The following is a 72,089-nucleotide window of genomic DNA, read 5'->3' as shown; positions in this document are numbered from 1 at the left end:
TCTTGCATTGCTGAGAGGTCCAGGACAGTGATTTTGAGGTAGGAGGCATCATCATATAGGTCAAGGAAAAGCTTGGCAGGGCAGCCTACAACTGTGGGAACCAAACTTCTTTTTTTGAAATTAATGTCCTACAACACTTGAGGTGTACAGATGTACAATAATATTTTTAAAATTCTAATTCAGATGCCTTTTAAACACATTGGAGGGAGAGCTCGTCTGTATCCAGGTTACAGGAAAGGCTCATTTTGAGCTTGGGATGGTGAAACCCTGGTGTAGAGCTAGCTGGTTAAATTTTCTCTGTAAGACCTCCTGTAAGACCTCATTATAAAATTCTTGGATTCAAAGATTTTATTTTGAAACTGAAGATAAATTTGCTGTTCAATCTGCATCCATGACTGCAAGTTGAATTGCTGAGTATGTGACAGTTAACTACTTACAGGTGTGACCCTTTTAATTTTATCAAAACCTTACCAAAAACTTCCTTTGTCTCAAAGAAGTATCATTACACCTTTAATGCTCAACTTTGAAGCAGAAGAGCTAAATAAAAAATACATTCATATTCACAGCTGGTAGCCAGCTTTTCTTCTGAAGCATGACTGCTTCTATTTTTGTGATGTTAAAGACAACTTTCCCACTAGGTCTCTGGGCTAGGCTAAAAGATGTGCAAAACTGACTGAAGAAAGATCTTTTACAGACCTCTAAAGTATTGACAAATAGACTTCATCTTTTGGCCTGAATTAGAAGGGGAGAGCACCAAAAATTTCAATAGTTTGAATGTTTTCTGCTCTTGGAGTGGAGCTCAGTAATCTTCTCTGCTTATCTTTGCTGTTCCATGCAGTCGTAACAATTACAGTTCCACCTGGACCACTAAACAAATATCTGGGCACAGGTATCTTCATGTGCCCAGATAACATAATGTTAATACCATAGCAATGTTGACCAGATGCAAAAGCTGTGCCAAGAATCCTATTTGACAACAATAATTATTAAAAGCTGGCTGTATGCTTGGTTTTATTTTACACAGTTGACTTTTCCCTCATAATGATCATGCCCCTAGAAACTCCTTAGATTTTCTGAATGTTCCAGTTTTTTGTCTAATAAATTAAATATTCTTCTAATTATTAAAAAAAAAACCCACATTGCCCAAGTGAACTGCAATTTCCTTTGTGTTCACTAGCAGGCTGTAAAGGGGCATTCAGCATGAGCACTGGAGTGACCAAGGGATCAGTAAAATCATTAAGTTCCCCTCAAAGTTTTTCTTGTAAGCAGAGACCTTATGATTGAAAGCTGTTCAGTACTTTGTTGTGGAGGTGCTGGAAACACTGTGTGATAAGTTAAAAAAAAAAGAAAAAAAGGCAATTTCTGTCAAAGAGACTGTTAGGTCAGAATCAGGCAGCCAGGAGCCCTGGAACTCAGAAAAAACTTAAATTTTGTGGCTGCTCTGTCACTCTAGCTGTGGTAGGATAGAAATCTAATCTCCATTCTAGAAAAAAAGCCTTCCCTTGGAGCAGTTTTCCCAGGCAGCCTGAGCTGAGCTCCTGCTGTCATTGTCCTGTTCCACAAAGCCACTCCTTGAGCTCAGCATGGCCCAATGCTTCTCTGTCATTAAAGGTATTTTCAATGGAATGAAATTGCTCATGTTAATCCTAAGGGCTCCCCACAGCTGCTACTCACTGTATTTATCATACTTGGCTCATATCCTCAGATATGAGGCTCCTCATACCAGCCTTTTTAGGGCAGGCTGGGGAGCCCTTCCTGCAGGACAGAGCCCTATGGCAAAGCCCTCCTCACTGTAGCATCTGCACAGCTAAATTTGTGATTTACCAACGTATTGGTCCACCTCACAATCCACAGATACTTTCTGTGGCTGCTGGAGACTTTGTAAGATGGGGAAACCCTCTCCCCACAAGGCAGATAATTCCCTGGGCACAGACTCCTGGTGGTGATGAGCTTTTTTGATGACTGCTGGTGGCACATTTTTCTTTTAAAACAGATCTGAGGGGAGGCAGCTGGTCAGAAACCAGGCTAATCTAAGCTGTTGGGAAGTCACTGGTTTCACTGCACAGGGCTGAGGACCTGGCCAGCAGTGGAGGGTGACCAGAAGTGATAGGAGCTCACCCTAAACAGACTTTTATGCCACTAAGCAAATGGTGACAGCTTATTTCAAACACAGTGTAGGGAATGCACTGCTGCTCTTCAGTATTTTGAAGTACTATGTCTGAGTGATGAATTTTGGTAAAAAAAGACACAAGGGAAAACCAAGAAAAGCATGGAAGCAATTTCTGAGATAAAAGGCAAAGTTCCTTACATGGGAAACATGTGAAAGACTACAAAATAAAAATATCATTGCAGTAAAATATCTGTGGGGCTGGATTTCCCAGGCCTCTCTCTGTGCTCTCTCAGGAAAGTCAGCCTCCTGATTCCTCAAATGCTTTTTTTCTTAAATTCAGAAAATATGTACGTACCAGCATATCATTCTCATTAGCATGAATTTACATAATTCCATATTACCAACTACTGTGGCATTCAGAAAAAAAAACCCCACAGTTCAAGTTTCTGGAATTTGGGGCTGCTCATCCCTCCTTAGCACTCCTCACTGCTTTTTTTTTTATATTTTATACTGTTTATAATCTGCACTGCCCCAGTTTCTATAAACCCACATCCTTCATGGGGCTGTGCCTGCAATCAGCGCTGTGTAAACACAGCACGTTGGAAATGAAGCCCAGAAACCCATTCCCTTCTACCTCCTGGTCTCTCTTACACCAGGGCATGGGGGTATATCACCCTTGGCTTTTGGCAGACACTCTCTGAATTTTTTCATTTCCTTCACCACTTACCTAAAGCGGCTCACAGAGATAATTTTCCGTGTCAGCAGCTAATCTGATCTGAGATCATGTTACTAAACTTTCTACACAATTTGCTCTTTTTTTCCACAGCCTTCTTTAATGACCTCAAATCCACTGGCTGTTACCAATGCCTGCACCTGAAAGATGCAATTCATGGTTGCCCAATATTTTATACCAGGAGTCACAGCTCTGCTTCTTTGAGCCTTGTTTTCTGCCCAGGGACATAATGAAGCTGTGGGCCCTCTTTACCTCCTGGTTACATAAAGGATTAAATCATTATATTTACCAGAGGCTCCTCTCTGCTGCTGAACACCCCAGATTTAATCTTATTTCCCATTTGTGCATTGAAAGAACTTGAATAATTTCAGAACAACTGGTCTTGAGTTAAATTGGTCAAGCTGAAAACGGTGTCAGGCCCCTGTTGATTTATTTATTTGCTACATCAGTAGTCATCTCAGTCCTTGACTCAGCCAAACAAAATACTGCCTGACCTGCACAGCTAAAAAATAGTTACAGAGTGAAAGGATTTTTGCAGTCAGATATGTTACCTGGCCTAATTTATGGTCCCATTTTGTCTTTCTACTTGTTAGACACAAGTGTGTTGCTGTTCTCTCAAACCTAGACCTTGCAGATAAATTATCCTTAATCTCATCTGATTTCTGCCTGTGCTGCAGTGCAGACATCCCTTCAGACAGCAAATCCTTCCTGACCGACCAAGGCTTCTCCACTGAGTTCAGTAATTCATATTCCTCTTTATACACTGGGAACTTGAACTTTCACTTAAATTAACGGTACTATGAAAAGCCCTTGCTTTCTCTAAAATATTTGTATTAAAATTTCTTTTGAAAACATTTAGCACATATATTTTTGTGTTTGTCTGAAAATTAATACTAATTAATAATTTACTTTTAATACTTTAAAATTTAAATTAATACTGAAAGTTAATACTTGTGGGATTTGGTTTTTTTTGTCTTGTTTTGTTTTGTTTTTTGCTTTGTTTTTTTTTTAAACTGATGTCTGTCTGGAAAACATTCTTTTTGCTCAATATTTTCTCAAGAATACCTCCTGCTTCACAATTCACATGCAATTGCAAAAAGAAGTAAAACCTTTGTTATGAAAACTCCTGAACTCTGAAGTTTCAGCCAAAGTCCAAGTCACAGTTTTATAATTTGACCTAAACTCTGCAAATATAATTCTCTTAATATAAATTAAGGGGATTTTAACTGTTTGTTGCAGTTTGTAGGTGCCTTGAGATGGGCTTAAACTCTAAGAGGTTTTTTGCATTATTTTATTGGTTTGCCTCTACCATGCCAATGGGTTTGCTCCCCAAAAGAAAAACATAATTTAGCTGTACTTTTATTTCCATGGGAAAACAATGATACTATGTCCTAGTCCTACCATACCTGCTACTGGATTTTATCCTTCTATGCCAGAGCAAAGTCAGGATTCACAGCCCCAAAGATCACCATTCAAATATGGTGTAATACTCCAACAAATCCATCAGTTTAAGCTCTGTGCCTGTGTTTTCCACTCTGATTTTTCATTTTTGACACAAGGGATCTGGAATCCTGAGCTGCTAATGGTGGCCACATCTCTTTTAGCAGCATGAGCATCCATCACCCCTTTGCAGGGTTGTTCTGCAGAATCAAGGAAGCCCAGAACTTCTGTTCACAGTTAAGCACATTTTTCACCTCTGCAGTGCTCTGTGACTCCCAATGTGTCAGTAATAGGTGATATATATATGTAACACACAGGCTGGATCAGCAGCTATTTCTCCACACTCCAGACCAGGTCTTGCTCTGTCCTGATTTTGTTTGGGTTTGATTATGGCAGGTTCTGTGATCTTTCAGCAAACCTGCCTTTTCCTCATGGTCCTGCCATTAAACTTATGCATAGATTTGTACACGACATTGCCAAATAGTTTATGGCTATAATATTTTATATTTATATATATAATATATATTTTTATATATAATATACTATACTATACTATAATATACTGTAATATACTATAATATACTGTAATATAATATACTATAATATACTGTAATATAATATAATGTACATATAAATATAAATATAAATATAAATATAAATATAAATATAAATATAAATATAAATATAAATATAAAATAGAAGATAGTTTATGGCTATGTATATTGTCATGCAGAGATATTTTGCCATTGTATCATAGTAATTTCAGGGCAAAAGCCAGTGAAAATTACATCCTAAGTCCTATCTTCTGCTTAGGGGCCCTTTGGCTTCATCACTAAGGCCATGTTTTTCAAAGTTTGAAAGATGTTTTTGAGACATTTTGGTTTTGAGGAAGATGATGAGAGGTTAAAAAATCCCGAACCCAAATGTTCCATTCACTCAGATTAACAGAAGTAAAGACAAATCTTCACCACAAAAAAAAAACAAACCCAAAACAATACAACAACAACAATCTTCACCCTTTTTTTTCCATCGTGCCCAACCTATTTGAGAACTTCTCTTGAGTGTTTAACCCAGAGTCTGCTCTGCTCTGAGCCTACCTCACTCTTGGTGAGGTCTGCTGTCTCACTGGGAAGTTGTTCCTGGTTTCTCCAGCTGAAACCACTTTTCCATGTTTTAATATCTGAATATGCAAAGAGAGGGAGACCCAGCCGATTCCTCATGCACTTTCAGGTGGATGAGGTCACTACTACACTACTTTTCAGCCTTTCTCCAGCTGAACAAATATTTTATTCATTTGTTTATCACAGTGAATGATCTTCAAAGCCAGGAGCCTCATACACCTGGGCTGGGAACAGTGCATACCATGCTTAAATGTGCAGTGAGCTGGAGCAATACCAAAGTACCCTCTAAATCCTACACCCATCCACAGGGAAGTTTCTACCCCAAGACTTCTGAGCCCTGCTTAGCTCCTGGAAGAGCTGGAGTATAGTTACTTTGCTGGTTTGGTCAGCAAATGTTTCTTGGCTTCCTGCTGACAGACTTGGGCAGGTAAGTCCCCCAGAGATGCTGGGAAGAATGCCAGCTCAGGAAATAAAGTCTGGAGGAGGCTGGGGAATGTTGTTCCTTCCTGGACAGAGAGCAAAACTGCTGCTGGTGCATCACACTGTTGGTTGTAGGGTGGAGAGTGCCTTTTTTTCTTCTCCAGGGAGAAACACCTTGGGGTCCCTGTCAGTGCTCCTTCCAGACTGTGGTGCATGATGCAAGAGCTTGGTCTCTTCAGGGCCGAGTTCTCCTGGGATTCTCCTCCACAGGGAGTTTCACTTATCTTAGTTCTGTGTCAGGAAGGAGACTCCAAAGGCTCCTTAGGCTCTTGTTTCTCGTGTTTATTAATATATTATGAAAAGACTTGGCAGGTCTTCCCCAGACTTTCTGCTGAAGTTGAACCCACCCTCAACTGGCTCAAATTGGCTAGAATGGGTCAAAATGGCCCCAAAACACACAGCTCTTTTATCTTTATACTTATTTTCACACAATTAACAATAGACAGGTAAATTATTTTTCTTAGTGACTCAATGACCCAACACCTGTGTGCTACATTGTGGCATTCTCTATCCAATCACTTACTACTACTCAAAAACCTCTAGAAGAAGAAGATGAAGAAGAAAGAAGGACAAAGGACAACACCCCAAATCCTCCATCTTGTCTTCTCTAAACTAGTTTAAACTCCAAACTTTAACTATTTCACCCAGCGACTTAAGAAAACACTCTAATTTATACATTCATACCCTTAGTTTTTCTATTTAACTTTAACAGATGTTTTCAGGGTGTTATATGAAATTCAGTGTTTTCTTGGATGTCAGAGCCAGGTATCAGAGATAAGGGCATGCTTTCTTTGCCTCTGATTCCAACAGTGCAGGCTGGGCTCACGTACTAACAGGGGAATCATGCAGAACTTCAGCTGGTTCTGGGTGCCTAGTGACAGACACACAGGCAAAAGAAACAATTATAAGTCATCTTCATAATTATTTTATAACAACAGAACCCCACAGTACAATAGCATATGAGTATCTGTATCCACTTCCTCATCCATCTCTGTTTACACCTACATCTGCATCATGCACTGGCACAGACCCAGGCCTCCCGAGCACTGGTGACCTCAGTGGCTCTCTCCACAGGCTGTGTCCTCCCCAGTTGCTGTGTGGGTGGTTTTTGGCACTTTCCTTCAGGTTCAGGGAAACAATCCACCTTTTGCACGCTTTAGATGTGGGGCAGGGAGTGAGAGGGGTGCTGACACAGCAGGACTCACCCCCTGTAGAACACTGGTTCCACCCCGGCAGGGACCTGCCCCAGGTTTAGCAAATGCAAAAACCTCTGTCCTCAGTAGCTGGTGACACAGGCAGAAGTTGTGCTCCCAGTATGAAATTACTGGAAGAGCAGCATTAGGCCATAGCACCCCTGACCAAAACAGCTCAGCTGTTGTTGATTTAGACGAGTCCATGGTCTGGTGGTGCTGTGTGTATGTAATGTAAAGTCATTTCTTCTCTGGGATGTGCTGCAGAGACCAAAGGTTATTGTCTGCTTTGGAAGGCAATTTCTTTATTTGAACTGCAGGCAGCAAAACAGGCTGGTTGTTGGAGTTTACAGAAGGCTGTCATGGCTCTGCTATGCCATTTTTAAATAAACACATTTTAGTCATTAAGTACACACTCTTAAAGCCTCAGTAAGAAGAACATCAGAATTATTAGTCAAGCTTTAATTCATCTGGTATGAGTTACAGCTGAACTAAAGCATGAGGCAAATAAGAGGAGTTATTTTCCGAGGACAATTTATCTGTGATAACCTCTAACACAGAAGGAGCCCAAACTCTAAACCATACCCACTCTCTCTACACATTTTGGTTTTCCTTCTTGTGTTGCTATTATTTATTATATAGCTCAAGAGAGGACCAGGGGATGTAATTGATCTCTAGAGGTTCCTTTGAGCCCTTCATTTCCATGATTAAATGAGCCTATGAATTGTTAAAGACGCCATCACACAAACAAATGTTTTATTAAGCACCAGTAAATTGGTACAATAGCAAACCAAAGTTGTGTTGTACAATATTTCACAAATCACAGACAGCAAGGAGTATCTTTTATATGTGGGAATATTCATTCCTCTCCTACCCCCATATCCCTGTGGTTTCTTGTTTCATTTGGTTTGTAGGATATGTGAACAGGTCCTGCCCCTCTGAAAGAATACCTTTTCCAAACATGGCTGTTAATTTATAAGTGGTTGGCTGGTAAGCTCCTCTGCTGTGCCCAGCTTTGAACCCACCTATGCAGGCTACAAAGAACTGAGGGGGAGTCAAGGAGGAGAAGAATTGAGTAGACAGTGCATGTGGTGGAATATATTTCATGCCTCTGAAAGTAATGACATTAATTTAATTAAAAATTCACACTGGTCGCTACAATTTATAGGCCGACATGACTAATATTGTTATGCTTATGTAAGCAGAGAAATTAATTAAAACTTTGAAGCTTTCTTGTTGGCATAATGAAAGCTTATTTTACACTGGTGAGAGATTAAGGAAACTTTCTTGGTGGGCTTTTCTATAGAAAGGCAAAGAAACCCTCCCTGCCCCACTTTCACAAGCAGGGAGTGTTTAATTAAAAACAGGAGAGAAAGTGAGAAGATGAAAGAAGCAAGAAATAGTTTTGTTAAATGCATTAGCTCAGTAGAAAGGACCTGGCAATAGCCAGGAGGATTTTGACACTGGCTCTGTTGTTGTGAGAGAGAAATGGGAGCATCATTTGTTACAGGAACTGGGGTGATGGGATGCTGAGGAGGGACTGGGACAGGAGAGCGCTGGTGTGGGGGTGAGCTCCCTGTGGCAGAGCTACAAGATTCTGTAGAGATTTAATTGCTCAGGATTTCTCCCCTCCTTGCTTTCAGGAAAGGGATGCTGCAGTCAGGTCCTTCTGCTCAGAGCTCTCAGACTTCACTCTTTTCCTTTAGCTCCCATGTCTGCTGGCACCTTTCTGAATAGCATCAGGTATCACTGGGAGCTAGATAGCCATAGAAGATTTTTTTAATAGTCAGAGTGAAATGTTTCTATTTGGAAAACAAATCCATATACTGCTGTAAAAAATACATGTCCATTTAATTTTAGTTATAGCTATAGTTAGTTATAGCTGTAGTTATAGTTATAGTTTAGTTATAGTTTATTTACAGTCATAGTTTAGTTGTAGTTATAGTTTAGTTTTAGTCATAATTACAGTTATATATATATGTTTACTATAGTTATATGTATGTATCTTATGTATATGTTTTTTGTTTTGTTTTGTTTTTCTGTTTTGTTTTGTTTCTAACCCTTCCTTAGGTTTTTTAGGGAGGGCAAATGGAGAGGGAGGTGCTGAGCTCTTCTCCTTGGGATCCAGTAACAGGATGCATGGGAATAGTTCAAAGCTGCACTGAGGAAGGTTCAGACTGAACATTAGGGAACAATTCTTTACCATGATGTGGGTCAAACACTGGAACAGGCTTTCCAGAGAGGTGGTCAATAACCCAGGCCTGTCAGTAATTGGGGCACTTAGACAATGCCCTTAATAAAATGATTTGATTTTTGATCAGCCCTGAATTGGTCAGTGGGGCTAGATGGTCATTGTAGGTCCTTTCCAGCTGAAAGTATTCTCCTCTATTCTACATGCACATGCCACAGGTATCACTGTTGGTGTGGGTTCCTCTGAATCCACATTGCCTCACTAGAGCAGCTGGAGTCAGTACAGAGTTATTTGATGTAGCAGGAAAGCCCTGTGAATGCTCTGACTCAAGACAAGGACAGCTCCAGACCTTCCCAGCTGCTTGAGCCAAGAAAGGAGTAAATGGTGAGGGCTTAACTGTGCCAAGCTGAATACATCTGGAATCTGAGCTCCCATGTGGGGTGGGGGATTACATGAGGAGGTTGATATTATTTGTATGTAAGGCGGGGAAGAAAATTCTAGCAGCAGAACAGCTGAAATCACAAAATTTTCTAGCTCTGGATATTGCTCAGGACTCTCTTCTGCTGTAATTTTCCCTTTTGACATAATGATACATGAAACTCAGTAAAAACAAAAAGAACTCCATTTCTAACTAGATCAGCAAGGTCAACATAAGTGCATTGTATATTCAAATAGCAAAAATGAAACTCCTAGAGCTGTTTGTGCCTCAAGTTGTTATCTGAGTCTTCCCAATCTGAATGCCTCTCTGGAAACCCAGCAGCTAACTGTGCCTTTGCATGGGTGTTCCACATTCTTCTGGAAGGAGAAAGGTCCATGCTGGCTGGTTCAGTCAAGGTTTTTGAGGAAAGCTCCAACACAACCAAGAGGATTTTAGGGTCTGCAAATCCAAATGGTAAATGGGAAAAAAAAAAAAAAAAAGAAATATTCAGCATTCATTAACGATTCAAGATCTTTAAATCAAGCAATGCTGTGCCTTGATCACTTCCCCTCCACTGACCAACCATGCTGTATGCCAGATGTGCTCTCTCCAACATCAGACTAATAGAAGCTACTGCTTTTCCTCAGAACTAGATATACTTCACATTCAGGTGCCTTTTGTGAGCTGTTCTTTGCCCTCAAGCTGCCCTGACAGTGTTAATTCCCCATGGTGGCAGGTGAGATGAGCCTTTTTTGAGTTCTTAGCACAGTGTGATCACAGTGTAGCACTCACCATCAGGTCCAAGGCCTCACATGCATGCATTCCTTCAAATATTATAACAGTCATCCCAGCTGCCAAAAGAATCAGAAAACATTAAATCTGGGTAATATTTAGGCTATGGATGAGAGTTTGTCTGCCCAGGAAGAGCTGCATTTCCCTTGCCTGTGCCATCTCCTGACTTACCTTCAGAAACAGCTACTCCAAACCACCACTCACTTTCTTCATCACTTTACACTCTTGGGATGGCACTGGTGATCCTTCAGGGTCTGTTCCAACCCGGATTATTCTGCATTTCTGTGAAATAACTGGGGGCACGATTCTCCTGAAGACTTTGGTGTCTTCTAATAGAAATCAAAATTTCCTCCAAGCAGAGAAGGCTGTTTTGGAAGAGAGTCAGTGTGTGGATCAAGGCAGCTTTGGGCAGGAGGTGCATCCCTTTCAGCACAGACATGAGGGCAGCAGTGTTAAAGGAAAGGAGAACTGAACATCTCAGTGTGCCTTGGAAGTCTGTAAGGAAGGACTATGTTCTCCACCTAGACAAATAGCCTAAAGTACAATTAGAAGTTTTGTTGTGCCAAAAAATGTTACTCCCCTGCTTATAATTTATTGAATCCATACAAAAAGGAAACCAGTAAAAATGTTTGCCTTTGCACAAAGAGACATGCAGCAAAACATCATCCTGTTGTAGATTTTTTCTTTTACCTGTTTCAGAGGCTCTCCACTGTGGTTATTTCTTTTTCAGTAAAGACCAGAGCTGCTGCCCCCCCCTCCACATCAGCAGTTTTAGGAGAGTGATGAGAGCCATAGTTCCTATTTGACACACCCTGTGATTGACAAGTGCTATACTAATTATTTCCTTTAACTGGTTGTATTAAGTATTGGCCCTCTACTCCTGAGAAATTAAGACAATTAAACACTTCAATTTTTAGGCAAGAAATTTGCAGTGACAACCGAATGACCATGGCTTTCCTGTCCACCCAAAGAACAAAGTCTCCAGGCTCAGCAGGTGACCAGCAAGTACTAATGAAGCAGCCAAGACACAGAGGAGTCCTTCCCTTGCACACTCCATCAAACTGGCTGAAATACCTCTCATCAAAATATTCCTGCTGGACCACAGGGCAGTGCCAGGCTGGTATCTTGTGGAGAAAACATTAGAGAGTGTTGTGAGCATACATGTTTTTCTTCAGGGACCTCTGTTTCAAACAACATGTTCAGGTTTTCTGGATTGTGGCACTTTAAACAAAAATTTGTTTGGGGCTTACCACTGCTGGAAAATGCTGTTTTTACTTTCAGAAATTCAAAAACAATTTTTTTAAATTTTTTTTTTTTGTATTTAGGACTTTGTGTGTGCATGTGTGCTTGTGTGTTTTTATGCTCCTGAGATGACATTCTGGTTTGGGATTATTATTATTTTAGTATTTTGATTATTATTTCCATTCCCTACAGAAAGTAATTTAGATATGGTCACATCTCTAGCAGAATGAAAATATGTTTTTCCAAACAGCTTGGAGTGCTTTTATTACAGATGGTTCTCAAACAGCTCTTGAAAGCTGTTCCAGTGTAAACCTGAACTCTCTGCCTGGCTGCCAGCTTTTGTGATGTACAACATTTAAAAGTTAGACCTTCCCCCCCTGAAACACTGAGTATGTTTTGTTGAAGCATGGAATAATTTTTTGCAGTCATGGACATGGAGTAAAAAGAAAATCATTACCAGAAATTTTATGATCTACATGCATTTTTAAGACACAGACAGTAGATGTGTAGAGATTAAAAAGTTTTGTTTTAAAATGGTTAATAACAAGCCTGCCAGAAAGCTGATCATTTTCAGGTGCTTTTGTAACACCAGTGAGAAAAGGAAGTTTTACAGAGAATTTGCAGCTCGGTACATTCTTCACTGCACAGAATCTTCTCAATTTCAGCCACTGTTTAAGCCAGGTCTTCAGAAAGCAGAAGTACATCCTCCAAAATATTATAGGCTAATGTAAAATTTAATTTAATTCTCATTTTAATGCCAAGAGAGAGGCAAACAATAGAGGATTTTCTACTTCTTGCTTTCTTGCTATTTATGAAAAAGCAGCTGCAGAGCAGAACGATGCTGAGCAGCTCGTGCCTGTTGTGCTGCTCAGAGCTGTTCACAAGGGAGGAGAGGCTATACCAGGTGCAGCCAAATATCATCTCTGCCATTCAGCAGAAGGGATTCCACACACCAGGGCTGCCCACAGGACAGTCCATATGGCTGTGAAAGCACAGCTCCTGCTGCACAGCATCCTTGTCAGCCCCACACACTCTCCAAGCAAAGGTGGGCACAAGGAAACCTCCCCAACATACAACTTTTGCTCCCAACATTTGTTGTGGTGTCAGTGAGGACTTTGAGGTTAGCTGTGTGTTTATTTGTTTTCAATCCTGGGATGATGTGTGATCTGTTTTAAGCCTTGAGATGGAGAAAAATGCAGCTCTGTCTTCAACAGTTTGTGTGAGTGGCAGTGACTGATGCCTTTTGGAGGAGCACCCCAGGGGCCCTGAGATGAGTGTAGATTGTGTCTGGGTATTGGTTAGCAGCGTTTGTACCGAGCTGGTTTCCATTATTCCACATGTCAGGAAGAACATTTGCGCTTCCAGGCCACTAGATGATGATGGTACTGTAATTACAGCTGCATCTGAATTAACATTCCCACATGAATAAAACATTAACATGATTATTCTTAGCTTTTTAACCAGTGGTCTGTGGTCTCATCTCATTATAGCTACTTTTTTAACCAAACCAAACCACACACTCTGACAAATGAAGAAGAGAAATAAACACAGAACATCGCTTCACCTTTTTCCCATTTAAGACTTGGAGTTGGTTAAATAATAAAGTATCTCTGAAAACCAACATGTTGGCACAATTGTGTCAATAATAGGATATCTGTGAGCTTTAATCCTTCTCTTCATGTCCTTAAAGGTTTGATACACTTACAACTGAAGACTGCAGATTGTAAATACTGAATGTGTAACATTACATTTTTTTCCTACACGGGAAAAGAATTTGCACATTCAAATCTTAGTATTTTGTGCTTTAACAAAATCTTTGGGCCACGTTTTGGTGGAATGTTTTCATAGGAGCTCGGAGTCCCAAAGGGTGTGAAGCCAAGTAAAGGTCCCCTTTGTGTGCCTGAGATGCAGGAATTGCCTTTGCCCTGCACTCCTCATGCCATGGGCTGCACTAGCCCCAGAGAGCCTCAGGCTCCTCAAGCCTTTTCAGGTGTGTCTGAGACACATCCCTGAGGCAGGTTTACCTCTTGAGGTAGCTGTGCTCTTGCTATAATCTTGCCTTTCATCAGTAGAGGGAGGAAGGACATTTTTTGGTTTTAATTTGTGTTAATGACTCTCACACAAATTGAACTGTCTTTGATTTTAGACTTGGTCAAAATAGATAGAAAAAAATACACCATTCCTGACTCCCTGGGAAACCCTGCAGTGTCACCACCATCCCCTTCTCTTGATGTCTTTTTAAAATATTTATCTTTTCTGTTTTTACTGGCCTTCTTTAAATCCCTTTTTATTAATAATAACTTTTGAATTCTCTTGCCTGCTTCAGCCAATGCTTGACACGTCTTTAAAGGTCTTGAAGATACCAAGGTCTTAAAAGTTTCCTTAAAAATTTTGTTTCTGTAGAGAAGAGCCTCATCATCTTCTAGTCAGAGGAGAAGTTGGTAGCAGGAACACAATTTTAGGATGCGTCAGGGAATCCTCATCTGAGAGAGAAGGAAAGGCTGGAATTGCTCAGAGCTCACATTTTATTACTTGCACTGGTCATATGATGACTAAACTTAGGAAACCATGCTCTGCTGTTCATGGAACTCCTCTGGCAATTTGGGAAACACAGGTAAGCCTCACACTTCACCCCAGTACCCTCATGCAGCGTGTTGAGAATGAGTGCTTTGCCTCTGTGAGGATCTTCCATCGTGTTTCTGCAAGGACTGAATGCTGTAGACAGTGCAGGCTGTGAAATCTGCTCCTAATGATAGGTTACAAGTTAGTAGCCTGAACCCAAGCTTGACTCATAATAAAAGTAATTGTAGGTAGCTACCCATTCCCATTCCAGCTATTGCAGTCTTCCAGGGGAGTGTGGTTGTGGCCACACTTTGTTGACTGTTTTTGCTTCTTGAAAACTGAATGCTGAGCTGGTCTGACAATTGTGTGAGTAAAGTAAAACTAAGATTTCTTTTTATAGCAGTCTCAAACTAGACCCATCTACCAGGATAGGTGACAGGAATGGCAAGTTCCAGAACCTCGTCAGATTCTACCAGGAGGGGAGGGACCACTGAGCCCGTTTTCAAGGATTCAGCTGTTCCATCATTAGACATTTGAGTCTGCTTTAGCAAAGGCATCTTCAAGTATATGCAAAGACAGGTTTAAGAGCAGATGGGCCAAGCTGAGCCCAGATGTCGTCAGTGCTTGCACAACTTAACAATTTGGTCTCAGAAATATTCTGCATTACAACTAAACCTGATAATTGCCAGCTTCCCATTCTACTGAGTGAAAAGTCTAACCCTTGCAGAGGCTGAAAATGTTGGTTATAGAGGTTCTGTTGGGAGGATGACAACTTTGGTCACACAAGAGCTTTCTTCCATGGTAGCTGTTCCTGGTTTGGATTTTTTTTCTTTTAACCAACATTTAACAAACAACAGCAGAAAAAGCCCTCATTTTTAAAAAAATACTGGATTAACCTCCTGAGAAACTGGCAGAAGAATCTGCCTCTGCCCTCCCTCAAATTATATGTTGTGCTTCCCTGCTGGTACAATAAAATAAAATGAAAAAGAATCTTCTCAATTTTTCTTTCACCAGTGTGTTAGGATATTGTCAGGTCAGCCCTGGTGGTGGGGTAGCAGATGACTAATAGCTGTGGTTTTTAATTAAATGTTATCAGAAGAGGATGATAGATTAGCACCACTACCCCCTACATTTCCCAGAACATTTCAAAATTACTTTTTGAAAAATGGACTTAAAAAGAAGAAAGAAGGGGGAAGCATGAAACAATGGTGGGAATTCCTTGTCCTTGCTGGACTAGAACAAAACCTTTCTGTCTGTCAGAGAAGGAAAAGCTTATTTATTTTTTACACTTCAACCCAACAGCTGGCTTGTACCTGGCTGGGATTTCTGCAGCAGGACTGGAGCTCACCCTCACAGGTCTCTGTTACTGCAGGCATTTCTAAAGAGGAAATGTAGGCATTTGGATATTTATAGCTGTAACACTTGAAAATGATTAAACATGGGATACTGAGAGCCCTGCATTTCTACTGCCTAGAGGTTTACTGAGAGTAGGTAGGGGAATATCTGTGCCAATGGAAAGGAAAAAAATAAATCATTTAAATCCAGAAGTAGTTCATAATTGAAGGCTACCATTTTGTCCTTACATAAAAGAAGAGTTCAGAGTCTGAAATTTTTCTTTATACAGGCACCAAGATCAAATAATTTCAGTGCATGTGGCAGGATCCCTGTTTTCTGTGGAAAACATGAAAGATGTTTGGTCCTTTCTCTGCTGACCTTTTTGTTACGACTATTAGTTATAGCACTCAGGCAGCAAAGACAGAAGAACACAATCTCTAGACCCACCTTTCTCTTAAAAAACAGCTTAAGAATATTTTCATCAAAAAATAAAGACCATTAAAGTGACTAAAGTCTTTCAGAGGATTGGGTTTGAATTTTCTTCTCAGAATAGGAACTTAAACTCCTCTTTAGCTTCATTTTAGGTCCCTGAGTACAATTCTGTGTGCTGCCCAAAATGAACAAGTGGTAGGGAGTAAAGATGAAATCTACAAATAAAATGAGCATATAATTAACTTTTTATCATCATTGTTATTTTTATTAGTCAAGGTTTTGTTCCCCAGAAGCTGGGGCATTTGTAAAGGCAAGGACACAAACAGCTTGTAAGTCAGGCTATAAATATGAGGCACTGGAAAACTGGGCTAGTGCCCAGATAGATGATTATTTTTTAGAAGAAATTTATTTCTATTTCTCCCTTTCAACCAAAAAAGGTGTGTCAATGCTTAGTTACAGAAAAAAAACCAACATCTTTCTCCTTATCTTTTTTTCTGCACATATATTTTTTTTCATGAGTTCCTTCCATCTTTGGATATGCCATGCACATCCCACAACACAGATACAATTTCAAAGCAATGGTAATGGATATTAACGTTAAAATGCTGATTTCCCAGTTGCCTTGTTGAAACAAAGACTGAGCTGCAGCACACATGCCAATAAAATCCCACTTTACATATAGTGGTAGGTGAAAATATGATAGAGGTTCCTTTCTCTGCCAGCTTTGTAATTTCTGTCCAAGGAAACTCAAGTGAGATGCAGTTCTCCTACAGATGCTGATTAATTCTTAGGTCCATTTAGAGTGTGCTATTGCATGAAAACAGAAGAACCTGTGGGAGTTGGTATTTCCTTGAATTTTTTTTTCTCCTGGACCTGCACTGAACACATATTGAGTGCATGAAAATGCCACTTCAGGAGTGAATAAAAGGAAAAAGCTGCTACATTTCTGGAAAAGAGCCTGCGTCAGAGTTTACCTACTTTGCATTAAGGATGGTGACACAAACAGAGGGGCCTTGTGCTCCTGTCAGGGTGCCCTATGGCCAGTGACAGAAACATGGGCAGTTCAAAATTAAAAGAACATTTCTGTATTAATTTATCACTCTGGTATACACTGGGCTAAGTATTTTCCAGAAGCCGCTACTGACCCTCAGAGAGCTGACGGAGCTTAAACCGTTGTGAAAGAAATACAGTTGCTTTCCTGATGTGATGCATTTGGCCTCATGAAAGGGCATTTTGTTTAGGTAGTGCACAGAAATCTTAGAAAGTGCCTACGGACACAGACACGGTCCCTGGGGCAAAGCAGCAAACCTGAGCAGAGAAAGCATCATAAATCATGGGGCTTAATGTGCAGCTCATAAATCCTGTGTTTGTAGGGAGCTCTGATAAGGCAGGATGATGTCGGGGCACTTTTACTCCACATAATATAGCATGTGGCATTTACATCCACACAGCAGTGAAATGAGCTGAGATTTGCATCTCATTTTTCACTCCCCTATGCTATGGGTGGGGCAGATTCTGATCATGACTACAGGGGGTGTAAATAAGAGAAAGGCCCCTGGTTTCACAAGAGTGACTCCAAATGTAAATCCTCATATCTGGGATGGGGAATAGATTCTGAATTATGTTCATTTACATGAGATAATCATATCAGCCTGTGAATCTGTAAGTCAAACATCTCTGCTTGTTACTCACAGTAATTTGTATGTATACATATGAATGCTTATTTGATATTTGCATATCATATATTTGCATATTTTGAAGGCAAAATGTGAGACACACCAACCAGCTTTCACATGCCTTGGTCTGTCTGAGTTGATACTAAATGATGGCTGGATGCTGCTTAGATAACAAGTCTGATAGCCAAAGAAACCCAGGTTTTCCCAAGCAGTCTGTGCATAACTCCTCAGGACTTAGATGCCTTTCCTAATGGCAATGTTTGCAATACCTGTGGAATGTGCATCTTTCAGTTAAAGTGAACATCCTACCCTAATATTTGAAATAAATCTTCCTAGATATCTTCTTTCCCTCGAAGTTTTAACCAGTAGAGAAAGGAATGAAAGACCATTATTATTGTATTTTCTGCAACCCAAGGAAAATTGTAATGAAAAATCTCTCTGTTCAAGGCAAGGTGCATCCATGGAATCCACTGAAATGAAAAGATGTTGCATTGTGCTCTCCTTAAGTGAAAAATCCCCAGGTTTTTCTTGACTCCCAGCATTCCTGATGGTGATTCAGAGTGCTCTGTGATCTTTATCAGCCCTGTGGATGCCACAGAATCACAGAATGTTTTGGGTTGGAAGGGACCTAAAAGACCATCTAGTTCCAGTCTAGATGTTCTGTTCCTGGGCAGGGACACCAGCCCCTAGATTAGGTCACTCAGAGCCCCATCCAACCTTGAACATTTACAGGGATGGGACATGCACAAAAATGTGAGAAAATCCATGTATCCCTCAGACTTACTCTGTACTTGCATCAATGTAAGTCAATAGATTTTGACCCCAGGGACTGGTTGTGGGAAAAATATTCTAGCTGGAATCGTGCAGGCTAGACAAGTAATCAAATATCCTACCTTCTTCATTCTTTCTTCCTGCTTGGACATAGGCAGACTTATTAAATAATCCCTCTATATTAAATTTCTCTTTCATTTTGTGGACATCATATGAATAGCTGTGCTTTCAGGACATAACTGGAAGAGTGGCTATGAAGCTGATTAATTTTCCTTATCCATTTTAATGTGATAACCACAAAAAGCAGTAGATGCTTTCTATTTTGCCAGTACAACAAGCAGTAGCATATGTTTACTGCACAATAATTTATTCTAACAGAGGAAGATGATATTTCCCTAATGATGCATATTTCTGAGAAAAAATGAAGTGTCTCTCCCTTTAAATCTTTTCCTTTTCTCATCTCTTCTGGATGAGAAGTTATTGCTGTCTTTTATCTGTCTCAGATGGATCCAACAAAGTTACTATAAAGACTCCAATTCTCTGTGTTCTCAATGAGCCCAGCAATGACCTCTTCTCCTTGTAGAATCCAGTGTTTCACTTGTACTTTTTATTTATCTCCTGCAGCAAGCTGTTATGTAAAGTTTTGTGGTTTGAGTGGGGGTCTTAATCTACAGAGCTGGTTGCCTTTAAAGACAACTCACTCCAAAGTGTGGCTCTAGCTGCCACACAGTACTCCACACAGAAGTGGAAACTACATCACAAATCTGCACATGTATGTTTTGTATTGCTTCTTTCCTGTGTGCAGAAGCTTTATTCCTAATTTTGAAATGGGTGGTGTTTTGTTGTTGTTGTTTTAAGAAGAAACAAATAATTGAATCCCTGGGGCTCTCACTTGGTCCTGGTTTCTGAATGGTCCTGACAAAATCATATAGAAAACCTCTTTGATCTCATATTCTTCATTTGAAAAGGAAGGATGCTTGTTAGCAAATTGTCTGAATGCTAAAGTTCTGACCAAATTCTTGAAACATTGTAGCAAATACTTGTACTAGAAGAATGCCACTCCTGGAAAAACACTCAGTGGAAGTTTGTAGGGAACAGATGTCAGCTGTGCTTTGGTGAGCTGAGCTTCAGCCTGGAATATTATTTCCTCATGAAATCAAATATACTACAAATGAAAAGAAACCTGTAAACAGCCAAAACCTGAGGGCACTCTGCACCCCTCATCTAGGGAGAAGCCTCTTCTCCTTGAGTGGAAGAGTTATTTGCACCTCTCCGTCAAGTTTTTCATCCTGAGAACTAGAGCCACCAAAGGAAGGACATGGACACAGTGGTGAGGCTGCAGATACAGAGAGCCAATCTCTGTCTCATGTCACTGTTTTTTATTATTGACTCACTGAGGGGTTGCTGTACCTGCTGCCTGCTCTGCTCTGCAAGGCTGCCCATTGCTGCCTGCTGGCCCCCAACATTGCTGCTGTCTTATTTTCTCTAGGAATCACCCACTAACACCCCTCTCCTCCATACAGGAGATCATGACCAGGTTGCTCCACTCCACAGCATGCACAAGGTATCCAAAGCATCCATCCAACTTCCTTTTTCTCCCCTTCTTGTTCCAAACACTGGGAACAATGCCTTAACTTAGGTGTAGTTTCTGGCCTGGGTTCTTCACACTGTTGCAGTAATAAACTTTAAATCTCTCTGTGCTATTGTCTTTTTTTTTAGGAGAAATGCTTCTTCAACACAATAAAACAACATCTGTGAAATAGATTTCAGTCTTCTCCAGGGTCTCTTTCATTTCTTCCCACTGTTCTCCATTACGGTGTTCTTTCTTTTGGACTCACCTCCTCCTGGGAATCATTTAGAGATAGAGAGGCATCTCCTTTCTCTTCCACAAGGTCTTAAAAGTTTAAATCATTATTTGTTGCTGGGAAACAATATTTGTTTTCTTTTTCCAGTCAGGGGCCAGTACCTAGTTCAGGCTGCTGGCATCTCAGAGTGTTAGGAGTCATTGTGAAGGTCTTTTTGGCAATGCTGGGTACAGAATGCAGCAGCCCCTCTGTATGGTGGGGACAAGGCTGGTTTCACTGGTGCCCTTTGCTCAAGGTGGTGGGCCAGGCAATGCATCACACAGGCCAGAGCTGTCCTTAAGCTTGAAAAGACACCAGGGAAATGCCAAGAAATGTAATGGGAGGGAGAACAACCCACTGGAGAGCTCACAGTGCTTATCTGAAGGAGGGAGGGAGCCTTATGTGGGTGATTCTTCCAGGCTGGTGGCACTGACAGATTCCTGGTCCATACAGCTCAGTGCAAACCTCAATGATGGGACCTGTATCCCTCCTGGAGTTCTGAGTAGCTGCATTTTGTGTATCAGGCTTTATTTATTTGGGGGATTTCATTCTCTTTCTCTCCCCTTGCTTGCAGAGGTGCTAAGTATTAAAATAACAGTGAGGAAGGGGAGAATTCACATCTTGGCATTTCTCAGTGAAAGTCTGCCAGACTTTTAATAAACTGTTTTATGTTGAAAACATTTGAAGAATGACTCTGCAAACAGTGATAATACTTACTCGTTAAGCTTTCAAACAGCCTGGCCTGACAGCCTTAACCTTTGCACCGTGCAAGTGAAAACATAAGGCACAAGTAAAACCCCTTCCTGCAGTAACTGCAGTGGGCTGAGTAGTGGATTACACCAGGTATGAATTTACCCCCTGGCATTTGGTTCATTTCTAACAGCAAGTCATCATGGCTTGGTTTGAACCCCAGTGCCTGATATAAGACTCCCAATAGAGTTAATTACTCAGCTCTTTACAATAATCCATCGCCCAGTCAACCCACAAAACATTTCGTCACAGTAGCAGCCTGAATGTTCAGTTAAGGGACCAATTAATCAAGCTGGCATTAAAAAAAGTTATAAAACCGCATTTTATAATAGTGTAAAACATCAGTGTATTAATTTGAGTTGCATTTGGCATACACAGACATGCACACACAGTATCTATACAGCTTGATTTATTACATTTAAAACTGAATGGCTTTGGAAATCAATTTTATTAGCCTTCATTATTTTAAAGCATAAAATAAAATGAAGGCATTACTTAATAATGGCTTTTAAATGCCAGATAAAGATGCCCAAAGGGGAAATATAGAAACCCTAGTGCATTGTATATTGTTCTCTTTTTTTTTTCATGGACTAATTCAGTGATTTGGAAAAAGAAATTATGTGAATTAAAGACTGTATAAAGAGATGAAGTTATAGGTATTGCCATTTGTCCAGTGTGTGTGGGAATGGATGGAAGTGATTCCTTTTTCCCCAGCATGCTTTCGATCAGAAAACACAAATAGGTGTCATCTGTCTCATTTCCCGACAGCACTCACAACTAAAAGAGAAACTGAATGAGAAGTTGTCTTTTAAGAGACAAGAGCAAATCCCTTCTTTATTTGCAGCTGTTTTTCTATCCAGAGTTATACTGGGGGAAGGGGGAGCAGAGGGTGGAAAGGGATAGCTTAGAAATTAATGGAACAGAGATAAAAGTGTTGCACCACTGAGAAACTCCGCCACAAGCCTTTCCCAGAGGCAGGTAATGAGATCCCTCTCCACCTGTGCAGGGGGGAGGCCAAAAGCAGAGATTTGCTGGTGGCTTGTGAGGTGGGCAGCATTTCACTTCCAAGGAGCTGATGCACAGGAGCAGCTACCAGTGGAGGTCACCATGTCTGGACCAGTGTGTGGCACTCACAGAAAGGTCTATCCCCGTCAGTGAGCATGGCCTGGGGGCTGAGGTGCCGAGGTGGCTGCTGGCCATACTCTGCAGCTCCTGCCTTTGTCCTCTGCCTGTGCTGGCTTCCTCCACTGGAGGTGAGGAATTTGCTGTGGCTGGGAACTGCTCATTAGTAGAGATGTTAGACTGGGGAAGGACTTTCCCCAGAAAGGTTCACTGCATTTTTCTGGGTTATTGATTAGAAACAAAAAGAAGCAAAATATTTTCAATTATTAAAATTAAACATACACACACACAGATATATGTGTATATATATTTGCCTAGGAAAACATCGTTATATATGCTTCCAGAGGAAAGTTTTAACCACTCACAGGTCTTAAGGAACCCCTACTTTTGAGATCTGCAGCACATAACTTGCAACCAGCACTGAGGTGGTTTGGCTCAGGAACAAGCTCAGAGGCAGTGTAAGACAGCTTGACAGGGTTTGGTGCTGACAGAGACATTGCAGCCAGAGGCAGGTATACAGCCATGAAAAAATGGTGGTTATGGATTTGCTGGTGAAACTCACAATATCAATATCCTGTTAAGAACTCTCAATGTCTGAAGGACCTTAAAAGGCAGAAATGGGGAGTTCTCTGGTAGACCTGCTGAAGTTTTTTTTTTCAAAAGCAGCATTTGAAGAGGCTCACCTGCTTTTGCCTCAGCAAGCTCCAAGGGCTGAGCTCTGCAGGAGAGTCTGGACTTTTGGTCAAGAACAGTGCCCACTTTATTCTGTCTATTGAATTCTGGAGGACTTATTAATGACTGCACAAGGAACATGGCAAGGCTGTGGGTGCTGACAAACAGGACCTCAGTGAAACCCAAACTCTGCCTTCCTCAAGTGTGTACAGGAGGCAGCTTCCCTGTGTACACTGTGATTTAACCCTGAGAAAGATCTGCTGCCTTCAGTTCCTCTAAGCTTCCTTTCTTTTTCCTCAGGTCCAACTTCTCAAACTGTGTATTTTTTTTATTTTTTTTGGTGGGGGGAGGGAAGAGAGGGCTTTCTCTTCTAGATTCCTTCTTCGATTTTTTTTTCAGTGGGTTTTTTAATTTGTTTTTTGTTTTGTTTTGTTTTGTTTTTTAAATTTTTTGAGAAGGCATAATCACAGGATCTCATCTGGACTTTCTTGTGCTAAGACATTAATCTGCATTGCATGTTTCAGAGCAAACAGTGCTGGAGTGAGCGTAAGCTCTCCCCATCCATACTTAACTCACTTTGCTCCTCTCAGCAAACAGAGATGACATTTTTGTTCACAGTAGGCACAAAAGAAGTAGAGAGGCTCATTCTGGGAGGGTTTTTGTGTTTTCAAAATTCCCCTACTATTTTATAAAATGAAGACAAGAAGACAAGTCCAGCTGGGCTTCAAATACCAATAACATGGTTGTTAGCTAAGGGGCATCATCAGTCCCTCTGGGATGGGGTCAGAGGACGAAGTGATTTAGGGGAAATTGGAGCAAATAAACTTTCCAGCTAGGATTTATTAAAATTATCCATCCTTTACTTTAATTGTGCTGTTTAATTTTCATCCTAGCTCTCTTCCCATTATTTGTAGCTGCTACCTACTATGCTGACTGGTGCTGCTTAAGCTCCAGTGATAGCTGGGCAAAGCCATCTGACATTATAACTGGTCTGATGGGTTCACTTCACAGTGCTGGGAACTGCCTTACCAGGCCACTCCAGGTGTGGCTCTAGGAGGCATCACCTTACCCTAAGGAGGCACTCTTTTCCAGATAAAGTGACTCCTCTCCAAGGAAAAGGCTCTTGGTGTTCCTCAGCTGGGAAAGGGTCTCTTGGCTCCAGAAACAGTGCAGGGTCATGAGGAGACACAAAGCTGACTGGGAAGGAAAGGGAAAGGGCAAGTCTGATGGCTGTGGGCAGTCACTCCTTCTCCCAAGTAGCATCCCATCCCTCCCACAAGAACAGGAGCAGCAGGCTCAGCTCTGCAAGTCTCCTATTCCTTTTTTATCCTTTTCTCTTTCTCACCTTCTTTTGAGAGGATCACAGGAAAGGATCCTGGCATCCATGATTTGGCAACATTCAGCTTTGCATATACATCTGAGAAATCTTCTGGGTGTCCTGCAGAACACAGGATATTTGGGCTTACTGGGAGTGACCCTGGGATCTCAGCCTCCCACTTGTTTAGCCTTGACTTGTCTTCTGCACCTGCTCTGTAAGCACAACCAAAGCTGCCAAAGCTGGTCTTTGATAATCCTGTTGGCAGCACAGGCCATGGAAAACTTGTCTAAGCACAGGTGATGGCCATGTGTGGCTGAGTGCAAGCAGAAGAGAGTGTTCCTGGGATTGCAGGTGGCTCTGCACAAGCTGTTTGGCCTCCAGCTCCCTTGGAAAAAATCCTTGTCTTCTCTGAGGGCTCTGCTCTGCCTGTATAACCACAAAGAGCTGAAATTTATTCCTCCTGAATCCTTCAAAAGCTCAAGCCCATGAAATGAGCTGAAATTAGACTCTGGCTGCAAAATACAGTGCCGGACATGAATTCTCTTAAAGTTTGGTGTATTCAATGCTGGGAATTTGCTTCCACCCACGCCAGAGGTAACGGGATTAGCTGTGAAGCCCTGATCCCACTCCCTAACCTTCCCAGAGCTCAGGGCAGTCTGGGCTCCTGGTCTGAGCTTCAGCCTTCTGCAGCTGAAAGTGTTTAAATAGGAATGTCCATCACCCAGTGTGAATAAAAGCGAAAGTGGCCCTTTCAAAAGAGAGCGATGACTTGATCAAAATGCTGCTTTGTCATATCTGTTTCATAAAAATTTGCCCCCTCCGGGCCAATCCAGCTTGATGTCAATGGTGAACGCCAACCACAGCCTTGTCTTGGTGAGAGCCACACAAAGCCTTAATTTCACAGCCTTCAAACAACAGTGAAAAATCACCAGGAACTTTCTCCTTGGATCTGGGATCTCCCTAGCAACCGCAGGCCAAGCATACTGTAATTCAATTTATGCCTTGAACTCCTTCAGGAGCCTCTTCTTTAAAATCTGTCACAGTCAACGTGCCTTGGGAAACTATTATAAGTGCCTGAACCTTTGACCAGCAGAGAAAGTAAAGCGTTAGTATAAATCTCGTAAGCATGTTTGGTCTGTTTTTATGTTGGGCGTATGGTACATTTAACATTCATCCCACAGCCTCCACCTCCTTTCTGCTTGGGAAATGCACCCTGCATCTGTCATACTGTCTGTGCTGAGACCGGGCCGGCCATCCCTGAAAGGAGGCGCGGGGGAAATGCCTCCGCTCGGCCAGAAGAATTGCTTTATGTGGAAATGCACTGACATGGCCCTCGGCTCGTTGGGAGACGGGGGTGTCATGGGAAAGATAAGCAGGAGTGACCTGGCAGGTTTGTGAATGTCTCAATCGGGGACTGAAGTGGGCTTAACAAAAGAGTGAAAGCTTAGCAGGAAAACACAAATGATAATGAACTGCTCACTGTGTTTAAATAGCCATCCCCAAATAGTTCTGCAGTGAACATTGTCAAGTTACTTGAGTCAAAGTGAGGTTTATAGGCCTGTAATTTTGGGGGTTATTTGTTCATGAGCCCTCTGTGAGCATCTTGAAAAAATTACTGCTTTCGCTGACAAATGCCATTTTTAAATTAACCATATGATACGATGTGTTATAAATAGGATCCTTTTCTCTCTGTTAGCTCTGTGTCTCAAATGTGGTCAAAAAGAGAAGGGATGAGCTTTTAATGAGTAATGTTTGACGGGAAACATGTTGGCATTGAAATCTAGGGGCAGATTTAGGCTAGCATGAGTTGGTGGGGGGTACACCCAGAGACAAGAGGGGATCTGCTCCCTTTGGGGTGCTGAGAGCCTCCATGCAAAGCACCTAACAGGAAACGACTGCTAAAAATAATTTTCAAGTAATTACTTGAACATACTCCATATTCCAGCTCAATCCAAGTATTTTATTCCAGGAGCCTCACCCCATCACCCTATATCAGCTGGGAATAGCAAGTCTGTATACTGAGAGGGTATTTTCCAGAAGGATCAGAATTAGACATCACTTTTCCACCCTCCTTTCTCACTTGGCTGTGGAACCACATCCTAAATAAAATGGCATAGCAGGGTAACTCCAGGATGCACCTAGGCAGTGGTTATTATGGATAGCTAGTCCAGGCTGAAACTGCTGCTTTCAGAGCATCAGGGAATGGCTCCTAAGGAAGATTCTGTGCTCAGCCCACGCATCCTCTGCTCACAGAGTGGCTTCAGCTCCAGCCGTGTTCGAGACACCTGTGTGAAATCCCACAACCCCTGAATGAGGCAGGCTTCGTGCTCACTACAGGACTAGATTTGATCTCAGCAGTCTTTCCTCACATTTCTTAATATGACCATATTTATGTTTTCAGTCCTGCTGTTCACTTTGATCTCGGGGAAGCCTTGTAATACAGGCTGGGGATGGTATTTGGCTGGGCAGGAGCTCCATCTGCCCTTAGAGAAGAACAGCCTGGGGCTTTTTCCAACAGTTTGAGAAGTACTGAGATAAGGACGGTTAAAAATCAGCAAGGGTCTGAATCTTTGTCTGTAGCTGAGCAGAGACTTGGCATCATTTTATGGCTGGAAGCACCTCCTCTGTCTTCAGTAAGGCTTACAGGGATCTGGCATTGCAAAGTGGCTGCTGAAAGGCAGACAGGGCCATGGAGAAATGGCCAGGCAAACATGCAAAGTCATGGAGCTGGGCACTGCACTGGTAGTGCAGCAAAGCTGGGGCAAATGCCAGCAAATCTGAGTTGGGTTTTGCCTTTCTCCTGGTGTTTCTGCTTTTCCCACACAGTTCTGCTCATTGACCGTGTGGGTCTGAGTCACGGCCCTTGTCTGTGTTCCTGTGTGCACTGGCTGGTACAGGGAGGACTTTGGTGTAATAACACCCTGTCACTATTCATTACAAACACAACATTGCAGCTGGAAGACCCACAGGTTCCCACGAAAGTGAGGCTGTCTTTCATCTTGTTGTCTCTGCTGTAAATAATTCCTCACTGTTCAGACAAACTGAGCAAACAGGTGAGGAAAAAAGCACGCATTACTAATTAACTAGATATCATTGTTGTACACCAAACAATATCAAAACTCATCCATTATAGTGGAGGGTGACTGTTTATAGAGGCATCAATGAGTAAAACATTAGCAGCATACCTTTAAGTGTTTTGTGTCCCTAGGAGAAGTTAAAGAAAATACTGGGATAGATTTCATTCCCAGAGTGGTGTAGAAGGGAGTTAGTACATCGTGGTTAAAGCTGGGCTCCCATTTGTTTAAGATAAGGCATACAGGAACAGCTGGTCTGCCAGGGTGGCATCCCCATCCCACAGGTCACTGTCAGAGGCTCTGGTAGCCAGCACTGGGGATGTCTGGTTGCTTCAGACCAAAACCTGAAGCATTTGCAAGGGTAGGGAAGAAGATTGTAATAACTGCTTGCACCAATGGTATGTTGCTGGCTCTACATCAAGAGAAAAAAAAATTAAATATCATTTATCTTTCTCTGGAGTGTTTACCAGCCAAGTTTTGAGAGAATTATCTTTTTTGCATCTCCTGTTCGCTTGACTGTATAAATACAATACCTGCTTGAGAAAGGAACAACAGTGCTCCTTTCAGCCTTGCAGGATTTCAATTCACAGTAAGTTTATCTGACATCTCTCATGATTACTGTGAACTTATCGCAGGCAAGAGAGAGGGGTGGAGAGAGGGCAGGAGCGAAGCAGATAAGCACCAAACAAAAGATGTTTGTCTCTCTCTGGGTGCTGCCTTAAACTGCCCAGTCTGTCAAGTACTGAAATACGAAGTAGCACGTGAATTTTGCAGCAGGGAGCAGGAGGAGAGCATGGAATATAAACTCATTTTAGACACCAAATATGTCTTACTGTTATTTTTGTTCTCTGACAAATTGTATGGCTAATTCCATGCACTCAGTGGGGAAACTACAGTCAGCAGGTAAGAGCCTGCTTTAAAGTGCAGTAAAAGATTCCCAGTGATTACAAGTGTGGGCCAGAGGAGAATGGATTCCATTTCCAGCTGCGTCCTAAAGCTTGAAGACTTGAGGATTCAATGCAGAGATTTTCCTGTAGGGCCTGAGGGAATTTGTGATCAGTATTAGACCATGATCCAATTCCCAGTGAATGAAATGACAAAGGTTTTGTCTACCTGTGTGGTTTGAGGAGAGAACTGGGCATTTTTTCCCAGTCTCCACCACATATGAAGCAGTGGACATCAACTGAAGGGATGCCACAAACGTGGTTCTCACCACCACAAGGTGTTATGCCAAAAGTGTAAACTTATTCAAAAGTGTTTAGACAGAGGTCCAAACGACAATTTCTATAAGAGCTAGTAAACATACAGATGTAAAAACGTCTTCAGGAGAACAGGAGATCCCTGAGCTTCAGGCAAGTTCTGCAGGAGGCGTCATGCTCATCTGCCTCAGGCTTTGTCTCAGTATCTGCTCCTGAAGGACACCAGATGAGCTGTCCACTTCTTCTATCTCCATTCTTACAGAATCCAAAATAGAAGCAGAAAACTTCTTGCAAAATTGTCCATAATCTTTAAATAGAAAAGAAGAATAGCATTACTTTTAATGAAATGGAGCACAACGTTCAGTCCTGGCTGTGTGCCTGAAAGATAGTTGTTTACTGGATGCTCTGTGCTGTGGTGTCTGACATAACTCAGGGGCTTCCCCCTGCTGAAGACAAGAAGCTGTTCCAGAATAACCCTGAAGCAGTAATTGTTCCTGAAATAACTGTCCCTGAGTAACTTCATGTGTGGACATTATTATTCCAAATTACCAGGATCTTGTGTTGGTGGATTAGTCTAAAATGTCTTTCTTTTAACCAAATAAGAGTCTTCATCAATGAGTTAGTCAATAACTATTGCTCTCTTGAATTTACCTCATCTTTAATATGACAGACCTGTCAAGTGAAAAGGGGCCCAAGGACACAAGTTTATGTTGTAACAGCTGGCACATGCTGATTATTCATTTCACAATATTAATAAAGTTTTAGCACACAAATGGCTTTTTCTGGAGTCACTAAATTACAAATTTGAGAAATTACAGTGAAGTAAGCAGCCTTATTTCCATTGCACAATCAGGAAAAACTGAGGAACAAACACAATAAGGCATGATATTCTAAAATGATTAGTAATCTGAGATGTTCCATTTTGATCAAAACCTAAGCAAAGAGCAAGAAGAGACTGAACTTAAGATAACGGTGAGCATCTAGCCTTGGTAAACAGACCCTCTGAAAGGTCCTCTGTTTGTAACCAATACTGACTTCAACAAAGCTTTATTGTCAGCTCAGAAGATGTTTGTTCTGGTCATGAAGATATTATTATTATTATTATTATTATTATTATTATTATTATTATTATTATTATTATTATCATCATCATCATCATCATCATCATCATCATCATCATCATCATCATCATCATCATCATCATCATCATTATTGATACATGCAAATATAGATTTGGGGGTTCTCATTCCTTACACCCTTTTCAAATATATGGCAGTGGTGGCCAACCCCAAAACTTGTTCTTCAGACAGCAGCACATAATCACTGGAGAGACACTGAGAAAACTGAGACAAAGGAAAATCAGATTTGTCCATTTCTGAGATGCTCAGGGAAGCAGTGTGCTGCCTGCTCAACTGCTGTTGGGCTGGATTTTCTCATCTGTTTTAGACAAGAGGAAGGAGCTGATGGGAAGAGGGAAGACTTTGCAGTCGTTTTGTGGGAACTCTTCTTTTTCCCCATTTGGCAGGGAAACTGAAAAGCACTTCTTGGAAAGCGTGGGTCTGGCCTCATCTCCCCCACCTGCTTAGCAACTTCAGGGAACATTTGGGAAGCAACACTAAGCCATTTTCTTTCTCCCTCAGCCATTTCCCCTTCTCCCAGGCCACAGTCAGCATTGAAGTTTGTCTCCTTCCCCCTCTCTTTCTTCTGTTGCAACGCCAGTGGTGTCTCCTGGCACTTTCCGAAGTGAAGTCAGATTTTGGCACCATCTCTTCTGCTGTGATGAAAGTTACAACAGGGAGGGTAAGTGGAATTTGATAACAAAAGGCCTCTCGAGGCCTTTTCATCTTTGAACCACTGGTAGTGCCAATAAAGTCCTGTTTCTATCTCAGCATCAACATTCGCAATTCTGCAAAATAAAAAAATGGAAGATAAAATAAATAAGAATTACTGCAGTGAATATGTTAAATTATTTTTCTTTTACTATATTCCAACAAATTTCTTAAAACACATCTTAAACTGCCTTTGTTTTCAGGAATGTAAATACTTAGGAGGACAGATTGTACAGTGGCTGGCATGTCAGAAGTACCAAAGACAGAGTCATAATCCTCCCCCTCATTCTTCCTTGCTAAATATTCTTATGTGGTCAGAGCGACCTACTGTGCAGTCCTGTCAATTTCTAAGTGGTTTGTGATAAGTGTCCCTTGATCACAATGGAAAGTTTGTGGAAATTTTCTGAGAAATAAGCATTTTGGAAAACCATCGACAGCTGGCAATGAAGAAAATACACTCTCCTCCCCTGCCCATGCTGAAATTCTATGCTCAAATGTAAATATAATTTGAGCATAAAGCAGTAAATTTTTTGAGCAGCAATCTAAATAGTGGCTAGAGAGGAAAAAAAATCTGACTGAACTCTACTGACCTCTGTGTGTATGTATTTGACAATGTAGCATCTCTAGCCAAGGTTTAAAAATGGTGTACTCTTGCATCAGGGGGTAGACTGGTCCTTATTTCTAAACTGTGCTGCAGTATTAGACATACTCATTTGTCTTTTGTTTCTTCAGTTGGATTTCACAGAAATAAAGGGGTGTCTTTGCCAGAAGCACATTTTTCAGAGTGAATAACGATGAAAAAGATATGGGGGTCTGTTTGCCAAAGGGCAGCATTTTGCACTAATGCACAGAGGCCTCCTGTGCTGGGAATGTCCAAACTGGGAAGACCTTCTGGGTTGGTGATGAGGCTGCTTTAGAGGAACTCAAAAGGTTCAGCATCAGCTTAGAGAGAGGAGGCACTGGGCTGGCAGCAGCCCTCATTTTGCTCTTCAGATGAGGTCTGCTGCTGCTGCCCCACACTAGGGTGGTAGGGCACAGCCCCCAGTGTCACAGGCTGTGAGGACAGAGGTACAGCTGTGCTTACTGGGAAAGCCTTCTTCAGAAATGAAATTAGAAGTGTAACTTTGCTGGATTGGGACATAAATGTTTTTGTTTGGTCATATTTTTGTTTTAGTCCATATCCTTCTTAGAATCATAGAATCACAGAATGATTTGGGTGTGAAAGGTCCTTAAAGATCAGGTTCAAATTCCCTCTGCTATGGGCACCTTTCATCAGACCAGGCTGTTCAGGGCCACATCCAACCTGGCCTTGAACACTTCCAGAGATGGGGCAGCCCCAGCTTCTCTGGGCAATTTGCTCTAGTGCTTCACCACACTCTGAATAAAGAATTTCTTCCTAACATCTAATATTCATTGAATTCTTCAAAACTTCTATTCTGACTACCTGAGAGAGATTGGAAGTTTCTCCACATTAAGTTTTCCATTCTGTTCCTGCAAACCTCCCGCCTATTTCCAGAAGGAGAAGTCAATGGGTCAGAGAATTCCTCAGCATGGGCATTGCCATGGGGTCCTCCCAGTGATGTCTAAAACATTTGCCTTGAATTTCTAGCGAAATTTGTGAAAAATGCTTTCTCAGCCACTTCTGTGGTGAGAGGTAACATGTCATCCTTGGCCTTTTGGGTGTGGGCATTTCCAGGAAAGCAGGAGCACTGCAGAACCATGCCCTGGCCTCTTTTGTATTTACCATCTCAGAACGAGTGAAGAAAACTTCACAAAGTTACTTCAGAATTTTTGTTCACGGTTGTTTCACCACTGAAGGATTGGTCATATCTCATCATTATTCTAGATACAATAAATTCTGTCATCTCTTAATAGAAGTATATTGTAAATGGACTGCATTTGGGCTGGAATATACAAAGTTGCTCTACTGCTAAAGACAGTGTTGATTGTTTTGAGGGTTTGTTTTTTTTAATAATACAAGAATCCAAGAGGGAGAAGAAATTTTGCACTGAGTATTGATTTCCCTGTGGTACTGTGGGTGATAATGGTCTCTCCATTTGTTAGAGCTCTCTAGGAAAAAGACAGGTTCAGTGATTGCTATATTTTGCCTCCCAGTCTTCTTGGGCATCAAGTTTCTTTGCAGAAGTCTCTGACATGAGTAATACACACACAATACAGTGACATCAGCCCAGGTCTGAGGGGGGGAAAGCTCTCAGGCCTTCTTTGTTTATAAGACAGGCGATAAGCCAGCTTTCACCCTGCTCTACATCAAATTCAAGGTTAGGTGACGTAATGTAGGTCAGGATTCAACTGTGTAAAATCTGAGAGAGGACAGAAAAGACTGTGCTGGCTTCCAAATGCCTTAATAAGGGCATCTTCTTTTAAAGAGAGGGTTAGTCTGAAGTGACTTCTCTTATGCTAACAGTTATGACTAGGCAACTGTAAGCATTTAAATCAAGTGGGATTTGCTATCCAAGGCGCTACTAAAGTCCCCAGTTTTTAACTCCCTAATCTAGTAGCCCATGCCTGCTCAGGAGCATCATTTGTTAGGGTAGGAAGATTTGAAGTGGAGAACTGTATATAAATGGCTTTAGTCAGAAAAAACAGCCCAAATAGTTCATGGCTATCTTAATGTGAAACTATAAATTTAAAAGCCAAAAACTGTGCTTTAAAAAGGGAAAAAATTTAGAAGCTTTGATTCATTAAGGCCTCCAAAGTTTCATATTTTCTGCAATTATCTGAGAAGCTTCAAAAAGAAGACTTCATGCATGCAGCACATACATTCACACACAAGCACATGGAATTTATCTCCAGTTACAGGTGTTTTAAACTGGTGCCATGTCACCAAACACCACAGAGCTCTTCACAGAGGGGGAGCTTGAAATGCTTCTCCTGCATTGCTCTTGCACATCCAGGCATTATAATAATTCATAGAATTGTCAAGGTTGAAAAAGACTTTTAAGATCACTGAGTCTTGAACCCAGCACTGTCAAGTCCACCCCTAAATCGTGTCCCCAGTGCCACATCAGCACATTTTTTTGATCACTTCTAGGGATGATGTTTCCATCATTTCCCTGGGAAACCTGTTGTTCCAATGTCTATTTCTATTTCAGTGAATAAGCTTTTCTTGATACCCACTCTAAACCTGGCACTGGCAGTGCCAGTCTGATGAGACTGGAAAGGCCAGGGTTTGTCTTGTTTAGGATAAACCTGGCACTGGCAGTGCCAGTCTGATGAGACTGGAAAGGCCAGGGTTTGTCTTGTTTAGGATTGACCCAATTTAGTATTTTTACAAAAAATATGCATTTGCACTGCGGCTTTGCTCTGTGGCTACCAACAGAAGGTAGAATAAATGAAATAAAGCAGTACAGTAAAAGAATCCAGGGTAAGATGCTGGTTGGTAGAGCTGGCACTTGCCCTTTGTTTTCCCTCTGTGACAGATGTATGTGCATTGGCAAATGTTATTTCAATTAACACAAAATACTCCCAGCCTGCATCTGATCTGTTACACCACAGCCTGCCCACAAAAGGAGCATTGATTTAGGGGGCTCATTTCACAGTTCTGTTGCAGGACAATATTAGTAGGTTTGAGGAGAGATTTGCCCTGACACCTTTTGTCCGTAGCTTGCAGACACCATTGTCTGCGGTGCATAATCTGATTTAGCTTAATCCAGCTCTAATGGGAACCCCCACCTAGGAGCTGGGGGAACAGGAGATATTGCAAGATTTCCAACAGGTCATGGTGGTCTTTTTTGTTTTCATTGTTTGCTACTTAAAAAAGAGAAAGAAACCCAACCTGAGCTCCCCCCAGAGCGGGTGGAGAGAGGAAGGCATCTCCAGAAGGTGGTGAACTGATCTCCCATTTAAAACAGGTCTGAGAATTTAACCTGGTGACTCCTTGTGTTTTTGTGTTTGCATATTTGTGTGCTGTTCTTTTGGACCTCAGAAACGAACACTATGAAAACCTGAGCGAAAGGATTTTTGCAAAGAACATTCAACCTCCATGGAAAATCCATTCGTCAGGACACTGAGCTTTATGCCAGACCTGAAACACTGAAATTGTTCCTAAAAATCCAGCACATACTGCAGCACTTTGCTGAATTGTGACCTTCCGGAATACAGAGATGGAAGGATTTCTTTGCAGTCTTAATTGTTTGTTTCAATCCTATTCAGACCCTCTCCTTGTTTTGTCCTTGATAGAAAAACGCAATCCCTAAAGCTCCCTTTCATCTCCTTGCTCTATAAATAATTTTGTCCTAAGAGATTCCTCCTTTTCAAATAAATTAAAAAAAAAAAAAGATTACATTTAGTATTGTTTATTACATCATGCTGAATATTAAAAAAATATCAATAAAGAAATTTGTACAAATACAAACCCTGGATAACACTGGAGATCTTTGACCCAAGACTGCTAGCTGTTGTAAATGAAGAAGTGAACACATGTAACATTAAAATTAATTTCAGATGCAAAAATAAATCTTTTTCTGTGGCAAGAAACTATTTTTCTTAGATGTTTGGTTTATGTGTCCAAATGCTAATAATTTGTTCTCTGTTTTTATCCCACTTCTTCTCCTGCCCCTGTTAATGTGTCAGGTTTCCTTATCAGTGATAATGTCCCTGTGCCTTTCAGCAACAGTCACAATCCCTGAGGACTGCCCCAGATGAGTCTGAGACAGAAGATTGAAAAAGGAATTGAGTAAAATACCACTTTTTCTTCTGAAAATGAACTCACTGAGAGTGAGAAGCTTTTCCCCTGGAAGTTTGTCAGGTTTGTAGCTGTGCCCTAGATAGGTCTCCCTACATAGTCAAAGAAGGAAAGAAAGTGCTTCTCCAAAATATTTAGGGGATGATCCAGTTTAGTGATGTCTCCAGCCTCTACCCCCACCAGCTGAGTTTGAACCAAAGCAGAAGAGCAGGAATGTATTTGGCATCCTCACTTCTCTCCAGGAGCCCCTCTGCTTGCCTCTGTGTCCTTTTGCTCAACACCTAGCAGAAAGTGATAACAACAACAACAAAATAAACTTTCAGCAGTTCCAATTAAAAGAAAAAAGAGTCCACTGTTTCCTCTCTCAGAAGCACTGAGAGCTAGAATATCAGCCAGCTATCAGCAATACCTGGAAAACATTGTGTTCTCTGCCAGCAAAGCTGATGAGGGCTTTTTATTTTAATGGTTGTGCTCTGAAAGATCCGCTTGTTAGGTACATTGTACACCATGGGAATGAGGTGTGGAGTAGTTTTGGCCCTGACACTCTGGTTTTAGCTTTTTGAGGTTTTTTCCACATATCTCGAAGGGGGGAATGAGGCAGTCTGAGCTCTGAAGGGTTATGTCTGCTGTTCCCATCACACCCGTGTTACACACATCTGTGTTTCACCAAGTGATTAAATCAAGGGTTTGTGCCAGCACAATAGTTGCAGCAGAAGGAGGTGCAGAGATTAATACACCAGGTACTCAGAAAGAGCTTACAGCAAAGTAAGACATGACCAGTAAAGGGCAGCATTGTGTCCTGTGTCCCCATGGAGTGGGAATTTGGGTTGGGTAAAGTGTCCTAGACTTTAAGAGGACAGTAGAGCATTGCTTGGGATGAATAGCTGTTACAGAATATTCAGTCTCCTGCTGTAAACCTGCTCACTGCAGAAGAGCTGGAAGCTGTACAGTGTATCTGGCTGCAGGGCTGAAGGCTCCACATTTTGATAGTTATTGGAAAAAGGTTTTTTTCCCTCAACCTGAAACATGAAAAGAAAAAAGCAGAATGCTGCATTATCCACATAGGTAGTGCTGAATCATGTCCTTTTGATTTCATATCAGATACTGGCTGCCCACCTGCCCAGGTAACTTGGAGAATGTTGAACACCTTGAAGAACATCTTGGGAGTAAGATATTTCTACATTGAAGGAAAACTTTTTCTAGCAGTACTTTCTTCCACTAAAACAATCTGCACCCAACTTGCTAACTTTGCAAGGCCAAACTTTGGTGCCATAATTTTCTATTGTACCCATTTCCTACACCCTGAGTCACAAAGTTGGTAGAAACACAGACAAACCATCATAAATTCTCAAATGCACAGGAAACCCTGCATTAAAAGTGAGGGATGGCCAGGCTTTCATCTGTCCCTGCAGGGAAATGTTTGCCATCTGCCCTGTCCCTTCCTCAGAGGTAACGGGGCAATGTGGGCTGCTGCCTGTGCTTGGTTTGGTGCATCTCTACAGGAAAAGCATCTCTTTTCCATCCATATCTGTTTCTGAAGTCTCAGAGCCACGAGCATCAATGGTCCCAAAACACATGATGTATTATTTTATGAGGAGCTGCTGCTCTCCCATACAGTCACACCTTTGTCCATTAGAGTGATGCTCCTGGCAATGAACTTGCACAGTTCAAAGATTAGAAAAGTGCCTATTTCTCTTCAGGTGCTTCTGCTAGCAGGACTTTGAGAGACAAAACTGCTGCTTGACACCTAATTAGAAAATTTATTATTTTGACTTACCCAAAAGAACCCCTTTTCTTTGACCTAATTTGATTTTCTTCAGAAGTTTCTTCAGAAATTTTTCAGAAATGCTTTCTTTTTTCCCTTGGGTGTTTTAACAAAAATGAAAGCACTGCTGGTTTCATTAGTATTTTCCAGAGAAAAGTTTAGGCTTTTCTCCATAAAGGGCAAGTTTTTCTGCTGTTGAAAGCTGTGGGGTTTTTATCTTTTTTCTTTTCCTTTTCTTTTCAAGTTAAAAATGCTAATGTGCTGCCCTGCAGGAATTGCCATTTAAGTGCCTTACACTTACATTTGCTGCAATTGACCACACTCACTCAGATCCTCTTTCCTATGATACACCACAGCCTTCTCTCAAGATGTGGAAAACCAGTTGTGTTCTGGGAGATAATACTTGGCCAAGCCCATAAAAGTAAATGGGAATTATAAGGCATCTGAAATTTCCACCATTTGTTGTGGAAAGCAAGCTGAATCTAAGCATTTTATTTTCAAAGTGTTTGAATTATGAAGGAATACTTGGCATTTCCTCAAAAAGCAGAACTTTCATAAATAAATTAATTCTAAAAAAGAAAAAAAATGACCTCTTACCCCAAAATTCTTGACAGCTAATTTTTTTCACTGGAAAACATCTTTTTGGAAAGTTTTGATGCTCTCCATATTTATGTACTTAAAATTACGTTTGTGCTAATGTGGCTTTGCTGATCAGAACCTCAAAATTTTGCATGTTGCAGAATTTATACATTTGTTCCCAGCCAAACCATACCATATAAAAGCTGTCTTATTACTAGTAATATCAAAAAAACTGGCTAACAAGACATCCTGGATACTGCACACATACTGATGGTCTTTATAGAATAAATGCTCTGTGCTCTGATGTGGCAAATGAGGTCATTTAAGTGCACTAACTCTGGTCTTCCTCTCCCTGTTCTGCTTGAAAGATATTTGAATGTGAAAAGGTTTTGGCACTCCAGGCTCCATGGTTTGGAACAGCTTTCAAAATTGGAGGCTTAAAGGTCACTTTTCTCTGAAGAAGTGAGGGACCCAAACCCAATACCAGCCATCAAAGAAATGCTAAAGTAAGAAGCTGTTTTCAAAATCACATTGAGTGGGTCAGGGATGGAGCTGTTTCCCTTAAACATGTGAGGCCTCTGTGTTGAATATATATTGTTTTATCCCCGTGGCATGACCCCATCTGTCAGATAAGGAGAAGCAGTAAAACGGAGGATGTGGTTGCTGTCGTGGAAGTTGGAAAACAAATTCAAGCTTAGAAGCCTTGTTTTTTCTCCCCTAAAATTAAAATCAGTGCTCCTGTTAGCTTCCTACACTCCATCCAAATTTAGCTCTCACAGGGAAAAAACAGGATTTCATAAGTTATTTCACATTTAACAGTGGCAACAACTGACTGGGAGGTGTGGACAAAGGCACAGGAGGGTAAGGTACACTCATACCACCTTTCCCCCTGTCTGTGATGAACCAATGGATGTGTTTGACCCAGAAAAACTGTAAGGCACTGGTAGCCATGGGCACCCTGAAACAAGGGCCATGGTAAAATTCTGCTGGGCTAACACCTGCCTGGGCCAGCCAAAAGCTGTGCTGGTGGTCTGGTGTGATGCCACCTCTGTACTACTCAGGGAGGCAAAGTGCTTAATTCTGGGCTGGAGAATAGGGGCTGAAATCCACAGTAGAGGCATTTGAGGGGAAGCCTGAGTATATCATTTTTCATCCCAGCAGAAACAGGAGGATGTGTTCCCCACCAGGTGACTTCCCCCCTCACTTTTCATATAACAGACTGGTGCTTCCCACAGTTTTGGATTCCAATTCAAATCCCTCTTCTGGCAGATGCAGAGCAGGATTTGTGCTGTGCTTTCCTACTTGTCTGGAACCAAGCATGTTTGGGGCATTGATTACTTCTCTAGCTGTGCTCCCTCAGGTCTAGCAGGACATGTTCAGAAAATAATTCCCAGGTTAGAAGCCTTTGTTCCTCAAGCAGTCTGGGCTTAGCTCTCCAACATTCCAGCACCAGCAACCATAGCCATGTGCCATGCGTTCTAGAAGTGTTTTTGGAGACTCAGCTCCTACACATCCTCCTTCACCTACCACAACTCAGCTCTCTGACTCAACTCCATGCCCCCAACTCTATGACTTGCTGAGGCCAACCCTTTAAGAGAAACATTTAGAGCTTGAATAGAGAGGCCTGATCAACACATTAAATGACAAAAGTTTTTAAAAAAAACAATCTATTTGATACATATTGTAAATTTTCCTATTCAAGGAATCATGCTGCATTTTACTTGTACTTTTTGAGCCTGCAGTAGTATCTCAATAAAGTTTTTGGGAATTATTTGACAGGATTTCAGCCACAGCTAGGGAGAAGTACTTTAGATGACTGCTCTTTGAGAAGGAATCACTTCTACAGTGAGGAGAATGTTTCTGAAGCCCCAAAACTGCCATCGCTCACCAGCCTGCACCCCATTTGGGTGGGCTGACAGCAAATCACTGTGTTCAAGCTGACAGCACATTGAGCTGGTTTTAAATTTCCTGCTCTCTAAACCATGCTGCAAACTGAATCAAAACACTTTCATTAGAGGGATGAAAATAAATCCCACTAAAGCTGGATTTTATCATGTGGATCTATCAGAGACAAGCAGACTGGGTTGTGTGGGGTTCAAGGATGTGGCCATCAGCCCCTAGAGCCAAATGGGAAGCTGTGGAGAATGTCTGCTGCATGCCCACATATTAGACTCAGCAAGCAGTGCCACCACCTAGGAGGACTAAACCTGGCACAGTCAATCCTCATTCGGTTTTTGGGAAGCTTTGATTTCCATCAATGGAATTGGGGCTGGCAGCATCATAAAACCGTCTTTGAATTATGCTGAATTTCCAGAACCAAAGCAACGTTTTGATGGCATTTCTACTTGTGATCAGCATCCAAACACAAGTGTAAGCCTTGCAGCACATATTTGAGAAGGCTGGTGGGCTCTTTCAGGCATGTCCTCACATTGGGGCTAGCTCAAGCCCCAGCTCAGGAGCTGCTCCCAACCTTTTCCTTGTCTCCACTGAGAGCACAATCCTGGCTAGCTGGGACAAGCTGCCTCAGCAGGATGCATTGCCTAGAGCTTTTCTTTTGGTTTCACTTAACAATCTGCCACCACTCCCGGCAAGATTTGGACTGCATTTCTCAGATCCTAATAACTCTTCCATGCCTTCCGCAGTCTCCATGCCTACACCCAGGAGAATAGCCCTGGTTTGCTGGAACCAGATCTCCCAGAGCACTGTGGGCATGCACTGCACCATGGAGGCAGCATGTCAGGAGAAACAAAGACTTAATTTTGGGTTCATAGCCCTGGGCTAACGTTAGGACCAACATCCTAGGTGGAGATGTTGGTATCTGGACAGTATTTTCTGTGAGGAAGTTGAAGATATCTTTAGCAGAGCACAATCCTCTTCACAATTCAAGCACTGTCTGTTTGCAAAAACAATTTCAAGATACAGAGTAAAGTACATAAGTCACTGACTGTATTCTTAGCTACAACAGCAAAAAATGCACAAACATGTAGGCACAAATGTACACAAATACATATTATTATGATTTGCAGCTGTCAGAGCAGTTCCTGTCACTGAAGGAGCTGAACTTAATTACCAATCTGGAACAAATCTTGATCTTAAAATAAAAAAAGAGTGAGCTGCCTAAGTGTATGCACATTCTTCCACTGTAAATAGCTTCCCAAGAATAGAGGGTCAAATCCTCAGTTGGTGTAGTCTGGCGTCAAATTTTGACAGATGAATCCACAGAAGCTGTTTTTTCTGATGGGTGCTACCTACAGATCTGATTCTGTACATTTTCTAATCTTTTCCTTAGGAGACCATTCAAATCCTGTAACAATATCAGGAGGGTGTTTATTAATGGCTATCTGCATCCTCCAGCACTATTTGCCTTGGCATCTAGATGGAGCTGAGGAGGTCTGGGTTTTATTCCTGTCTGAACCTCTAATTCAGTGTGACCTTGAGCATGTCCTTCATCACCATCCTCACTGCTGGTCACAGCATTCAGACCACAGAAATCAAAGTTCAGCTCACACATGGGACAGAAAATGCCCCCAATCAAGACGATCCATTCCACAAACACAAGACTGTGTCTACCCTGCCTCTGAGTGAAGACTTCTGGCCAATGCTTCCAAGTGTTTCCCCTGTACATTCCCTCTCACTGGCACCCACATTTGTCATTGTGGTGGTGATTTCTTGGCTGCACTAGGAAGTGTCTCCTCAAGACTGCAGAGATGATTCTGTGTGTCTCCTGGAAATGTTCTGCATGCCACTGTCCATACCCCAGAGGCACTTTGCAACCCCCTTTTACAGACTGTGAGCCCTTGGCCAGGGCTGTCCTCCCTGTGTGTTTGTATAAGACTTCATGCACGGAGGCTCTGCCTCAGCTGGGGCCTCAAAAACACGGCTATAAAATTGGCTATAAATAACAGCACAAGACAGGGTGTTAAACTCACTGATGGCATCTGAGTCATCACTTTGGCCTCTTGATGGCATGACCTTGGAGGTAGGCTGTTAAGTCTGTAAAAAATGTTTAGAAAAATAATAAAAAAAGGTCTCTCAAGTCCAGTGTCTTGCTCCAGTGATAGCAAAAAGGGTAACAGGAGACTGTTGTTCTAACTCTGTGCTGCCTTTTCAGATCTTGTTTTTGTTTTCCTGCAAGGAGCAGGACTTTATTGGCTTGTTTCTGGGTGCACACATGAAGCCTTTCATCAGTGCATGTTTCAGTAACGGGGCCCTGGATATCAGTAACATTGACACATTCATACAATATCCTGCTCCGTGATTTGCAGCGCTCCTACGTCTCCACACTACTAATGAATGAGTGACTCTTTTCATTACCTTGCCATAGATCAAGTGTTGGCCTCTGATTTTGACAGATGATTCAAATACATCTGGTTTTCCTAACTTGAGACCGCTCAGCTCCTCCAGCTAGTGCTAAATGATGCTGTTTGCTAGAGAAGAATAAACTATTTTGGAGGGACTTACAAAAGGCACTTTGACTGCAGCACAGGCTGGGAGAGAACATGGCTGTGCCTGAAAAGTGGGTCTCAATGGGGAAAAAAATCTACTTGAGTGAATTTCTTTCTGGGATTGTTGAGATTTTGTTGGGGAGCAGGCAAGCTTTGCATGAAGAAAGTCAACAACGGTCCCATTTATAACCTGTGAGGGCCATGAAAGTTTCATTTTCTGTGCACAGTGAAAGATCCCTCTATCTATAGGGATTCCCCTCGACATTATGTGACAAATGCACCCCAATGTGATGCCAGCACCTGCATTTTTCTTTGGTTTCTGACATACCACATCCTAAACTTAATTGCTCTAATTTGTTAACATTATTTTATACTTGACAAGTATCCTTTCTAAAGTTCTCACTGAGCCATAGCAGCTCACTCACCACCTTAATGCCTTTGCAAAACTAAGAGACCCCTGTTAAGTCTGCTCTGGTGCAGCAGACTGCTGTACCTATTTGGACTAGGATAAGTATTTGCTTAAAATACGAATAGGATAAAATTCAGGAACAAACTCACAGAGAAAAAAAACCTTTTGCTTCCTCTAGAGGAGCCCCAGCCATACAGCACAGAGGTGTGGTGCTGCACTGTGTCTGACTCACTACTTCAATGCAGTTTAAATACTTTGCCCACACTGGAGGAGTTGTACTCAAAAGAGTTGAAGTAGGCCCTTGTTCCCCCACATGGCCTGGGGGAGGCAGGAGTGTGCCCAGAGATGGAAAAAGGAACATTTGCACTCTCTAAGTCACCGTGGATATCTCAGCTCCTGAAAGAGTTCAGGTGATGAACAAGGAATGGGCAGCAAGAAGGAAGGGTGGCCATGCAGAAGATGTGCTCCCAGCTGTGCTTCTGGAGCCTGTTTTTATCTGGCACCAGGAGGATGAGGTTCTGGCACAGCTCCATCTCCCTGGGGAGCCTCAAGCCAAGAGCCCTTTGCTGAGCTAATCTGGCACCCAGGACCAGCTCTGGGATGGGCTCAGAACAGAGAAGGGTATTGAGGTTACCAAAAAGTGACAAATCTTAAAGCTGAGCTTGGAACATACATTATCTTCTGCTTCAACCTCTCTTTCCTGCAGCAGCACCCCCAGAACACTGTTCCAGCACCTCTGGGCCCTGCCAAAGCTCTACCATGGCGCTCCTATCTGGGTATCTCCAGCTGGATTTTTTGCTTCAGGGACTGTGTATCACGGTGTATCATAGACAAGTCCAACCAAAGACTGCTGGAATAGAGGAGGTGGGGTGGCTTGCACATGAGTGCAGCTCTCTGAGAGACCAAGCTAAAACTGACCTGGCATCTTTATGCAGGCCTCAGCACCTGCAGTGTCCAAAGCAGTGGCCCTTTGCAGCATTCCCTCTGCAGGATAGGAGGGCTGAGATGTGGTGTTGCTCATTACCAACTCCCTGCTGGAGAAAGGGGAGTCACAGAGTCTTGTAGATTTTGCATTTGCTCTCACTTCGAAGGGACCCTGCTACTCATGGCTTTTCTAGGAGGGCTTTAGGCTGAGGAAGCAGCAGCTCGAACAAATGTATCTCACAGTAAAGGATATCCTGCTCAGACAAAAAAAAAAAAAATCTGCAGGAATTCAAATGACCAGGAAAAATTGAGCATTGCAACACTAGGAACTTCATATGATGAAATCTTTACCCTATCCAGCTCTTGCCATTGGCCTGAAAGATAATGCTTCAGCCTGAGACCCTGGCAAAGCTCTTACCTAGCATTGAACAAACTATAAAGGCTCTTAAACTACTAAAAGGTTTTTAGGAAAGTCTCCAAGGTACTTGGATTTGAAGGGATGCAGAGGGGAAATCTTAGGTACTTATGTAGTTACATGCCTGAATAGCTCTAAAAATCCCCTGTTTAGTCTGCAGCTAGTAGAGAGCAGCCCAGGTCTCCAATTGCCACCTGGATATTGGCCCTGACTGCCAATATCCAACTGTGTCCAGTTTTGTGCCCTGCATGACAAGAAGGATCCTTCTGTGTCCAGTTTTGTGCCCTGCATGACAAGAAGGACATGGAGATCCTGGAGCATGTCCAGAGTAGGGAATGGAGCTGGGGAAGGGTCTGGAGTACAGGTTTTATGAGGAATGGCTGAAGGATCTGGGGGTGTTCAGCCTGCAGGAAAAGGAGGCCCATGGGGAATTTCTCACTCTCTACAACTCCCTGACAAGGGGTTCTAGTGAGGTGGGGTTGTAACAAGAAATATGAAAAGAGGAAAAGGCCTCAAATTGTACCAGGAGAGGTTCGGGTTGGATATTAGACAAAGTTTCTTCACTGAAAGGGTGGAACAGGCTCCCCAGGGAAGTGGTGGAATCGCCATCTGTGGAAGTGTTCAAAACGTGTGTGTGATGGGGCACTTGGGGGACATGGTTCAGTGGTGAACAGGCTGTGCTCAGTTAATGTTTGGCCTTGATGATGGCAGAATTATTTTCCAACCTTAATGATTCTATGTTTCTTGGCCTTCACTACCCATGGCACAGCTTCCAACCCTGGTGAAACAAGTATCTGTGCCCAGCTCAGGCCATTGGCCTGAGTTGTGGCTGAAAGCAAAAAAAATCACCCACATGATAAGGATTTAGGTGTCTCCCTAGAAAAGAACAGCCGTTTCAAGATCAAAATGGCATAAAATCTAAAAAGCAATAAAAATATTCACACTTCAGAGCCCAAACCCTCTCCCTCTAAGTGTCCACTAGAGGGTTTCTTGTACTTTCCACCAAAATGCCAGCACTGCTGGCTCTTGGAAGCAGATGGGGGATTCCAGAGGCAGGATGGCAAGGATGGATGCAGGGACAGCCTGCACAGCAAAGGGACACCACAGTCTGTGTCCACACTGGCACTCCAAGGCAGGACTGGTGTGTGGAGGAGCACAACCATGCAGGCCTCCCTGAAAACTCTGTCACTGACAGGAGAAAGCACAGCCACATCTCTGGGGTGCCAGCTCTAGAATGTCTAGAAATCCTTTATTAAAACCTACAGGAGAACCATGGCTTTTCCAGAGAAAGTGCATGTACCCATCTATCTGATTAATTTCTCACCTCATTTAATGGACAGCTCTCACACTGAGTCTATGCAAAACTTACCACCTCCTTCCTGGCACAGGTTTTCTCCCTGTGTTGTGGCACAGTGAAGAACCAAGCCTTCTGCTTCCCTCCTCCACTTCTCCCTAAAACCTGATCACACTCATACCAGGAAGGAGAATGAAACTCATCTCCAGATTTGCCATGTGACTCTGATATAGGAGGAAGAGGCAGAAGAAAGGGACAGAAAAATGGTGATTTTCGAGCTTAGAACAGTATTTATGAGATGTCATTACCCAGATTAATTTCCTGCTGCTGCTGTACTCACAGGAACCAGTCATGCATGTTTCAATTACTTCCCCATGGCCATGAAGACTTGGCAGGTAGATGGATTGATATGAGAAACACTGCTTCAAAAAAACATCAGTGGATTTTTTCCCAAGGGTTGCAGGTACAGGGTGGCAAGGTACAGTACTGAAAGCTTTATTAGCTCCTGGTACAAACCCATAGACTCTCTCCATCTGTCAGGAGTGTGAGCATTTTAATCTCCAAGCACTTGCAAAGCACATCAGCATCACCTTTCCTTTTAACCATCAACAGAACAGAGCAGGAAAGAGGTAAAGTGTTTTCCTTCAGGCCATCCAAAGGAATGAGGACAAAGGTGAAGGAGTCACTTGTAAATAGAAACCAAAAAATCCTTTAAACTGACAGAGTTTGAGTTTGTTTTTTCAAAATGATAATATAAAATTATAATTTTGGTGGCAATTTGGCATGGATTTGATGGCCAGCTGGGGGTTTTTGGCTGGTTGCTGTGCCTGTGCTGCTGAGCCCTGCTAACCTCTGCTGGCTGGTGTGTGGGGAGGTGTGATCCCACCCCAGGGTCCTGTCTGTGCCAGCAGAGCTTTGCCTGTATGACTCTGCATTATCATCAGGCTTGGTTGGAAAACATCTCACTGACACTGAAGGTGAGGGTCAGATTTTCAAAGCACGTAGTGCTCCTAATTGGAGCCAGATTTCTGGAGGAGCTCTGCTCCCATTTAAACACCTAAAGAAAGTGACTGGATTGTCTCCCCCAGCTGTTCCTGTGGCGGGAAATAAGAGCTGCTACAGGCTGACTCCAGTCCTAGATAAATAATAATGAATGAAAGTCATTATAGGGGATGAATTTGCAAATATTTAAAGTTTCAGAGCATGAATTTTGTTAATTAAATAATGCTAATAATGCAACATTGGTCTGACCTAAAGGTTAATGTAAAATCGCTGTCTTTGGTGAGAATCTCTCTTTTCACAAATTCCCTGAAGTAAATGAAACTTTTTCAGGTTTCATCTGGCTTTGAAAGCTGAACTGATTGAACCGAAACATTTCTATGGGGTTCATTCATCCCTTCTGTATGCTTTCAGACAAGCCTGTGGCCATCAAGAAATAATACAGCCTACACAGATTGTGGATTAAAAAGTTTACCTTTCTTAATAACTTTGTTAATTTTTTTTCCCTTTACTTTTTTACACTGTTTTACAAGTGACAGTATTGTTAAAGAGAGCTGATTATCTAGGGGGAATCCAAGTTAGGATTTAGAAAACCTGGTTACTTGTGGAAAAAAATAAATAAATAGAACAGTCTCTCATTATGTAATGTAATTGAGTTTAAATAGTTTAGATACTACCAAAATAACTCTGTGGCTCTTGTTTAATTTGTCTGGTTTTTACTATATTCTCTTTTTCCCCTCTCCAGACCTTTTCATATGCAGTGAGAGACACATATCATAGTGACATGTGTGCAAAGGAAAACTTAGCTATAATATTAGAAAATTCCATTTAATTTGATTGTGGGTGTCATTTGGTTCAGAAATATTTATATGATTTTTTAGATGTTTCAAAGTCTAGGATGGTGATTTCCCTAAATTAAAATGATGAAAAAGCCTTTAAAATTCAAGAGTAATGCTGTGCCTTTAGAGAGGGCTTTGGGAGAAAAAAAATCCCTATTCTATTGTAACTTTCTTGGGCAATTTCTGTGGACTGGATTTTTTAAACGGAGACAAGGTATCTATCCATTCACTATCTTTTCAAGACCTGACCTGAGACTTTGTGCCTCAATTTCTCACTTCTAACTCCATATCTGAGTGATGTGATCATAAACACATCAAAAGCTGGGAAATGATTAGACAGTTCAGTACTGGGAGAGGTGTGTTTGCCTCTCCCCACAAAGCACAGGACAGGTCCCAGCACAGGCACCAGGGGCATGAGTTAGTGGGACAGCACCTACTCTGAGATCTTCCTGTTCTGCCTAAGAGGGTTGGTGACTTCTAAATGTGAATGTGAGTTCCCAGCTCACCTCTCCAGGCTGTGAAATGTTTGCTGTGTGATGTGTATGGTGGTGAGCACAGGTTTTAAGTGACCTTTCCTGTGCCCACCAAGAATGAAGACATTGAAAAATGAAACACAAAAATCAAGTCGCAAATGTGCAAGAGTAATGAGAAAAGGATGAGGTACTTACATCTTTGCTTAAAATTTTTGGCTCCATCTCTAGTCTCTCTACACTGTTTGGAAAGGTTGGAGAGTTTTAAATCCCCCTTGCCTGAGAAGGGCTGCTGAGTGCTGGGCTAACAGACATGCACAGCTTTTGACAGTCAAGCTGGTGCCTCTGGGCAGACCTTCCCTGTTTTCAGCAAAGTATGATCAGTTCACTTCACTTCACTTCACTTCACTTCACTTCACTTCACTTCACTTCACTTCATTTTCAGACTGCTTGTCCTGGTCTTGTGTGTTTATGGGCAGAAATGGATTCTCCTGTCCATTAGAGTTTATTAAAGTCATTCCTCCATCCCTCTCCAAGCCCCTTGAAGACACTCCAGATAGGGAGCAGCTTCTGATAGCCTGCAACCACATAGCCCTTATCACTTGCCTGCAACGGCAGTCAGATTTTCTGCACTGCTTTGGTCTGGAAAGGCTCGGATCTGGATCCAATATTGTAGGTCATGCTGGAAGCTTGATATCACAGGTCTGCAGTGGAATCGAAGACCACACTGTCTAATTGCAACCTTGTCCAACCACTAAATAGCATTCTGTGGAGATAAAGCCTATCTTTAGTCTTTCCCAAAAAACACTGGGCCCTTGCCAGGATGGAAAGTGCTGGGAACATAAACATAACTGAAGAACAAAAAATGGCAGGATTGAGAGGAGATATTTTCCAATAGATAGCCTGTAATTTGCCATGGATGTGGTAATTTAGCCAAAATAATTGAATTCTATGTGTTTCCAAAGAGTGTTTGTCAGTGTTGGCGCACTTGGGTTGGGTGGTTGGTAATATGATATGGAATCTTTCATCTTGGATTTGCTTCACTGAGAGCTACCCCAATCACTTCTGTTGATCATAAACATCACCCAGTCATAGGCTCTATAACTGTTCCCCCCCGGGTGGCTTTTTTGGTGGTATCTGTGAAATGCACAAACGTTTCTCACTCCCAAGGAGAGGAGCATGCTCCCCACATCCAAGAACACTCCTGCTGGCTGGTAATCTGATCCAACTGCCAGTTACCCCTCTCCTCTTCATCAAAATGGATGGCAGCCAGCTCATGTGTTCAAAGGCTTGAAAGGCAACTTTCTGCTGAGTGGACAGACAGCTTCTCAACTGCTTCTTGAGGGAACACAGGAAAGAAAGACATCATAGTTTTTTGAAAATATTTTGTAGGTGGAGAAATGGAAAACAAGGCTGGAAGAGAGCTTCAGAAGGCATTTCATCTTTCCCTGCACCAAGACAAGATCAGTTAGACCTGGACAACTTCTTACAGAGATTTCTCTAATCTCTTTTTTAAAATCTCCTGTGATAGTCACTGCGTGTCTTGCCCAAACTCAGCCACTATCTTTTCTCCTAATACCTGTCTGGAATCCTCCTATTTGCAGGGTCAACCCTCCTCTTCTTGTCCCCAGGGAAACATGGAGAATGGCTTATTGTTTTTCTTAAGGAGTGTTCTCTCAGTCAGAGGTCAAATCAAAAACCAAATGATGAGAAATTATTTGCCACACACTCCCTGTAAGTATAACACCTTCCTAGAAAACAGGTAGGGTTGGGATACTGCTATGAGCAAATGTAATCAGTATGGGAGTTCATTTATGTAAACTACACTAACAACTCAGCTGGTTACTACAAATCACAGATTTCATGCAGGTGGAGACTCTTTGACATCACTTTTCCCTACAATTCTTCTCCAGATTATTTTCTTGGATCCACAGATGATCTTGTCTATCTCACAAGGGCTTATGGACTTTCTGCCTCACTTGCTAAAGACCACACCTTTTTCTCTAAAATCCTTTCTTCTACTTAAGCTAAACTGGATGGAAGAAGACAGAAATTGCTCCCAGCCCCTGCTTAGTTTTCACGTGTGTTGCTAAGTTTCCCCAAGACTTGAAAAAGTACCTCTATGTCCACAAATGTACCTGGTTTTCTTAAAAGAATAGTCAATGGGCAATTAATCCTCTTCCGAATTCTCATTCCTCACAGAGGAGACCGATAGTCCATAGAACTCAAGTGGGTGGGATGTGCTGATGCCAAAGGTGTACCAGGAATAAAAGTCCAAACTCAGGTGTGCAGGGCACACCTTCCTATGGTTTGGGCAGAGCCACTGATGCTGGAAGCTGCTTCAAGAAGGCAGCAAACAGTGTGGGCAGAGACTGTGGGCTGCCCAGAGGGCATGCAGATGGATGTGAGGCTGGAGATGGAGCCGGATATGGAAAGAAAGGAAAGGTAGAATTAACAAAGAAATAGGAAGGTAGCAAGAAAAAAAAGTCTGTTTAGAAGAGAATATTCTAAATATTCTAATATTCTTCCTTAGGAATGCCTCTTCTTGTCCATCTGCTGCTGAACCTTTTCTCATACCCCTGCACAGCCAAGGGTTGGATCCCCATCATGATTTGAGTGTTTCACTGCCCTTTCTAGTTCATGTGCCATGTCTCCCTCCCGACCCAGCATGGCTATGGATCTTGGCCTGAGAACCTCACAGGTGTTTAAATGAAAAATAAGAACTACCCTGAGGCTGGCAAAGCCCAAACTTGCCTCACTGCTTTCCAACTTTGCCATGGAGTATTGCCACTCACCTTAAGTGACTTTCTGCACTGTGGGCAAAAGGAGAACAGGGCCAATCTCTCAGCCTGGTGCCTCTCTCAGAGATGTTATCTGCCTTTTTCTTGTCTCTTTTGCCTTGACCAAATGAAGCTCCCTGCATGTGTACAGCAGCACAGTGGGGGCAGACTCCATTGTTCTCTGGACTGAAACCTGCTGACTATTTAAATAAAACAACTCATTATCTGCCACTACCTACTCTGTAACCCAAATTGTTGTCAGAACATACTGTCCCCACAATCACTTCCCTCCTGCTGGGACATCTTTTCCTGTGTTTACCCACGTCCTTTAAGTAATGCTTAGAGCCAAGTGTCCATGCTGTGAAACACATATTTTAATGGTTTAGCTTCTGTAAAGCTTGGAGTGTACAGCAGAACGGAGAGGTATTGTTAAACCTCAGTGATATGCCTACAGATCTTGCTTTGAATCTATAAGGAGGTTAAACAAAGTGATTTTGATAAGGGCACTCTCAAACTGAGTAATTTTTCTTCTGTTTAGAGGAAGAGCAGTAGAGGCAATGAGTAGGGCAGCAGCATGCAGGGTATCTGTGCAGCATTGTCTGGGTGTGCAGTGAGGCCTTGAAATGTCTGAAAAGACCTAATGTGACATAGCCACAGACCTAGTCAGAGATCTGGATGGCAGATCAGGATATTCAGGGATGGTGGAGCCCTCAGGTAGATTCTCATAGCCATGGATTCATTACCTTCATTTCTGCAACATCAGAGATATCCCTGAGCACCACTATCATGTTATGATCTCTATGAAGAAAGATAATCTTCTTTTCTTTCTAACATCAACATGTTTAATTTATCACAAAAACCTCTTTTCTTGAAATTCTGCTAGTAATCTGCCTGCAAATAGATATGGGCCAATAAGCTGTAAAAAACTTGGATCATTAAAGCACATATTTGAGGTCTTATATATGGGGACTTTTGCTGAATATTTTGCCTGAGCTCCATTTCTGTTGCTATGAGCAGAACAACCTAAAATTAACAGCCTCTGCCCTTGGAAATTCCCTGCATGGGAGAGCAGGAGAAGGTGGTTTTGTACAGACATTGCATTTATGCAAATGCACTTTGATCCTCATGTGAACACGAAAGAAAGAGTGGCTAAACACTATTTTTATTTCCCCATAGCTAGAAAGGGGTGGGGGAATGCAATAAAAACCTGTTCTTTTGGTGCTGGAAATTGAAACTGTGCATATTGCACCATGTATTGCAGTCACAGATCCTTGCAAAGGTGGGCAGTGGCCAGAGCAGTTCCTTGCTTTCATTAGATTGAAACTGTAAGTGTCCTTCCAAGGAAATTGTCCTTCAAAGCCAGCAGTAACACAATACTCAACAAAAGTTATGCCAGGCAGGGAGCTTAATATGACACGAATCACACAGCCATGTGGGGAGGATAAGTGACTACATAAAATTAAAGCTGAAACTTAATTTATCCCTTTTCTGGAACAGTAAGGAACTGCTGACTGTACAATGAGGAAACTAAACTGCATTGGGCCCTGACGACATCAAGTGCTGTTACAGAGCTTTTGTCAATGATGGGTTATGACGGGAGCCATATGACAGTCACTACTGTTTGAACAGTTTGTTGAGGCAAACACACACTTCACCACAATGTCTGATAGCCATCATGTTGCAATTCCAAATGGGACTTGCTTTTGTCATTGTGCTTTCCTCCTTTCCAGGGGACTATTTTTGTTTCACTTTCCAGTTACAGCAATTCCATTCTGATTTTGGCTCTCCATCAGGCACACTGAAGGCTTTGGGCTTGAGGAATTGTGAAGTAATTCTATATCCTCTGAGGCTTCAGAAAGGAAATAGTCACAGATTTATTGGGCTTTAAGGCAGTTTGGGGAGGAAACCAGATGAAGGCATCCTGCATGCTGGCTTAGATTCATAAGAAAGTCAATATCTGTTATTACACATTAAATATGTCACTTAGAAAAATTATTTGAGAATAAAAGTAGGATGGATACTTGGAAAAAAGTTAATCACAAAATGTACTTTTATGTATACAACTCAGCATACAACATATCTAAGGGTGAAAACTTCCCAGTTCTTTTCTCATCTCCTGACCACATTAACTTTTATTATGAAACAGCAATTGTGATTTGAAGTTATTTATCAAGTTGTTCAGGCCAACATTTTATGGAATCACAAGCAAAGAATAGGTGACCTTTAAGTCAAGGAGTGTTTCAGCAGGACATGGTTGTGTTCCTGTGTCATATTTACCAATGATTTGGGTCAGCACAGCAGTGCCTATCCATGGCTGAAAAGGGACTGTAAATACCACGGCACTGCACCACTGTGCAAGTGTCCAGTGTGAGGTCAGATGCTCCAGAAGCCAGAAATCCACCATGCTTGGAGGAAGAGCAATTCTGTCTCAGCTGGTTCATGCATTGATGGCGCTGATTTGTTGTGGTTCATCTGGTTTTCTTTCATTTTCCCCAGGAAAATTGTGAATGAAAACAATGAACTCACTGATGGCTGTTTAGGAAGACTGTTAGAAGGTTTCAAGAGATATCCCAGAGGCAGATCTTCAGACCTTCCACCGTGTCACTGCTCACTGCAATGACTTTCATTGCTTGTATGTTCCCTCATGGCTCAATAATATGGCCCCTGAGCTACAGTGTTCGACCCATGTTGGCCCCTAAAGGAGAGGGAAACTTTGTCCATTTAGGAGGAACAAACCCCATCTATAAAGAGCATCAACCACGTTTTTTTGGGATGTTTTATCTGTCTTCACAGCTCCTACTTTTTCAGAACTCTCTCACTCTCTTAGCTCCTGAGACAGAGTTTGCTGAATTCATTGAGGATTCAAATGAGAAGTGGAGGAAAATCAGTATAAATCTTTTGGAAAGCTGTGTATGAGGTTGTTCCTGGCTTAATCAGGATACGCAATATCGCAAACTTGTTTTTTAGCAGAAAAAAGAAGAAGTACTTTGGACTGAAGAGCACAGCTGCAGAAAGGGAGAGGTATCAAACTACCAACAAGATATCAAGCCACTCATCTTTGCTCACAAGTGTGACTAGGACAGTCACATCTCTAGTCAGCAAAAATAGGATGATCTTCAAAGGAATAAACATGAAATTTAATAATCAAACTCAGTCATGCTACTTCTTGAATAAACTGAATTTCACCTAACTTAAGTTGTAGAGTACATGGTGAGTTGCCCTTGGCTCTCCTCGTGGAAAGAAAAATACTTTTCTTTGACAAGATTCATTTTGCTAGAAAACACAGAATGAATTTAATAATCAAACCTGTTGAAGCTCCTCTTTTTCTCCATGGAGACTAAAACAAGCTGAGGGTGACTAGCTATACTGGAGTTAAGCCAGAAGGATTTTTGAGATAGTTTCTGGGATAGAAATGCCAATATAATTTACAATTTTAAGGGTTCATAAATTTGTATTTAACTATGAAAAACTCAGAGTTGGGCATCAAAGATTATAAAATTGGTTCTGAAGAACTTAAAAGAACAATTGAAACTGAAGGGTTTTCCTTACTCTGCAAAAGTGAGAGTTAGGGCTATACTTTAAAAAGTAATCTCATAACGTTTCCCAGAGCTGTGGCTCTGAGTTCTGCTGTCTTCTCAAACACTGAGTCATGATGGCATCCTCAGAAGCAGTTATGTTTTGCTGGACTTGTCTAAGCCCATCTGGAGTAATGGAGCTGCAAAAATGTCTGCAAGGACAATCTGGACATCATGAGGTTGCACATAATGAAGAGTGTTTGGCCTCCACTACTGGTGATGATGAAGTAGAAGAGGAATAGAACACAGCAGGGAGTTTGCAGGGTTTCCAGGAGAAGGAAAAAATGTGTAAATGTAAAGCATTTGCTACAAAATGTAGGGAGATTCCAAGATCATGGAGGCGTGTCCTGGCGTTTGCTGTTTAGGGGAGGGAAGGGTTTTGCATCAATGGCTCTTCCTTTATGCATCTCAATATGTTTTGCTTTATTTGAGAAAATTTAATCATTTACTTGAGAAGATTGATCTACAAGAATCATTATACCCTTGCTTAGATGTGAAAATGTCTCTTCAAGTTTTGGAAAAAAACCCCTGCCTTGCCACAAAAAATGTGGCAGTGCTTACAGCTGAGCAGTGCCTTTCCTGAGGTGCCTTCCAAGATAATCTCGTTGCTTCCTGTCCATCCTATATCCATGTTGGTTCTTGTCCTGCTTATATTATGAATGTTTTAGAGGTGGGAACATTCTTTTACAACACATTTGCAAAGTGTGTTGCACTTCAGGGCTTTCAAGGGGTCTCTGCAACAGTAATATTATGTTCTGTTGGGACAACCTGCCACATTCCTGGTACAATCTGATGATCCTGGAGAATGAGTGGAAGTCATCCAGCAGACAATGTATCATTTTACAGTTCCAGGATTCTGCAGGCCCCAGCATGACATTTCTATACCATTTGGAAATCTGTATGCTGAAGCTGTGCCTGTACCAGTAAAGGAAATGACCCTGCAGATGTCCCTGGCCCCAGGACCAGCTGCCTGCTGGGAATAGCTCCTGGAATGCTCTACCTCCCCAGTCACACTGGGGCGTCACCTGGGAAAGTTGTAACTGGCATAGGGCGAAACTTCACAAAGGACCCTTTTGGTGACTTTACAGGGTGAATGTTTGTTTCATTTAAACCAGCAGTATGGGCTTAGCCACAGCTCAGAGAGAAGGGTCCTCTCTTCAGGATGGCACGAACAGAAAGGCACAGGACCCTCCTTGCCAGCACTTTTATACCTGTACCAACAGATATAAAAATTTGATCATGCTGGGCACACCAGGCTTCCTGAACGGTAAGGAAGGTATTCACCTGTTCATGAGCTTAGCTACTTTCTGGTGCCTCACTGACAGAACAACCAATGGAACTGCCAAATCAGTTGTGTCCTGTAGAACTTACATCATGTTTAACCACTGACTTCATTCCTTTTCCAATGTGCCTGAATGATTTTCCAAGTAACAGCTGTGTGAAGTCAATACAGAGGGGTGTGAACCAATTCAGCAGCTACAAACAACACTTTATGTGTTACAATTTTCAGCCCTTTACAGTCCTAAATTCAGCTGGTGGCCTGTTTTGGCATGTAAATATTTTTGCAATGCTGCTATAACTTACAGAAATTTATGATTACCAGACTAGAAGGAAGTTTTTATTAATATTCAGATTAAGTTTTTGAAATTTTCCTTTTTTTCATTAAAGAGATGGTCTTCTTACAAGTCAGTGATTCAAAATCCAGACCAGTTTCTAGAGATCTGTGATCATTGGGTAGCTCTTGAATTCTGTTCCCTGAGGATTTGTGGTTACGCATAAACTTTTATCAGTGCTGAAATAATCTGCAGTGCATGAGGGGGTTATAACACTGGATGCAATTAGTTTATTATGCCCACAGAGAATTTTGTGGATTAATTGGCCATATTCACCAACAGAAACAAGAAGTAGAAAGCATATGCCAGTTTCCATCCATAAGACACAATTTTGTGGGAGACCAATGACTGGGGTCACTGGCAGCTTATGGGAAGGGATTTGGAATGAAGCTGATCTTTGTGGCTGGGAACACTTTGAGCCATTTATCTGTTGGTTCTGGGCATCTCTCAGTGACTGATATCCATTCACTTGGAAGATATCTTCAAAAAAGTCCCCTGGGATGTTCAATCACAAGGTTATTTCTAGTCATTGTTTCCCAGAGAGCACCACTGCAGCTGGCACTGGCTGAGGCTTCATGGTACATGGGGAAACTGAGAAAGGAGAAATCAAAATACCAGGCAATGCTTTTATGAGATGTTTATGGCCTGATTCATCTGAGAAATCCATTTTATTAAGCAGTATTTTGAGTAACTGTTCAAGCTCAGATGTCTCATTTCATACTTGCTAGAATAAGACACTTTGAAAAACACTAGTTCCAGAAGACATCTCATTCGTGTGACTGTGCCTTTCAGTCTTTTGAATTGTGTTTTAACTTAATTCTCTATTTTGAGATGCATTTAGCCTTCAGCTGTGTCAGCCTGGTTAGGAGCTGAGTATTTTTTCACTGGCATCAAACTTTTCTTTCTCCCAAAGGTCAGGATTGGAGGTGGAAAGTATTTTTCCCTTGGTATATATATTTTTAGCCTAAAAGATGCAGGTCTGGATCAAGCAAAATCATTTACATCTTACATTATTAAAAAACTCCCAAAAAAATAACCTCTGAGTCTACCTAACACAAAATTTTCCAATCAGGATCTTTATTTTGGTCAGCAAACTTGGACCATGCCATAATTAATGTCCTTCTACTGAGCTGCACAAATGTGGCTTCAACATGTGTCCTATGTTGGTGAAAAAGGCTGTGCTCCAACTTCCATACTTGCTTGTGTGCTTCCATGCATTCTCTTTCATTCCACGATGTACCTGTCACCAGTCTCATGACTTAGCTGAAAAAATAAATATTTCTCAAAAAAATCTGTCAGCGCTGCTAAAAGAGCAGCTTGTCACAGCAGCACTGTGCTGAGCTGCCAGGCTGAAACTGTCCTTTGGAAAAATTAGCTTCCCATGGAAAATAAGCATCAGCTTCCCATAAAATATACAGTCTTGGGACAAAACACTTCTTGGTTCAGACTTGTTTAGCCTGAAGTTATGGCACCATGTAGAAACCTCCAAGGATTGGTCTTTGCTGTGTATATCATGGTTGGGTTTAGATAAATCGATTTTTTCCAGGGTAGGCATTTTTCACCTATGCTTGGGTAGCTGAGATTGCAATTTCACATACTGCTGTTACTGAAAAAGCAGTGAAAAATGTTCAGACCACATTCAACAGTCCTTTTCTATACAATGTTTACCAGCATCCAAGAGAAACAGCTGTTTTTCACAGCTGGATCAGCATCCTTTGGGTTTTGTGAGGAAAATTCCTGGCCCTCCCTTGCCACAGAACAGGAGCACTGCTGAGCCTGGGAGCCTAAAGGATGCTGTCCAGCATCCATGATACCACTCACAGTTTCCCAGGAGCTCCCTCTGCCTCCAAGTTATGACTTACTGCAGCACCTGCCACAGTCCATCAGCAGGGCTTTCAAGAAATGCAAAGAAGCAAAATGGAACAGAAATTAAAAAAAAATAAAAAAGGAACTACTGCATTGGAGACAGTGCAAAATTCTGCCTCAGCCGTCATATATCATAGCAACCCTGATACAGTCCTGGCCATGAGCTGCTTTCCACTTAAATGCTGGGCATGGCTTGGCAAATTGTGAGTCAGGAGTGCACCTTGTGTGCTCCAGCAGCCAAGGAAAGCTCTGTCCTCGGACATGGACTGGAGCTACTCCAGAGTGAATGCCCTCAAGCATGGAGCAGCATGGATGTGGAGTCCTTGGCACCAAATGGTCACATCCACTCCTTGCTGGGGCAAGGAAATTCTTAGAGTGAGCCTTAAAACACTCAGGTCACTGGTGGACAGCCTGGGACAAGTCACATCCTCCTCCTCTGCCTCAGCTTATTTGCCGTATAAACATGAGTAATGGTACCAATAGCCTTCTTTAAAATAGCTCAGAGTTTTCTAATACTAGTAACAATTGTTACAACAATGACATCATTTTGATATAATGATTATTGTGCTACCATGGCTAGGAAATTGAAATTATTTTGTCTCATTTTAATTTCCTTATTTTAAAATTTTAGCTACTCCCCCTGTTTATAAGCAGAAAGCTGCTTGCTTTGAAACACCACTCTACATCTAAAAGAGGAAGAAAACACAAAACACCATAATCCATCAACAATAGTCCACATCTTGCAAAAGTACAGTTGAAATAAAAATATGTGCACAGAGTTTGTGCGCTGGGATCCTGCATCCCATGACAGTGCTCCTATGCTGGGCCAAGATTTATTCTGCAGGTAAAATGCTGCTTGTAGCTGCCCTGAGTGATCTCTTGTTCATCCTGATGTGGAGCATGTTCTATTAAACAGCAAAATCTTGCTGGGATATAGAAATCTCTCTTGGTCAATGAGTCTCTCTAAGGCATATTACCATAGCTTCAGAGTATCTTGAGTTGGAAGGCCCTGAAAAGATCATTTAGTCCAACCCTCTGGCTCAACATACAAGATTGTCTTCAAATGCCAGTCTGATCTTGGCAACACATTGACTGAGAAGAAACCATGAATGGTGTGTTCCCATGGGATTTCACATATTCTCTACTGAATCAGTACACACATAACACAAACCTCACTTCAGAAACTTGGTCCAGACCCTCATGCTTACACCTCCATGCTAAAGGTCACAACCTGAACAGCATCAATTTGCTTTTTTCCTAGAGTCCTAAAATGCCTGCTATAAAACATGTCAGAGGGAGTTATGGACAAATGACAAAACAGGTTAAAATGAAGTACAGGCTGAGATTTTAACATTTGAACATAAGCCAAAACAATTGTTGACTGATGTCTAATATCTTGTGGTAGCTATCTGATGGATGAAATGTCTGGCAGCTGGAAGTGAGAATCTTGCTTTACACCATTTGAAGACGGCTTTGATATTAACAGATTGCACAGACCAACCTGGAAAATGGGAGATGGTGAAATGGCTTCACTCAGGGAAGACAGGGTTGGTTGGAGAATGCACCAAACAGCCAAGTCTGTATCTGTAGACAGGGATGTGTTTGGCTTAGCTGGTGGACTCTGGTGAGAGGGTGTGAATACCTGGGCTTTCACTGAAGAAGAGATAAATTCCCTCTTGCTCCACATCCTGGAGGATCACTGCCACCAGCAAAGATCAGGATGGTGAGAAGATCTTACAGGTCCTTTGTGCTAATGGTAAGTGGCTGTACAGAGAGAGGTGACAGAGAATTGAGTCTTCTCCACTGTGGACAAACAGCCACTTCCATCTTCTCCCAACCTTCTCTGCCCCAGCAGGACAAAGAGAGAAGAGAAGCATTCCTGCACCAGCTGGATACTGCCTTAGGAGATGGCATGGATAAGTCTATGTTATTTCCAGGTAGAATACTTACTTTATTTTAAAAGCCACACCACCAACAAAAGCAGCTTTACAAACTGAAGTTAAAGCTCCCTGGTGAGATCTAAAGGCTTCCTCTTAAATTCTGGGAAAGTTCACTCTGAGTTCCAGGCATGGTGACTCAGATTCACCTCTAGCAGTAAGACAAACTGTACTGCAATATTCCCCAACACATATCTCAACACTGCTGCACAAATAAATCATCTTGATCCATCTCTAATTGAATGTATATTTTTCACATTTTTGAAATGGTTCTAGTTTCATTCCATACATTTTTTGTTATGAACTCAGGCCAGTTGTGTATATTAAATTTTATAAAAAATACTGACTTGAATGTTTCTTTGGGCTCGCAAAGCAAACCCCAGCATTGTGAGTGGGATGAAACAGGTTTAGTTACTACTCCAGGAAAGTTGGCTCTAGGTTGCCATGATGGGAAACACAGAGAAAATTGCTTATCAGTGGCCAAAGAGTTATTGCAGAGAGGATGTCTTTTTCTTCGTGTTTGTGGACGTTGTAATACAAAACAAGGAGGTGAACCAAAGGCTAAGGAGCAGATTGGGCCTTGCAAAGGCTTCATCTCTAACCTTGTTCCATCATCCATTTCCCATAAGATAAATCCTCACATCTCATGTCTGCTGTGCTGTTAGTGAAAAGCAAGGACAGCTGTTTGGGAGACCTGTGAAATAGCTGAGGGTACCCACACAATATTCCCTCTCCTATTGGCATGTAGGGAGCAAGGGAACAGAGGGAAGATGGCCAGAGAGGTAAATGTTAATCAGAATTTTTCCTCCAAAAATCACGTTGTGTTTGCGGTAAGAGATCCATTCCTTTGGACTTTTACGGACCTAGATAAGACCTGGGATAACAACCAAACAGTCATGAGAGAGAGGGGATGGGTGGCTGTGCATGGGAGTGGAAAGGCAGTTCTGGTGCTGGTTCTGCTGCTCAGCATGTGCACCCTCACCCCAGGGAATTAAGCAGGCGCCTGGGTTTGTGCTAGAGCTGGATCCAGCCCCACTGCAGTGCCAGGACCCTTCAGCTACGACAGCACCGTGTGCTTTGCCTCGTGGCCAGGACTCCTGACAACTAGCAGAAACACAGTGACTTCTGATATCCCTTCCTCTGCAATTAATTGTTTTTAGTGTGTTATCTTCTACCTGGGACATTTCTCATTCATTTATTTGCCTTTAAGTGGCTGTTTCCAGCACTCTGTCTGCTCTGCCTGATGTATCCCTAATCTTTTTTCCAAGGAGTGGAACTTCCTGGCTTTCTTTAAAAACTAGATATGTGTCTATATGCATAAATCCCCAAGCCACAATAATTTGACTGCTTGTTTATCTCCAGGATTGCCATTTTCATTTTGCTTGGCACAAGAAAAACAGAGCAGAGTTACTGAAGCAGACAAGCTTTAGCTGTAGAATCTTGTAATGGCTTTTAGTTTCTGATCAACTGGAGAAAAAGCTGAAAAAAGCTCTTTTAGCCTGTTTTGCTAGTGTGTACACACCTTCCTGGCCCCAGCTGTACCTCTGGAAGAGGTTCCAATTCCCAGCTGATCATTCCTTTATCTCTGCTCCATGTCCATGCCCTTCCTGCAAATCAGAGCATGCAAACTTGGTCTATGACACTTCAACAAGCCCAGCCCTGTTATTTGCCAAATATTTGAAAAGGCTGAATCAGTCACCTCAGCTAATTTTTCTAGAGGTTGTCAACAGGTCATCCATGTGAACTGCTCTGCAAATGGGGCTGGGGGGTTACCCCTGGCAGCCTCTGTGACAGAGGACATTATCTACCAGCATAGCTCAGTCTGGTGTGCTTGTCAGTAAAAGGCAAAACAAAACAACCTCTGCTCTTTGGAGGTTAATGATTTCTAGTATTTTCTATTCAGTAAACGGTGATGAGGTAGGTGCTCATCATCCCCTGCTGAGACAGATAGGCATTACTGTATACTGAAAAATGTCTTTCCTTCCATTGATTATAAGGACTTTGTTAGACCAAAGATCGAGCCTTTTTTCAGGCTTAGAGCCATGCCAGACATCTCCCACTCAGTCACTACACGAATTGGCATGATAAGACCCCAGATATATACTTGTGAGCAGCATGAAAACAGACTGGAATACCCTCCAGTATGAATCCTCTGTAACTGACATGGAAGGAAAAGGTGAGTGGAACTGCTTTTTCTTGTTTAAACACACTCACTATAAACTATAAAAGAGTTGCTATTTCTCCCCTCTCCTTAACAGCATCCTGGGTGATCAGCAGATGAACTGAAGTGGAAGGAGGGGTGTGGAAGGTGCTGCTACTCCTTTCCATACAGGTATAATGGGATGAGTTTGTGACCCCAGTGCAGCTGAGCAGCTGGAGAGTTCATGCAGGTTATTCTTCCCCAGATCGAGAATGAGAAAAAAGAGCTAAACAAAAAACAAACAAAAAAAAAAAGAAAAAAAGAAGAAAAGAAAATACAGAAAAAAAAAAAAGAGGAGTCTGCCTCTTCCCACCCCAGCTCTCTCCCAGGCAGTTCATCTTCACTGCCGCTCCCTCCTGTCCCACAGGTCTCAGGCAGGATTGTGCATGGGCATAGAGCAGCATGCTGTTCAAACAAACCAATGCATCATTTGAGATGCCTGTGGCCCCTGCTGTGTCCCATCTAGATATATTAATAGGTCACAAGTTAAACCTGGGTGTCTGCTTGCTCACTTTTTGAAAATAAAGCTTATGTGCCAGGCGCTGTCCATAAGGTCACTCGCACAAGGCGTCTATTTAGTCTTAGAGTCGGCAAAGCCAGATCAGTGGTCTGGGCAGAAGAAACAGCTACTTGAACTTTATAGGTTAAGAAAATCCCCAGCTAAAGTGGATCATCGTTGTTAAGTTTCCAGTTACATCCAAAGAAATGTCAACACTGATGTTTTGCGATCGGGATGGTGAGTAATTTTACCTACACACATTTTTCTACACTTTGGTTTTACGAGGTGTTCTCAGATTGGAGCTGTATTGTTTCTTCTCAGGTCCATTTTGCAGACTCCAAGTGCAAAACAGAATTTCTTTCTTCCACTCATTTCTTTTTATATCTAATCTATTCTTTAAGAGGACCCTCAAAGTCTCCTGGCTTTTTTTAAGCAGCAAGTCATTGCTGACAAGTGAGAACTGCAAACAGGATCTTTTGGGCTCAACTGACTTGTTTTTAAAAGACTTAACTGAACAGTGACTTCACATTAAAAGTGTGCAAAAATCAACCAGTGAGTGAATTTTCTGTTCTTGAGCTTTTTGTGCAGTAATAAAGGTTGGTCTTGTCGGAGGGACAGCTTGTATTTCTCTGCCATGATTTTACAAAAATTAATTCATTAATTAATTATGGCTTCCAGAGATGCAGATGAATTATAGTATGACAGACACAATCAAAAGTCTCATTCATGACTGGCCAAAAAAAAATCACAGAAAATGAACAGAGCAGTGGCAAATGATTTAAACCATCCAGAGCTCAAATACTGGTGAATTTATCTGGGATACCTATGGGTTGACTACTGTCCTTATTCTTGTCCTTATTACTTATTTATGTCCATATATAGGGATGATGTTTCATAAGAGAAATCAACCTCACATGCAGGAATATAGACACTAGACACACTAAGATGATTTCTTTTTGTTGGTTTATACAGATACTTAGGTCAAAGACAAAAATGTTTATTCACACCAATGAGCCAGTCTCAGCTTCCTGATAGACTCATCAAAGGGTATAATTACTTTCCCTGAGACCTTTCAATCTACCCCAGTCTTGCAGCTGGAGGAGGAAATTGCTTTCCCACCCTGGGAAAATGTAGAAGGTTTTGATTGCTTCCTCCTATTCAGAGGGATCCTTGGGATGTATCATATTACCAGCTTCCAGCACCCATCACAAGGAGTCACAGAGAGCAGAGAGTGCTGACCAGAATTTGGCCCAGGTACAGAGTAAGTCCTTCAGTCAGATCAGTCTCAACAGACCTCAAAAGAGTGAAGAAAAAGCTAGTTTGGGCCTAAGTATTGGGGTTTTCCCCCCCATCTCTGAGATGGGAAAAGCCTTTCATCTGCTCCAAGACAGGGAGTAAGCAGAGAGAGTAAGAACAGAGCAGGATTCTCCCCTGCAGCCCCCGACTTGGGAAAGCAGGTGGAGTGGAGAGGAGAAGCCACCTTTCAATTGTGTTTTAATGAACAAGTTGTTTGTTCTTCCATGTCCTTAGATGAATGGGTGTTTTCCTTCAAAAGCTGACGTTTGTCTTTCATTATGCCTAGCATATGCTCTACTAGGCAGGACCGTTTTTCTACTCTAGATAAATAAACATGAAAATGAATTTATCTCACAGAAGCATGTTCTCTTTCAAGTCTGGCACAAGCCTGCCCTCTCCTCCAATAAATCTCTGGGTAAATGTGTACTCCTCAGCAATCCCTCCCCCTTACATCAAATGGAGACATTTTGTAAGCTCCCATCTCCACACAGCTCAGGAAAGCTGCCACTGACTCCAGGCACTTAGAGGCAGTGATTTAAGTACAACTCACATCTGAATTTGAGAGCTCTTTATCATCAAAAAGAAACTTTTCCAAACCAGAAAGCATCCAAACCCTTTTTCAAGCTAGTGGTAGATAGCATTTTAACCCTCAAATTATGGGTCTGATGTGAAACAACACTGCCTGCAGGCTCTGGCATGGGATCTGCTGTTGGATGGAAGCTGGGTAGTGCAGTATGATGCCAGTTAAAATCTCCCCTTTGAGAAACAGACCGTTCATTTGATGTACAGGCCTGTGGATAAAGCTGGTTACATTTCAAATGCATTTTGGTTTCCTTCCAAACTTGGCCCTATCTGCTGTTTGTTCTTTATTGGTTCACAGCCTGATCCTGCACATAGTTTCTTTGCTTTTAGACATGGCAAAACGTGTCCAGAAATGACAATTCCTGAATGTCTCTGTCACTGCATGCCTTAAACCCACTGAAATGTACACTGAAACCAAGGCACATGGGGCACCTTGCAGTTTCTCACCTTCAGCACATGAAGGACATGTCTTTTGAACGAGTTCAGACAGAGAGAGAAAGCTGGGTGACGGTCCTTCACATTTCTGGACAAACAATCACTCAGCTTTATGTCAATGAAACTTTTGCAATCTGTCAGTATTTTCACAAATACTGCAAGTAGTTTGGTCAAATAATGGCCGATTCATGAAGATACTTAAGTATGTGCTTGGCTCTGACTGCAGATTGGTGTCTCCTTGAAGTCAGTGATACTGAGGTGTATCTGTGATTATGTGCATGTTTAAGTGCCTTTGAGTGCTTAACTGATGTCTTGAATAGGACCAGCATTAGTCATTCAGCAACAGCTGTCCTACTACTGGACAAACAATAAATCAACCTGGTCAAGCTGTCTCTGAGCTCATCTATGAAGCATGTTGTGCTCCATAACTTCTCAGGCAACCACTGAGAGTGCAGCTCCTCAAGCAGATCCTGACTATTACAGGCACATCCCTGATATGTGGGAGGTGAGGAGCATTCCAGGACTTTCTGGGAAGTTTGACTTTGAAATGTACAAGGACGTATATGAGGCCATACAAACTTGAGATTAATCTACTTCTTTCACTCAAGATTTTGTATTCTGAGTCCTACATAGGAAATTAATTCAGTATAAATGGGATTGTGCTCCTCAAAGCTTTCAAGCTGCATTTCAAACACATTATGACTCTTTTGTAAGCCCCTGCTTACAAAAGTTTCAGCCTCCTTAATTAAAGAATAGCAACACTGAAAACAACTCTAGTCATTGCAAAGGTTGTTGTGGTGGCTTGGCCTGGACCATGCTTCAACCTCACCCTCATATTTGCACCACCCCCACATCACTATCAGCACCACTGCCTTCAATTTGTTGTGGTCACAAGGTAGGTAGAAAATCACTTTACTTGGCTAAGTTTTACTCCATTCTTCCCCCTTGAGAAGGATGACTTTGTCTGTCTTGTTGATGATTTCTTTCCCAGTAATGTTTTTATTGATCATATGAAAGTGTTAAGCTATGTCTCACTTAGACTGCATTCTGCTCTTAACTGGATTACCATACAGAGAATGTTACAATGAGGCTCCGAGGTCTGCCGGGTCAGCTTGGTAAATGATAGCACCTCTTGAAGCTGTAATGGATGAGAGTATCCTTGATAAGACTTGACACTTGTACTATATATGCTGTCACAGCAAACATTTTGCTTTTTTCTTGATGTTTTTAAGGCCATAAATACTGGTCTCTAATGTTAAGTATGTGAACCTCACATTAATCACACTGCCAGGGACAGCAAAGCTCTTTGCTCATAAACTGAAATGGAGCACAGTTAATCTATCAATGTTCTGTAATGAGCACTGTTATAACAAAGCATTTAGGTTGATTTACTGATAGGCTACACATCTCTGGTAATGGTCACACATCAGTAAAAGAGCAAAGGGGCCATCTGGATCACCAGGAGTCTGAGATTTATTGAATAATATGAAGATCCCTCTTTCTCTCTACTGTAAAGCTTATTCTTTAAGCTTATTCTTTAAGCTCTACTTAAGCTCATTCTTTATCATTTCACTTTCTTAAGATCAGTCTGCTCACTGGGGCATCTCTGCCCAGTTTACATGTTGGGGTAGCCTGCCCCTCAATTTCAGTATTTTCAAATGCTTCCTTCAGTTTCAGGGACAGAACAAGAAAAGGCAAAGATACTTTGCTGATTTTAGAACTACCTCAAAATAAATAAAGATTTTTTTAAAAAAAACTCTAAAATCAACCAGCCTGAACAGTACTTTTATTTAGTCCTTATACTGTGTAATCTGTGTCTATTATCCTCCCACAGACATTTGATCTCTGTCAGGAGCTGATGTTAAATAGACAAAGAATACATCTGCCACTCCTACCTTGAAAATTTTAAATCTGGGTATTATCAGGTAGTTAATCAGAGTAACAATGATGGGCTCAGGGGGCAGGAATAATCTCACTTTCCCTTAGACATCTACACTAGAAATACCTACATCTAATTAGCACTTACCCATCTTTGGCTTGATATATGGTTTTTGAAGAGCTCTGGAGCATTTTTTTAAAATGCTCACATGACAGCAGGTGAACCACACTCACTGAGGTATTATTTTCCCTCCTCATGAAAGATTTCTGCCATAGGGTCACTGTTTCTGTGCAAGAAGCACCAGACAGTACACTGGCAAGTCTAGGAGCTGAGCCTGGGGGGACTGTCTTGGGGCAACACTCCCAGGTGTACAGAGTGGGAAGGCAGTGAAAAGTGAAGAACCAGATCTTCTAAACTCCAATCCAGTTTAATTTAAGATGCTCTGCAATGAGGTCAATATTCAGAGCACCCATTAAGACTAGGAATGAAAGCTTCTCCTTCTAGGTCTGCTTTACCTTAGGAGAAACTTAACAATATAAATATAAATGTACTTTCTTTAGGATGTTTCTTCTGGTGAGTGTTAAAATGAAAATACCAGGTTTACACACAAACTCCTTATCTTTCCCATGTGGGACCACCTGTGCATCATCCAAGTGTAAACATGGACAGCCCCTTTCTAGTATGGAAATAGTGTTTAGAGGAATTCTGCTTGCTGCAGGTGAATTCAGTCGTGATGGGAAATCATTAGGTCTGATTTTCAGAAACCAGCTGATTAAACTTTGAGTTCATTGAGGGCATCAGGTGAGTAGAACAGTCTTAAAAAAAACATATGTAAAAAATTCCTTCCTCCATTTGCACAGGCAGCATTGAAAGAAAATGACCTCTCAGGAAAAGAAGGAAATTAGTTCTCCAAATAGCATATTCAGCTGTGGAGTATCAGGCTTCTCTTGCCACTGGATGCAAAGCAATCACCCCAGCTGCACACTCACCAAGGCTGGCCAAATTTGGTTGAAGAAATGGGACAGGAGAGGCATTTCTTCTAAAAGGTCATCAGTAATACAAACATACTTCTTAAAAGACCTTCTCAGTCCTTGTCTGGCTCCAGTTCCACAGGAGAGATGGTCATGTACACCCTTGCCTGTTCTGTCTGCACAGCTCTGGTCTGTGCTGAACATGTTGTACCACCACTCACTCGTAATTTAAAGCTGTTGCCTGCTCCAAAGTAGCCAAAGGATGAGAAGAGATGCCAGATCAGAAAATAGAAGTAGCCACAGAGTGTGTGGGACAAGAAGAGCCACTGTATGAGGGCAACCAAAAATACACTTTTCTCTCACTTGGCACATTCACAGATATCAGCCATGGATGAAGACCCAAGAGGAGAATGTGCCAACAGGAACCCAGACTGCAGCCCCTGGGGAGAGCAAAAAGAGTTGGCAGGCATTTCTTGCTGTACCTTAAAGACCATTGTGAAGCTGTATTTCTTTAGCAAAATATGAGATTGCTAGATCGAACAAAAGAATAACACAAGCAAAGGTGTTAGAAGATAAAGCCAAAAGAAACATTCAACCAAAAACTAATATACTATTTACATTTAATAAAGTGCTTTGCCTTACCTTCTTCAGGATGTAGAAAATACTTTTTCCCCTGCTTTTTCATTTTCACTTCACTTTTCCTCATTTCCCCCTCTCTCTCTGTTTTTTTCTCCCCCTAGATTCTGCACCTCTTAGATTTGAATACAGCAAGAGCTCTGGATCTGAACCTCAATTCAGACCCATATTTCACCACTTGCTTCTGTTTTTCTAGCAGGGGACTTTGAATGGCAATGTGCTCAGACTGTGGGAGAGAACAGGCTAGATTTCAACCTGCGTGCTGGGGTTAAATGTCAGATCTGATTCTTGTATTTCTTATCTGACAAGGGCTAAATAATGCTAAAAGTCACTTAATTTGAATTTTTGGAGGGATATGAAAGGTAGATTGGTAAGGAATAGTCCAAGCATAAATGCCCCAGCTCCTTTCCAGTGCATCCAGACCCCAGGAAGTTCATCATCTACTGCAAGCCTCATCTATGAAAGCAGCCCTAGGAGTTCTATATATTTTAAACATGCTGCTGTTTGTTGGCTAGTGATCCTGACAGGAAATTTTTTTAACCCATTTTGAACATATGACCAAAATTCTGACTGTGCCCAGAGCAGTGGGAAACTGTACAGCAAACAACATTTCTCTCTTGCTACGAAACACCTGTGAAGCCTTTCCTTATCTCAAAGGTGCCAAGGAAGTTAAAAGTAATTTGTAAAAATGCCTTGGCCTGATTTATATGTTGTCAATGCTGCTATTTAAGCAAGGGACACAATCACTCAAGGTCTTCTCCTTAGATAGGCAAAAGAATGTGGCACCACCAAAAGATGCGAGGCAAACCAGCTCAGTCTGGGCAACTTTTACATGCTATAGAAGCAGTCCAAACTGAGTAAATTCAGCTTGAATATTTTAATGAAGTATCTAGGTTTGGAAAGAAATTAATCTGGGTTTGTGAAACCCAGATTATGTTTTCTGGTAATGTCACTGCCAATGCAAGTGCTTAAATATGTCATCAAAATCTTCAATTTACATTGAGCTAGACTGGAAGCTAAAACTGTGATGTGCCAGTGTTTATGATGATTAATGTTTCCTAGTGCCTTACCAAGAATAGCTAATTTGCAGGTAGGGATTGATGGGAATTATATTAATTATATTCTATTAAAATAGAAATATTTTAGTTTGTGCAATGTTGTAGTAGGAAAGCCCTTGAATGGAAGGCAAGGCATGTCACTCTTTTGGCAGACAAATCATCCTGGAAATAGATACAATGATATTTAAAATAGTCTTGATTGACTCAGGTTTATTCAACAAGCCTGGAGGGTTAGGGATAGCTCAGAGGATATATGGCTACATATGGGCTGCCATATATTCAGCTCTTTAGAGACTTATTTCTCCTCTGGAATCACAGCATGTGAGCTCTCCAAAAATCCAGCTCTACCTTCAACTGCTCTAAATCAAGCAATTACCCTGGGGCTTGGTTTGCTTATGTACTCAGACAGTGAAAAGGGCACTGGTACAGACAACAATATTGGGCCCCACTTCCCATGAAAACCCCAGCCATGCTTCCCTCCATGTCTGTCCACAGAAGAGGCTGCCCAGCAACCCTGCTTTGTATAAACAGGCTGGTGAAACCCCAAGAGCAGAGAAATATATTTTGGGTCCAAATTTGGAGTTGAAATAGAGCAGAGCCATCAGAAAGAGTGTAAATCAGAGATGAAATCCCCACTTAACCCTGACAACGAGGTCTAATGAATAAGTGCCCAGCCCTGTCTTGTCTTGTAATGCAGTGCTCCCTTGTTGAGCTCCACCCAGATTCTTGCCCTCTCAACTGCAGAGAGACTTTTTTGAAGGGCAATGAAAACTACGATTTATACACCTTAAAATTATTAAATGAGCTGCAGAGTAAAAATAGGAGACGGTGCCCAAGCACCTCTGTTTGCTGACGCCTCCTGGATCAGCCTCGCTGATCTCCAGCCCAGGCACTACACAAGTTGTCAAGTGGGAAGGTGTGGGAGAGCAGCGACACTCGTTATCACTGGGAGGACAGGGAAAGGAGCCAGGCTGGAGCTGAGTGCCTTGGCAAGTCGATAAGTGCTGAGGGCTGTGTGTCAGCCAGCAGACAACCCTGTTTGCCAAGGCATGGAGAGGACAGGGATGTGAGCACCAGCTCTGTTGTTATTGTCATGTCGTAAGGAGTAAGTGCACTGGATTCTACATGCCTGTGTGTTTGATCAGGAGAGCACCACTGACAGAGGATAAATAAACAGAGATAAAAACAAGATTAAGCAGGTCCTTCTCCTTATCACTGTCTCTTTATCCCTATTGATCTCTGCTCAGTCGCTTTTCATCCAGCCTGGAATTCCTCACATGCTTGAACCACAAGCTGTCACATCTAATTAAAAATGTGATATGAGGTTTTACATGCAGCAGTGAGTATTTTCCAGTGACAGGCGGCTGTATGTTCAGCACTCTGCTTTTCTCTATGAAAACTCATTTTGCCATTGTGGAATCCAGCTGGGTTTGTAGCCAAGGGATGGCAGACGTGGACAGGAAAAAAAAGAACCTGCTTTGTGGTTCAATCTTCAGGACGTGTCCAGTCTCAAGGGTGAAAATGGTGATCACCTTGTTCAAGCCTCTTACCCTGGGAGAGAAAAGTTGTCTTTCTCCTTCTGTCCCTTTAGTGGGGACACATCTCCCATCTTGGGGTTAGCAAGGTCTCTGCAGTAGATGAGCACAGAGACACAAACCCTTCTCCCCTCCTTGCTTGCTAGCCAGGTTTTTCATCCATTTGGATGTTTCCAAAGCAAAAGCGATCACTGGCTGATCACTTCACTTCAACCCCTTCTCCACTTTTTCCAATTTTCCTCATCTCTCTGGGTTAACTGCTGCCCTCTTGCTCATCAGATCACCCTGAACTCACTGAATGAGCATTTTTTTGCTTAAAACAATTAAAATATGACGGGTAAATATCACTGGGGCAGTGTGTCCTTCTTCACAGAGAAGATGTTTTTGTACACTGAGCGGTTGTGGGCCCATAAATACCACAGAAGTTTAAGGTCTGCATAGATGACTAACAACATCCAGGGAACAGCTTTGAGTTGAAAATGAAGTCCCTCATTTTGTTCACCTAACAGTGCTAAGACAAACAAGAGGTTACCAGTGTAAGGGTAAACAACACAGAAAAGGAAACACAAATAGCGCTGTATTTTCTGCCTGACTTTTTAATCTCTACATTCTGCCATACTCTGTTTAAATTTATTAAAGCATTTAATAGAAAAAAATCTCTTGAACATGGCTTTTCCTCATGCTTTTGTGATCTCTGGAAACTATTAGAACTCTGGTTTTGGCTTTGGTTTTTAAAAGTGGCTGGTGGTTTTAGATGAGAGAAGATTTCTGAAGGTGGGGGCCAATGTTATTGGGGAGATTGGTGAAGCTAGGGAGTAAAACCAGGCATGATTATGGAGACAGAGTCCCCCAGGTCTGATTCCCTCTAAGTGTAGCACTAGGCACCTTAATTTTCCAGGGCTAAAACTTGTTAGCAATTTGGAGGCTTTGCTGAGGTCTTCCCCCTCCTGAAGTCAGACCTGTGTCTCAGGCTGGGCATACAAAACTATAGATATTTTGGAAAGGATAGATTGTGTTGCTCCTTTGCTTTTTCAACTTTTTTGCCTGTCCCTAGGAGTAAGACACTTTACCTCGGATTGGCTACGTGATCCAACAGGCAATCAGTGTGAGCAGGGTTTTTATTCATTCTTTCCTATGCCATCATTCAAGACCCCACATTTTATTGCTCACCACTAAAACAATATCATTAGACATGAAATATATGTTGAGGCCCTCCCTCATCTCACGTCTCTCCCTCCTTTTTCTCCTCAGGAGAAAGAAAAGAAAACTTCTTTTCAGGATACATTGTAGGGAGTGCTCATGAACTGGCAATTTATTTTTTCCTAGGCTTGACACTGCCAGGCCCTTAGTGCTTTTATTGACTCTGGCTAAACACAGTGACAATTATTTTTGTTGGTTTCAAATCGCCTTCTCCAGCAGAGTGTGAAGTCAGCAGGTTTTTTTTGCATGCTGAGCATGCCCTTTCAGACACCCTAACAGGAGCAGAGGGAAAGATGATGGCTTTTTTTTCATTTTTATCCACTTGCACTTTGGCATTCCCTGAACAGACCTTTTGTTTTGAGGCAGGGAAAGCAAGGGAGAGGCTCACAGATGAGAAGTGGGTTGATGGTCATGGAGGAAAGCAGAGCTGGCACATCTTTATCTGGAGGTTCCTACTCACAGCAACCTGTTTTCCTGCACATCATTTCTGGGAGCTCCACGCATTTCCCTGTGTTAGTGCACACACAACACACCCAGAGAGGACAGGGTCCTCCCACCCCTCCATGGCCATGCACAACCACCTGACAGAAATCTCCAGTCCCTGTTTTCCTCTTGCCCAATGCCCTCAAGAGCACAGTGCCTTCCAGGTCACCCTCATCCCTCTGCTGGGCTGTGAGGGGCCAGGATGATGGTGAAAAGGGGTTGTTTCTCAGAAAAAAACTTTTAAACAACCCTTGGAGAAGGTCTCCTGGAGCATTCGTGGCTCGTGGGATGTGCATTTGCACAAGCATTTGTTTAAAGCATTTCATGCTATCCCCTCCATCTCTCTCCACTTATCTGCTCCTGGCAAGGCCCAGGAAAGGCAAATGAGCCCAAAATAAT

Source organism: Parus major, chromosome 4 (assembly GCF_001522545.3).
Source record: "Parus major isolate Abel chromosome 4, Parus_major1.1, whole genome shotgun sequence".
Classification (NCBI taxonomy): Eukaryota; Metazoa; Chordata; class Aves; order Passeriformes; family Paridae; genus Parus; species Parus major.
This window is presented reverse-complemented; position numbering follows the sequence as displayed.